Source organism: Zingiber officinale, chromosome 2A, assembly GCF_018446385.1.
Source record: "Zingiber officinale cultivar Zhangliang chromosome 2A, Zo_v1.1, whole genome shotgun sequence".
NCBI lineage: Eukaryota > Viridiplantae > Streptophyta > Magnoliopsida > Zingiberales > Zingiberaceae > Zingiber > Zingiber officinale.
This window is the reverse complement of record NC_055988.1, coordinates 60,963,842-61,035,930: the sequence shown is the minus strand read 5'-3', so window position 1 is coordinate 61,035,930 and position 72,089 is coordinate 60,963,842.

Here is a 72,089-nt window from a genome sequence, read left to right as displayed (position 1 = left end):
TAAAAATAACTTATCATGCATAACTATCATATCATGTCCTTAACAATCTTTCATGCATTTATTCTTTTCATTTCTTTTCATTATGTATAGCATTTTCTATGCTATCACATATCATAACATAACTTCATTTCTTTTCATTATGTATAGCATTTTCTATGCTATAACACATCATGGCATATTTCATAATATAACTTCATTATGCATATCATTTCGTAACTAAAGCAATCATGCATTCTAACTTATTATCATATCATTTTCATACAGCATGGCATAGACATATTTAATTTTTGTTCTAGGGTTTCTAGGGCATCTATCCCTTCATGGCCGAACACATAATGATTCATTTAGGTCATACAAACATGTATCACATTCACACATTATCAAGTTTTCATAAGAAGTACTTTTAACCCCTTAGGTTTCATTTCCAAGGCCTCTAGGTCCTTTAAACCTTACTTGGCCGAAATTCATAGAATATAAACTTCCTTTAAGTGGCCTAAAGCATGGGAAACCTAAGTAATTTCATAGCAAGATTTACTAAGAACATCATACACAAGGTTGGATCATAAACAAGCTAGGACTCTTGTGATCTTACATGTCATAAATCATGTAACTAATTTTCTACATTCCAATTAAACATGAGAGCATTAATCATCTTTCATAACATAATATCACAGAGGTCATTGAGCATATTAGAATTTTGTTTAAGCTTCTCTAAACTATCACCTTACCATGGCCGAAATATTAAGAGTAAGGTTCATGAGTTTCTTTCAACATACAAGTATACAACTCTTAAGAACTTTATATCATGTCATATAAGCATAGTTATTTTAAATTCAAGGTCCTCCTAACCCTAAATTCTTTCTTGGCCGAAACATGAGAGTGGGGTTCTTTTGGCTCCAATCAACTTCTAAGCAAGAAAACCATAGGAAGGTCCTTAGCATTTCATAGAGGGAAACTTGCACTAGTTTGGTTAGACAATAATTTTCCTAACCTATTTACCATATTTTTGATTGAAATTCTAGGGTTACATACACCTCTGATCATGCATCATATATGTATACAAACATAGGGGAAAACTTTCTTTCAAGGCATAGAAAAAGAATCCGAAAATCACATGAAAGCCTTATACCCGCAGGTGAGGGGAAGCTTACCTTCTTTGCTTAAGTTTCCTAGAGTTGAGAACTTGCTTGTGGACCTTTCTTCCTTGCTTGCTTTGCTCGGCACCAATGGAGGAAGAAGTGGCTAGGTCTTTTGGTGGAGAGGAGGAGGAAGAAGAGGAGGCTTCTTCCTCTTGTGTTGCTCGGCAACAAAAAGAAAGAAAGAAGGGGGAGAGTTGTTGCTCTCGGCAACAAGAGGAAAGAGGGAGGGAGAGTGCTCGGCACAAATGGAGGAGAGGAGGAGAGTGAGTTGAGGATGAAGCCCCCCCCCCCCCCTCCATGCCTATTTATACTAAAGAGAGGGGAGGAAAACTTGACTTGATTCATCCTCCTTATTTACTTCTCCTCTTAATGAGAAAGAATATGCTAGAGAAATGCTTCTTGAGTTTCTCTCTTTTCTTTCTCTTAATTTCTCTCCTTTCTTTCCTTTAATTATAATTCCCATCTCTCCTTTTACAATATTCACTCCTATCACACTTGGTTAACACATGCATGCATCCACAAGAGAACCAAGGATCAAATCCTTCTCCTAACATATTTTTGTACAAAATAATTCATGTATATGCATTATGCATAAATATTTCATACATGCATATATAATATCTCATATCTCTTTTGTTTACATTAATTCCTTGCATTATAAATCATGTATAGAACTTTATATTCTCAACTTTATTTTCTTTCATAAAGTTTTTAATCATCTAAATCCTTCCCATCGTAACATTCAACGTAGACTATCTACACATTCTTTTCATTACATTCGTACTCTCATTGCCCTTACTTTATCTAGGCTTTCTAGGGGTGTTACAAGTTACATTCGAGTCTAAATCTAATTTACAACCAAAATAAGAGAAAGGCATGACGCGCAGGCCGTGGAAAAAATAAAAATACAGCACACACAATCATATGACGGCACGCAGGCCGTATTATGAATAACAACTCAAATCCAATCTTATTGGGTATTTTGGACTATCACAAATTAATATATAATTCAAAATTATATATTTTTCATAATTTTTCTGTAATTTTAAAATAATTTTTACAATTTTTATGAGTAAAATTTCCCGGCGGTCCCATTTAGCGGTTTCGGGGGCAATCGCGGAACGGATCCCCTTGCGGGGCCCAGGGGCAGCGCCCCTACCCGCGATCTAACCATCGCGAGGTTCCTTTGCGATCCAACAGCGCCTAAACCCGCTGTCCCAAAACGATTTGGGTCGAGACATTGCCGTTTCGGAAAAATCTTCCCGGCGGGTTCGTTTTTAGCGATTTCGGGTGCAATCGCGAAGCAAATTCCCTTGCGGGGTTAGGGGCAATGCCCCTACCCATGATCTAACCATCGTGAGTTGCTCCTTTGCGATCTAATGGCACCCGACCCCGCTGTCCCAAAAGGATTTGGGGCAAAATGAAGCCGTTTAAAAGAAAACTTTCCGGTAGCCGAAGCCTACAAGTGCCGAGACACTTGTGCTTCGCTTCTACGGAAAAATTACTCATAAAAACTCTAAAAACTCAATTTTTTACAGAAAATCACAGAAGGTATATTTTTCATAAAAATACAAACGAACTCGTACAAGTCTTTGCACGTGGCTCTGATACCACTGTTGGGTTCTTCGGGCCGTGAAAATCGCTTTTTCGCGTCGCGGAAACCCCGAGTCACCCAAAGCCATGGATCTCGTGCAAAGATTCGTAAACAAAACTTTTCAAAAAACCTTTTTCTTGTACGAGTTTGTAAAAACTTTAGATCTACACTAAAGTTAAGATCATTACCCTTGTAGCGAAGCCCTTCACGTTCCCGCTCGTCCAAGAAGTTGCCGGATCTCTAGACCGTCAAGCGTCGGTCCTCTAGAAGTATCCACACGAACAATTCTTGATAGAGAAAAACCTAAACAAAGGTGTGCTAGCACCTTGATAGGTCACGGCAAGGAAGAGAGGAAGAGCAAGAAGAGAACACAAGGAAGAAGAAGGAGTTACACCACTTCAATGGAAAAATGAATTCCCACACAAACACAAAGTGGCCGGCCACTCTAAAAAAACTCACAAATTAATTGCATTAATTGCAATTAATATGAAGCCATTAAAGAGAATGGCTTTGTAACTTCCATGAGGTGGCACCCATGATGATGTGGAACATCATTATTGGTCCACCTAATGCCAACTCACCAATGAGGTGGCAAAAGGTCAAGTCAAAATTGACCTTTGGTCTTCCTTCTCAAGTCAAGTCAAACTTGACTCAATCTCTACCATGGTTGATCTAATCTAACCATTTGATTCGAGCCAACTTAATATAATGAATCTAATTCATTAAATTAAATTGATTCAATGAGTCAAAATCTAAATTAGACTCATTGAACACATGAATCAACTTGAGTCGAACTCAAGTTAGCCCAATTAGGATTACTCTTAATCTAATTTGATTCATCAAATGAATTTAATCCTCTTGGTTCATCATATGAACCTAATCTCCATCTAATTGTCCTAAGTGTGTGACCCTATAGGTTCTTGTAACGTTGGCAATGCCCTAAACCCATTTAGGAGCATAAGTAATGAGCGGTATCTAGCAACACATCATTACTACCCAAGTTACAAGAATGTCGAGATCCGACATCACCTTGTGACTACTAATTGTGACTCCTCACAATATATGAGACATTGTCCTTCTATCCTAGACATGTAGATTGATCAATATGAGGCATAGACCGTGTCATCCTCTAATCAATCTAAATCTTGAACTCCAAGTAGACTCACTCGATCAAATGAGCTCAACATCTAATGTTGACTCATTTGGGCATGGCCATGCACTTAGTGGTCTCACTCTATCAAGAATACCGATGTCGCTCCCGTCATATGGGAGGGATAGATCCCATCTACATCACTCACATCCCTCTACATAATTCTTTATATACCCAGTAATCGCCTTTATAGTCCACCCAGTTACGGGTGACGTTTGACGAAACCAAAGTACATAACTCCTTATGTAGGGATCCATTGTGACTTCAGGTCTAAGGACTAATAGTCATACTAATAGCCACATGAGAAAGTATATGACACTCATATAACGATCCATGATACTTTCTCATGGCGGGTCATTCAGTATACATTCTCTAATGCATACCCATGTGTCAGCTTGATATCTCTATATCCATGACTTGTGAGATCAAGTCATCGAGCTGACCTACATGCTAGTCTTATTGTATTAACATTGTCCCTGAATGTTAATACTCGACTAGGAATGATTTAGAGTAGTGTTCCCTATATCATCTCACTATCGATTCAACCAATCGATTGATATAGGTAGGAACCTTTCTACTCTAGGACGTTACTATACTTATTTTATCTGGCACTAATACAAATAAGCATAATAACCAAAAACCAAATGCCTTAATATATATACATGAATATGATATACATGAGTCCATACAATCATCAAATGATTGGCTCTAGGGCTCTAACTAACAATTTGGCACCAATACAAGTAAGTAGAATAACCATAAAGAAATGCCTTATAAATATATATAGGAATATGATACATCGAGTCCATACAACAATCATCATATGATTGGCTCTAGGGCTCTAACTAATAATCTCCTACTAGCACTAGTGCCAATCAGTGTAGGCTCTAAGTCCCAATGACCTAGTGTGACCATCATGCTTTCTCTGTGCCAAAGCCTTGGTCAAGGGATCAGCGACGTTAGCCTCTATGGGTACTTTACAAATCTTCACATCTCCTCTATCGATGATCTCTCGAATGAGATGGAAGCGTCGTAGTATGTGTTTGGTCCGCTGGTGTGAGCGAGGTTCCTTAGCCTGTGCAATTGCTCCATTGTTGTCACAATAGATCTCTATAGGATCGGCTATGCTAGGAACCACCCCAAGCTTAGTAATGAACTTGCGGATCCAAACTGCCTCCTTTGCTGCATCTGATGCAGCAATATACTCGGTCTTTGTTGTAGAATCAGCAACTGTGTCCTGCTTCGAACTCTTCCAGCTCACAACACAACCATTCAAGCAAAACACGAACCTAGACAACGATCTATAATCATCCTGGTCAGTTTGGAAGCTGGCATCACTGTAACCCTTTACAGCTAGCTCGGCATCACCTCCAAATATCAAGAAATAGTCTTTAGTCCTTCTCAGATACTTAAGAATATTTTGACCGCTATCCAGTGACGCTCACCTGGATCTGACTGGTATCTCCTCGTCATGCTCAAAGCATACGAAACATCAGGACGAGTACATAGCATAACGTACATGATAGATCCTATGGCTGAGGCATAAGGGATCTTATCCATGCGGTCTCTCTCTTCTCTAGAAGAGGGACTTTGAGTCTTCGAAAGACTCACACCATGTGACATCGGCAGAAATCCTTTCTTGAAATTCTGCATGGTAAATCGTAGTAATACCGTGTCAATATATGTACTCTAACTTAGGCCAAGCAATCTCTTAGATCTATCTCTATAGATCTTTATTCCTAGAATACAGGTTGCTTCACCTAAGTCCTTCATTGAGAAACAATTCCCTAGCCAACACTTTACAGACTACAACAAAGAGATGTCATTTCAATGAGTAGTATGTCATCCACATACAATACAAGGAAGACAACTGTGTTCCCAACAACCTTCTTGTAGACACAAGGTTCATCTTCATTCTTGATGAAACCAAACTATTTGATCGCATCTTCGAATCGAAGATTCCAGCTCCGAGAAGCTTGCTTTAGTCCATAAATGGACTTATGCAGCTTGCATACTCTGCTAGTATGCTGTGGATCTACAAAACCCTCAGGTTGTGTCATGTACACATCCTTGAGCAAGTTTCCATTCAGAAATATGGTTTTGACATCCATCTTCCAGATCTCATAATCGTGGTATGCTGCAATAGCAAGCATGATCCGAATGGACTTAAACATCGCTACTGGAGAAAAGATTTCATCATAGTCAATACCATGAATTTGCTTGAAACCTTTAGCTACCAAGCGGCCCTTATAGGTAATAAGTCCATCCATGTCAGTCTTTCTCTTAAAAACCCACTTACACCCAATGGGTTTGACACCTTCAGGTGGATCAACCAAAGTCCATACTTGGTTGGTGTACATGGATTCCATCTCGGATCTCATGGACTCTAGCCATGACTCGGAATCTGGTCTCATAACAGCTTTCTGATAGGAGGTAGGCTCATTCTCAACGAGTATAACGTCATCATGGTCAGACAAGAGAAATGAGTATCTCTCAGGCTTACAACGTACCCTATCAGACCTGCGAAGAGGTAGGTCTACTTGAATTGGTTGTTGTTTCTCAACTCCTTGTAGAACAATCTCATCATTCACAACACTTTGTGGTTCCAGTTCAACTTCCATTAAGGCTTCAGTGCTATGGTCCACATCTTGAACTTCTTCAAGATTGAACGTACTCCCACTAGGTTTTCTAGAAACAAAGTTCCTTTCTAGAAATACCCCAGTCTTCTTAGCCACAAACACTTTATGTTGACTGGGAATGTAGAAGTAATATCCCTTCGTTTCCATGGGATATCCTATAAAATAGCACTTATCGGATTTGGGTCCCAGTTTGTCCGAGACTTGACATCGAACGTAAGCCTAACAACCTCAAATCCTCATAAAAGACACCTGGGTCTCTCCTAGTCCATATCCTATATGGTGTCTTTATCATAGCCTTGGATGGAACACGGTTAAGTGTGAAGGCTGCTGTGTCTAGAGCATATCCCCAAAATGATATAGGAAGATCTGTGTGACTCATCATAGACCGTACTATATCTAGTAGGGTACAATTTCTCCTTTCGGATACACCATTCCACTGTGGTGTTCCAGGAGGAGTGAGTTGGGATAGGATCCCACACTCAACTAGATAGTCACGAAACTCATGGCTAAGGTATTCACCACCTCGATCTGATCGAAGTATCTTAATACTCTTGCCTAGCTGGTTTTGTACTTCATTCTTGAATTCTTTGAACTTTTTAAAGGATTGTGACTTATGTGTCATCAGATACACATAACCATATCTACTAAAGTCATCAGTAAATGTAATGAAGTATCTATAACCACCTCTGGTAGTGACATTAAAAGGGCCACATACATCACTTTGTATAAGTCCTAACAAGTCAGTCGCTCTTTCACTGTGTCCACTAAAGGGAGTCTTGGTTATCTTGCCGAGTAGGCATGACTCGCATTCTCATATGATTCAAAATCAAATGAGTCCAGCAAACCATCTTTATGGAGCTGGGATAAGCGATTCTCATTTATATGACCTAAGAGACAATGACAGAGATAGGTTTGGTTCATTTCATTTGACTTGAACCTTTTGGTACTTATGTTATAGATAGGATTCTGTAAGGCTAGAATGTAGAGTCCATTCATCAGAGGTGCACTATAATAGAACATATCTTTCAAATAAATGGAACAACATTTGTCCTTTATTATAAAAGAAAAACCTTTCTTGTCTAAACAAGAAACTGAAATGATGTTCTTTGTAAAAGCAGGCACATAACAACATTCATCTAATTCTAGTACAAGCCCAGAGGGCAGAGATAAATAGTAAGTTCCTACAGCAACAGCAGAAACCCGTGCTCCATTGCCAACTCGTAGGTCCACCTCACCCTTCGTCAATGCCCTGCTATTTCTCAGCGCCTGCACATTAGTACAAATGTGAGAAGCACATCCGGTATCCAATACCCATGATGCAGAAATAGATAGATTGACTTCTATGACATATATACCTGAAGTAGAAGTCTCACTTCTTTTATTCTTAAGATCTTCTAGATATATTTTGCAGTTCCTCTTCCAATGCCCGGTCTAACCGCAGTGGAAGCAGGTAGCATCCTTGGCAACCCCTCCTTTAGGTTTCATTATCTTGCTTTTGCCCTTGGCTTGGGACTTTCCCATACCTTTAGGCTTTCCCTTGCCTTTATACTTTTGCACCATCAAAATGGAGTTGGGCTTTACCTTCTTAAGGTTGAGCTAAGAAGTTCTCAACATGCTTAGCAGCTCAGGCAGTGGCTTGTCAATTTCGTTCATGTTGTAATTCATGACAAATTTACTATAGCTCTCTAGCAAGGATTGCAAGATCAAGTCTGTGGCTAACTCTTGGCCAAGTGGGAATCCCAACCTCTGTAGGTTTTCTATGTACCCAATCATCTTGAGCACATATGGACTTACGTGTAACACCCGCCCCTCCTGCTAGTAGGGCGGGGTTACTTGCAAGGGGAAAACATACATGCATATTAAAACTTCTTTTTAATATAAAACAGCGGAAGTACTTATTTTTTTATATTCTTTTAATGAACAAGGTCACGATGTCAAGTTCTATCATAACCCTGAATAAGTATCATGAAATCATGCGAAACATTAACATAAATGAACTTAGTTCATGTCAACATAAAATAACATAAGTAGGTCTTTTTCTTTTTCTTAGCCGAGCCACCACCACACACATCTCTTGCCTCTCCTGCGGCTCCCCTAGTTTATCCATTCTTAGCCTTTATCTGCGGTACAAGGAAAGTAGGCTATAAGTAAGATCCTTTCCTACTCACAAAAAACGTATTTCATATCATATTCACATAAGCATATAACAATGGAGATATAATCATCTAAACATCGTATCATATAAACAGAGCATCATAACATATCATATCATTAAGAAACATCATGCTATATCATATCATAAATAAAAGAGCATCATGTCATATAAATCATAAGAGCATATCATATCATAAAGAAACATCATGATATATCATATCATAAATAAAAGAGCATTATGTCATATAAATCATAAGAATAAATAAAAGAGCATCATGTCATATAAATCATAAGAGCATATCATATCATAAAGAAACATCATGATATATCATATCATAAATAAAAGAGCATCATGTCATATAAATCATAAGAGCATATCACATCATAATTTATTATATCATGCAAGATGTCTTTTAAAACATGTGTCATGTCATGTGCAAGATGTCTTAAAACATATCATATAATACTTAAACATAATATCAACATGAGGGCCCGACTTGTACCACATACATACATAAATGCGCGCAATCCCTAGGACAGGGTAGCTAGCACCGAACCTACTAGGGAACTAGGTCCGTACTACGACCGTCGACCTAGGGGCGTACTAAGGAGCCCATCCATTTTTACTAGACCCGTTCATAGTCCGTCGGCCTAGGGACGCTTATGGAGCCTACCCTTGGTACAAGCCATACAAAGTAAAATAACATGTCATAGTTACTTATCATATCATGAAGAGTGCTCTTAGTCCCAACTAATAGGGAAGCAACTCTTAGGTCTTTACTTGTCATATCATAAAGAGTGCTCTTAGTCCCACTTCATAGGGAAGCAACTCTTAGGCCTTTACTTATCATATCATAAAGAGTTCTCTTAGTCCCACTTAATAGGGAAGCAACTCTTAGGCCCTTACTTATCATGTCATAAAGCATGCATACTTGAGCATATAGCACATCATAAGAGTCATCATAATAAATGGTTCATAAGCATACATGAATGAGCATATTACTTGTCATATCATAAAGCATGCATACTTGAGCCTAAAACACATCATAAGAGTCATTATCATGCATGGTTCATAAGCACACATAAATGAGCATATAATACATCATAGGAACATAATTATGTATGGAAAATATTAACTAGCATCTCCTACTTCATATCATAGCATGTGAGACACATAGTGAAATCATAATTGGGTCTCTAACCCTAATTCCATGTAGTGGCCGAAAGTTCCAAGCCTAGATCTAGGTTACAAGCAACATAAAAGCATGTGAACCCTAAACCAATTTCATACCATAAATCATAAAGAACATTATGAGCACATTTAGTTTAGGTTCTAAGCTTCCTAGGCCTTTTAACTTGGTTGTGGCCGAAACTTTGGGGCATGAAACTAAATTCCAAACAACATACAAGCATAAGAATATCAAGCTAACTTCATATCATATCATAAGGGAAATCATGAGCATGCTAGATTTAATTTTAAGCTTCCTTAGACCCTAAAACTCATCATGGCCGAAACCATAGAGAGAAATGTATCTAGATTTCAAGCAACATTCAAACATGATAACCCTAAGTTAGCTTTATATCATGCCATAAGGAGAGTCATGAGCATGTTAGACTAAGTTTTTAAGCTCTCCTAGGTCTTAAATCCCATCATGGCCAAAACCCTAAGGTGCAATACATTTATGTTCCAATCAACATACAAGTGTGCAAACATTAGGTACTCTTCATAACATATCATAAAGCAAGTTATGAGCATGGTAGACTAAATTTTTTAACCTCTCCTAGCCGAAAACTTTATGAGCATGAATTTAAGTTTTAAGCAACCTACAAGTATAAGAACACTAAACTAATCTCTTATCATAGGGTACATATCATAAGGACATAGTGAGCATGTTTAGTTTAGGCCTTAAGCCTTCCTAGGTCTCTTATTTACACCTTGGCTGAAAGTTTAAGAACATGGATCAAAGTTTTAAGTAAGCATACAAGCATAAGATCATTAACTAACCTTCTATCCTAGGATACATGTCATAATAACATAGTGAGCATGCTTAATTAGGTCTTAAACTTCTCTAAATATTTTATTCATGTCTTGGCCGAAAGTTTAAGAACATGGATCTAAGTTTTAAGTAAGCATACAAGCATAAGATCATTAACTAACCTTCTATCCTAGGATACATGTCATAATAACATAGTGAGCATGCTTAGTTAGGCCTTAAACTTCTCTAAATCTTTTATTCATGTCTTGGCCGAAAGTTCAAGAAGTGACCCTAAGTTTTTAAGCATTCTAACCTCATGGAAAACACATAAACAACTTGTACCACAGGTGAGGGGATACTTACATCCTCTTGCTTGTTTTTCCTAAGGAAGATGGTACCCTTGTGAAGAGGAAGAAGAAAGCTTCCCCCTTCTTGTTCTTCCTTTTGTTTTCTCTTGTTTGTAAGGAGTAGGCCTTGAGGACTCCTTCTTGTGAGCTAGTTTCCTTAGGAAGGAAACCTTAGCTTGGATTTCGGAGATGAGAGATAGAGCTTTAGATCTCGGTGGAGAAGGAAGAAGAGAAAAGGAGGAGGAAGAAGGAGGAAGAATTAACCAAACTATCTTTCCCTTCTCTTCTCTTATTCCTATTTATTCCCAATGAGGATGAAAAGTGTCCCAATTCATCCCCTTGCGTTCTCTATCTTCTCACTCTCTTCATTCCCACGAAAATAGCAAGAGAAGGAAGAAAAAGGCAACTTGTTCTTTGCTTGCTTCTTTTCTTAACCAAGAGAAAGAGGAGGAAAGCCACTTGTCTTTCTCTTGTTCCCTTATTTAATCATACTCTTTACCTTTATCTATAATTTCCATTCTTTGCTATTCATGTGTCCTTCATGATTCTAGTGGTTATTATACACCAATTTAACTTTATCATTTGTGGGACCTTAACTTCTCTTTCTTTTTATTTCTTTTTGGTTCTATTTCCATTTCCCTTTTATTCTAAAAGAAAATACCGATAGGTATAGCTTATTATTTCGTGGGTGTTACATTACGGGAGTCCCATCTTGCATCTTGCACTGAAACAGTGCCTTGGAGATCTCGAATCTCTCGTGCCTCGCTTGTCCTTGATATAGTTGACAAAGATGTTCATGGTTCAACTCATGTTGCTTCTGAAGCTCAGAGTTCATGGTCGCGAGCATGAGGCATGACACATCTAATGCATCATCTTGATGCTTATTATAAGCATCTCGGTCAGCTCGCGTGGCAGTGGCAGGAGGTGCCTCGGGAATGGGCTGCTCCAGGATGTACAGTTTTCTTTCTTGTGTGAGAACAATTCTCAGATTCCTGTACCAGTCCAAGAAATTTGCTTCATTGAGCTTGTCCTTATCAAGGATAGAACACAGGAAGAAAGTGTTCGTGTTTGTCGACATGGCAATCTACAACAGAAATAATGCAGAAAGTAAATATCATATTCCATTTATCATTTAATTAGGTCTTTAACTAAATGATACTCCCACTGACTTGTGGGACAAGATCCACATCATACTATGACTTGAGTTAGCTTTGGCTAAAACACCCAAGACTTAGTATGATCGATAGCTAACGAATTATCAATTACATCTCTATGCAACTCTTGTTTATAGGATCAAAATCCTCATTTATAAAAAAACTTGAGTTAGCTTTAGCTAAATCGCCCAAGATTTAGTATAAATGTAATTTGTATCCTATCTTCCAATCGTTGGAAAATGCCTATAGTTATACCCGATCAAATTGAGTTAACTGGTTATACTCAATCTAATTAAGTTTGTACTCACTCAAGCTTTGATAGGCGGGACCAAGATTGTCCCTTCCGCACCCTACCAAGATAATATGCGTTGCTCTGCTTTGGCAGATTCAACAACAATAAATGATCGAGGTAGTGATGGCTATCAAAACTTGGTAGGCATTTCAAGTTGATTTGATTAAGATTGAATCTAATCGTGAATGTGTATCATATATGCATTAAGGCAATAATTACCCTACACTAGCATGCATCACGTACACACAAGCAAATATATCAAGATATATACATATATTGTGATGAGGTCATGACCCTACTACGATCTTCTCAAGCCAATGAGAAGATTGGACGGTCAACCTAGGGTCAACGACTTCTTCAAGATTCTCCTTTGACTGCCTTGTGTTGTCGGCTTCCTTCTTGTAACTCCATCTTCAATTGTACATTATAAAATTGAAACTCGAGTTACATTCGAGTCTAAAACTATTTTACAACAGGAATATAAATAAAGGAGGCACGACGCGCTGGTCGCAAATCACATACAACACGCACAACAAAAAAATGGCGCGCAGGCCATATTATGAATTACAACACAATTTTTGTCCAATCAAATTGGGGTTTTTGGGCCATGATCATCAAAATATCATACATAATTCTAAATTATGTATTTTACATAAATTTCTAAAATTTTACTACTGATTTTATGAATTTTATGAGTTACAACTTCCCGGCGGTCCCATTTAGCAGTTTTCGGGGACGATCGCGGGACAATGCCCCTAGCGGGGTTAGGGGCAGCGCCCCTACTCGTGAAATGAATATCACGAGTGTCCCATCTTGATCTAACAATGCCTTAAGACGCTGTCCCAAAATAATTTGGGTGAGACCTTGCCGTTTCGGAAGGTTTTTCTCAGTAGTTGAAGCCTACAAGCATCCAAACACTTGTTGCTTCGCCTCTACGAGAAAAATACTCACAAAATCCATAAAAATAGTAAACTTACAGAAACTTATAGATCTGATATCTTTTCATAAAAATAAAATATAAACAAGTACATGCTTCGCACGTGGCTCTAATACCACTGTTAGCAATTCGAGCTGCAAAAATTACTTTTTGTGTTGCGGAAACCCAGAATTCTAGCCACCGATCCGTGCAAAGATATATTTAAAATTAAATCATGTACATGTTTCTACACTAGATCTACCTTAGATCTACATGAAAAGAGAGTATACCTTTGTAGCGAAGCCCTTCGCTTATCCCGCTCGTCCAAAAGTTGTCGGATCTCGTAGAGTGTCGAGTGAACACTCCTCTACAAGTATCCACACGGACAAAAGGTGGAGAAGAACCACTTAGAGTGTGCTAGCACTCTTTGGTGGCTCGGCAATGGAGGAGAGGGAGAGTAGAGAAAAGAAGAGGAAGAAGATGACTTCAATTATCACACAAAATGCTTAATGCACACACTTAAGTGGCCAGCCACTTTTAGAGGCTTTTAAACCTCCATGTAATACCAAGTGTCATTACTCTTGGTCTCCCTCACGAGGTGGCACACACTTGATGTAGCCTTGATGATGTGGACCATCATCATTGGCCGCCCCCCATGCCATATTTGGTCAAGTCAAACTTGACCCTTCATCTTCCCTCTCAAGTCAAGTCAAACTTGACTCATTTATCTCCCATGGTTGATCAAATCTAACCATTGATTCAAGTCAATTTGATTTAATGAATCTCTATTCATTGAATTAAATTGATTTAATGAGTCATAATCTAAATTAGACTCATTCAACACATGAATCAAATTGAGTCCAACTCAATTAGTCTAATTGGATTACTCTTAATTCAATTTGGCTCATCACATGAACCTAATCCTCTTGGTTCATCATATGAACCTATTCTCCATCTAATTGCCCTTTGTGTGTGACCCTATAGGTTCTTGTAACGTTGGTAATGCTCCTAAACCCATTTAGAAGTATAAGTAATGAGCGGTATCTAGCAACACATCATTACTACCCAAGTTACAAGAATGTTGAGATCCAACATTACCTTTGTGACTACTAATTGTGACTCTCACAATATGTGACAATGTCCTTTTATCCCTGACATCTAAATTAATCAAATGAGGCATAGATCGTGTCATCCTTAATCAATTTATATCTTGAACTCCAAGTGGACTCACTCTAAATAAATGAGCTCAATATCTCATATTGACTCATTTGGGCATGGCCATGCACTTAGTTGTCTCACTCTATCAAGAATCATGATGTCACTCCCGTCATATAGGAGGGATAGATCTCATCTACATCACTCACATCCTTCCGCATAATTTGTTACATACCCAGTAATCGCCTTTATAGTCCACCCAGTTACGAGTGACGTTTAACGAAGCCAAAGCATGCAACTCCTTATGTAGGGAACCCTGGTGACTTCAGGTCCAAGGACACATAGTCATACTAATAGTCACATGAGAAAGTATATGACACTCATATAACAATCCATGATACTTTCTCATGGCGGGTCATTCAGTATATATTCTCCAATGCAAACCCATTTGTCAACTTGATATCTCTATATCCATGACTTGTGAGATCAATTAATCGAGTTGACCTACATGCTAGTCTCATCACATTAACATTGTCCCTGAATATTAATACTTGACTAGGAATGATTAAGAGTAGTTTTCTCTATATCATCTCACTATCAATTCAACCAATCGATTGATATAGATAAGAACCTTCTACTCAAGGACGCTATTATACTTAGTTATTTGGCACCAATACAAGTAAGTAGAATAACCATAAAGAAATGCTTTATAAATATATATAGGAATATGATAAATCGAGTCCATACAACAATCATCATATAATTGGCTCTAGGACTCTAACTAACAGCTACCTGCTTCCACTGCGGTCAGATCGGGCACAGGAAGAGGAACTGCAAAGTATATCTGGAAGATCTTAAGAAGAAGAGAAGTGAGACTTCTACTTCAGGTATATATGTTGTAGAAGTCAATCTATATATTTCTGCATCGTGGGTATTAGATACCGGATGTGCTTCTCATATTTGTACTAATGTGCAGGCGCTGAGAAATAGCAGGGCATTGACAAAGGGCGAGGTGGACCTACGAGTAGGCAATGGAGCATGGGTTGCTGCTGTTGCTGTAGGAACTTACTATCTATCTCTGCCCTCTGGGCTTGTACTAGAATTAGATAAATGTTGTTATGTGCCTGCTTTTACAAAGAACATCATTTCAGTATCTTGTTTGGATAAGAAAGGCTTTTCTTTTGTAATAAAGAACAAATGTTGTTCTATTTATTTAAAAGATATGTTCTACTATAGTGCACCTATGATGAACGGACTCTATATTCTAGACTTAGAGAACCCTATCTATAACATAAATACCAAAAGGTTCAAGTCAAATGATATGAACCAAACCTATCTCTGCCATTGTCACTTAGGTCATATAAATGAGAATCGCTTATCCTAGCTCCATAAAGATGGTTTGCTAGACTCATTTGATTTTGAATCATATGAGACATGTGAGTCATGCCTACTAGGCAAGATGACCATGACTCCCTTTAGTGGACACAACGAAAGAGCGACTGACTTGTTAGGACTTATACATAGTGATGTATGTGACCCTTTCAATGTCGCTGCCAGAGGTGGTTATAGGTACTTCATTACATTTACTAATGACTTCAGTAGGTATGGTTATGTGTATCTTATGACACATAAGTCACAATCCTTTGAAAAGTTCAAAGAATTCAAGAATGAAGTACAAAACCAGCTAAGCAAGAGTATTAAGATACTTCGATCAGATCGAGGTGGTGAATACCTTAGCCATGAGTTTTATGACTATCTAGCTAAGTGTGAGATCCTATCCCAACTCACTCCTCCTGGAACACCACAGTGGAATGGTGTATCCGAAAGGAGGAATCGTACCCTACTAGATATGGTACGGTCTATGATGAGTCACACAGATCTTCCTATATCATTTTGGGGATATGCTCTAGACACAGCAGCCTTCACACTTAACTGTATTCCATCCAAAGCTGTGATAAAGATACCATATAGGATATGGATTGGGAGAGATGCCCAGGTGTCTTTTATGAGGATTTAGGGTTGTAAGGCTTACGTTCGACGTCAAGTCTCGGACAAACTGGGACCCAAATTCGATAAGTGCTATTTTATTGGATATCCCAAGGAAACGAAGGGATATTACTTCTACATTCCCAGTTAACACAAAGTGTTTGTGGCTAAGACTGGGCTATTTCTAGAAAAGGACTTTGTTTCTAGAAAAACTAGGGGGAGTACGTTCGATCTTGAAGAAGTTCAAGATATGGACCATAGCACTGAAGCCTTGGTGGAAGTTGAACTGGAACCACAAAGTGTTGTGGATGATGAGATTGTTCCACAAGGAGTTGAGGAACAACAACCAGTTCAAGTAGACCTACCTCTTCGCAGGTCTGAAAGGATATGTCGTCAGCCTGAGATATACTCATTTCTCTTGTCTGACCATGATGACATTGTGCTCATTGAGAATGAGCCTACCTCCTATCAGGAAGTTGTGATGAGACCAGATTCTGAGAAATGGCTAGAGGCCATGTGATCTGAGATGAAATCCATGTACACTAACCAAGTATGGACTTTGGTTGATCCACCTGAAGGCGTCAAACCCATTGGGTGTAAGTGGGTCTTTAGAAGAAAGACTGACATGGATGGACTTATTACTTATAAGGGTCGCTTGATAGCTAAAGGTTTCAAGCAAATTCATGGTATTGACTATGATGAAACTTTTTCTCCAGTAGCGATGTTTAAGTCCATTCGGATCTTGCTTGTTGTTGCAGCATACCACGATTATGAGATCTGACAGATGAATGTCAAAACCGCGTTTCTGAATGGAAACTTGCTCGAGGATGTGTACATGACACAACATGAGGGTTTTGTAGATCCATTGCATTCTGGCAAAGTATGCAAGCTGCATAAGTCCATTTATGGACTAAAGTAAGCTTCTCGGAGCTGGAATCTTCGATTCAATGATGCGATCAAACAGTTTGGTTTCATCAAGAATGAAGATGAACCCTGTGTCTACAAGAAGGTTGTTGGGAACACAGTTGTCTTCCTTGTATTGTATGTGGATGACATACTACTCATTGGAAATGACATCCCTTTGCTGCAGTCTGTAAAGACTTGGCTAGGGAATTATTTCTCAATGAAGGACTTAGGTGAAGCAGCCTGTATTTTAGGCATAAAGATCTATAGAGATAGATCTAAGAGATTGCTTGGCCTAAGTCAAAGGACATATATTGACACGGTATTATTACGGTTTGCCATGCAGAATCCCAAGAAAGGATTTCTGCCGATGTCACATGGTATGAGTCTTTCGAAGACTCAAAGTCCCTCTTCTAGAGAGGAGAGAGACCGCATGGATAAGATCTCTTATGCCTCAGCCATAGGATCTATCATGTACGCCATGCTATGTACTTGTCCTGATGTTTCGTATGCTTTGAGCATGACGAGCAGATACCAGTCAGATCCAGGTGAGCGTCACTGGATAGCGGTCAAGAATATTCTTAAGTACCTGAGAAGGACTAAAGACTATTTCTTGATATTTGGAGGCGATGACGAGTTAGCTGTAAAGGGTTACAGTGATGCCAGCTTCCAAACTGACCAGGATGATTATAGATCGCAGTCTGGGTTCATGTTTTGTTCGAATGGTGGTGCTGTGAGCTGAAAGAGTTTGAAGCAGGACACAGTTGCTGATTCTACAATAGAGGCCGAGTATATTGCTGCATCAGAAGTAGCAAAGGAGGCAGTTTGGATCCGCAAGTTCATTACTGAGCTTGGGGTGGTTCCTAGCATAGCCGATCTTATAGAGCTCTATTGTGACAACAATGGAGCAATTGCACAAGCTAAGGAACCTCGCTCACACCAGCGGACCAAACACATACTACGGTGCTTCCATCTCATTCGAGAGATCATTGATAGAGGAGATGTGAAGATTTGCAGAGTACCCACAGAGGCTAACGTCGCTGATCCCTTGACCAAGGCTTTGACACACAGAAAGCATGATGGTCACACTAGGTCATTGGGCCTTAGAGCCTACACTGATTGACACTAGTGCTAGTTGGAGATTGTTAGTTAGAGCCCTAGAGCCAATCATATGATGATTGTTGTATGGACTCGATGTATCATATTCCTATATATATTTATAAGGCATTTCTTTATGGTTATTCTACTTACTTGTATTTGTACCAAATAACTAAGTATAATAGCGTCCTTGAGTAGAAGGTTCTTATCTATATCAATCGATTGGATGAATTGATAGTGAGATGATATAGAGAACACTACTCTTAAATCATTTCTAGTCAAGTATTAACATTCAGGGACAATGTTAATGCGATGAGACTAGCATGTAGGTCAACTCGATGAATTGATCTCACATGTCATGGATATAGAGATATCAAGTTGACACATGAGTATGCATTGGAGAATGTATACTGAATGACCCGTCATGAGAAAGTATCATGGATTGTTATATGAGTGTCATATACTTTCTCATGTGACTATTAGTATGACTATGTGTCCTTGGACCTGAAGTCACCATGGTTCCCTACATAAGGAGTTGTATGCTTTGGCTTAGTCTAACGTCACCCGTATTTGGATGGACTATAAAGGCAATTACTGGGTATATAACAAATTATGCGTAGGGATGTGAGTGATGTAGATGGGATCTATCCCTCCTATATGACGGGAGTGACATCATGATTCTTGATAGAGTGAGACCACTAAGTGCATGACTATACCCAAATCAGTCAATATGAGATATTGAGCTCAATTATTTAGAGTGAGTCTACTTGGAGTTCAAGATATAAATTGATTAGAGGATGACACGGTCTATGCCTCATTTGATCAATTTAGATGTCAAGGATAGAAGGACATTATCACATATTGTGAGAGTCACAATTAGTAGTCACAAAGGTGATGTTGGATCTCAACATTCTTGTAACTTGGCTAGTAATGATGTGTTGCTAGATACCGCTCATTACTTATGCTTCTAAATGGGTTTAGGAGCATTGCCAACGTTACAAGAACCTATAGGGTCACACACAAAGGGTAATTAGATGGAGAATAGTTTCATATGATGGACCAAGCGGATTAGGTTCATGTGATGAACCAAATTGGATTAAGAGTAATCCAAATTACACTAATTGAGTTGGACTCAATTTGATTCATGTGTTGAATGAGTCTAATTTATATTATGGCCCATTGAATCAATTTGATTCAATGAATAGAGATTCATTAAATCAAATTAACTTGAATCAATGGTTAGATTTGATCAACCATGGGAGATAAATGAGTCAAGTTTGACTTGACTTGAGAGGGAAGATGAAGGGTCAAGTTTGACTTGACCAAATGTCACTTCATTGTGACATGGCATGGGGGCCAGCCAATGATGGCGTTCCACATCATCAAGGTCACATCATTGTGTGCCATCTCATGAGGAAGACCAAGAGCCATGACTCTTGGTATTACATGGAGGTTTAAAACAATAAGTGGCCGACCGCTTGATGAGGGTGAGTTATGCAATTGTGTGCTCATTCAATCCATCATCTTCCTCCTCTCTTCTTCCCTCTCCCTCTCCTCCTCCATTGCCGAGCCATCCAAGAGTGCTAGCACACTCTAAGTGGTTCTTCTCCATCTTTTGTCCGTGTGGATACTTGTAGAGGAGTGTTCACTTGACACTCTACGAGATTCGACAACTTTTGGACGAGCGGAATAAGCGAAGGGCTTCGCTACAAAGGTATACTCTCTTTTCATGTAGATCTAAGGTAGATCTAGTGTAGAAACATGTACATGATTTAATTTTAAATATATCTTCGCACGGATCCGTGGCTAGAATTCGGGGTTTTCGCAATGTAAAAAGTGATTTTTGCGGCTCAAATTGCTAACAGAAGATGCATCCAGGAAGTCATTCACAGCTACTTCCTTGCTTTCATTTTTCTTATCTAGTTTCCTTTTGTTAGTTCACCAATCTTATCAAAGCAAAACTTGAAAATCGAGCAAAAGGGAGGTATAGTTCTTGACCTGTTATTGATTTTGCAAACATAGAGGATACAGTCTTCGAAGAAACGCCTAATCTCAACTAGACGATGAGGTGGAACCTCCTTGATATCATTGAAATGTTTGTACTAAGGATCATCAGCACATACTGTTAGTTAGAGCCGTAGAGTCAATCATTTGATGATTGTTGTATGGACTCATTGTATCATATTCTTATATATATAAAAGGTATTTGTTTATGGTTATTATGCTTACTTGTATTAATGCCAAATAACTAAGTATAATAGCGTCCTTGAGTAGAAGGTAAGACCTATGTCAATCGGTTAGTTGAATCGATAGTGAGATGATATAGGGAATACTACTCTTAATCATTCCTAGTCAAGTATTAGCATTCAAGGACAATGTTAATGCGACGAGACTAGCATGTAGGTCAACTCGATGACTTGATCTCACAAGTCATGGATATGGAGATATCAAGTTGACACATGGGTATGCATTGGAGAATGTATACTGAATGACCCGCCATGAGAAAGTATCATGGATCGTTATATGAGTGTCATATACTTTCTCATGTGACTATTAGTATGACTATTAGTCCTTGGATATGAAGTCACCATGGTTCCCTACATAAGGAGTTGATACTTTGGCTTCGTCAAAAGTCACCCGTAACTGGGTGGACTATAAAGGCGATTACTGGGTATGTAACAAATTATGCGGAGGGATATGAGTGATGTAGATGGGATCTATCCCTCCTATATGACGGGAGTGACATCGATATTCTTGATAGAGTGAGACCACTAAGTGCATGGCCATGCCCAAATGAGTCAATATGAGATGTTGAGCTCATTTGATTGAGTGAGTCTACTTGGGATTCAAGATTTAGATTGATTAGAGGATGACAAGGTCCATGTCTTACATTGATCAATCTAGATTTCAAGGATAGAAAGACACTTGTCATATATTGTGAAGAGTCATAATTAGTAGTCACAAGGTGATGTTGGATCTCAACATTCTTATAACTTGGGTAGTAATTATGTGTTGCTAGATACCGCTCATTACTTATGCTTCTAAATGGGTTTAGGAGCATTGCCAACGTTATAAGAACCTATAGGGTCACACACAAAGGGCAATTAGATGGAGATTAGGTTCATTTGATGAACCTAAAGGATTAGGTTCATTTGATGAACCTAAAGGATTAGGTTCATTTGATGAACCTAAAGGATTAGGTTCATGTAATGAATCAAATTGGATTAAGAGTAATCCAAATTAGGCTAATTGAGTTGGACTCAATTTGGTTCATGTGTTAGATGAGTCTAATTTGGACTTAGACTCATTGAGTCAATTTAATTCAATGAATATAGATTCATTAAATTAAAATTGACTTGAACCAATGGTTAGATTAGATCAACCAAGGGAGAGAAGTGGTCAAGTTTGACTTGACTTGAGAGGAAGATGAAGGGTCAAGTTTGACTTGACCATTTGCCACCTCATTGGTGATTTGGTATTAAGTGAGCCAATGGTAATGCTCCCATCATCATGGTTGTTTAAGTGGGATGTCATCTCATGGGAGTTACCAAGAGTTGTGACTCTTGGTATCCCATGGAGATAAAACTCCCTCTTAATGTGGCCGTCCACACTAATTCATTGTGTGAGTTTTCATTTTTATGTAACTCTCATCTTCTTCCTCAAGCTCTCTCTTCTCTCCCTCTCCTCCACCTTGGCCGAACCATTCAAAGGTGCTAGCACACCTTTTTATTTGGTTTCTCCATCTCTTGCTTGTGTGGATACACATAGAGGAGTATCTACTTTGATACTCTCGAGATCCGGCAAACCTTGGACGAGTGGGATTAGCGAAGGGCATCGCATCAAGGGTAAAGCTCTTCTCCTTTGTAGATCTAGTTTTAGATCTACGCTTAGAAAACTCGTACGTGAAAGTTTTTACGAAATTTTATTTCTTCGCATGGATCCGGTGGCGGGGTTTCGGGGTTTCTGCAACACAAAAAACGGTTTTTGCGGCCCGAAAAACCCAACACTTACAACAATAATCTTGTCATCTTTCTCTCCCTATTCCAGGCAGCATAAACCGCAATCATCAATTGACAAACAACCATTGCAGACTTTGCAACTCTGAAATTCTTTGAATGACAAAAAATAAAATCAAAGAATCCAACTTATTCTAGAAAACACATACCAAGTTCTCTCCTAAGTGAGGTAAATTCCACTTCGGGTAGTGGTTTGGTAAATATGTCGGCAAGATTTGACTTAGAATCAACATAATTTAGTATAATGTCTCCTCTTGCCACATGATCTCTAATGAAATGATGTTTCACTTCAATGTGCTTTGTCCTAGAATGGTGCACCGGATTTTTGGTTAGGTTGATGGTCCTAACATTATCACACAACACCTTAACTTTGGAATAGTGAAGCTCGTAATCTTCTAAAGTATGCATCATCCAAAGTAATTGAGCTACACAACTACCCATAGCTACATATTCGGCCTTAGTGGTAGACAAAGCGACACAAGGTTATTTTTGACTACTCCAACTTACTAGGGAGGATCCAAGAAATTGACATCCACCACTAGTACTTTTCCTATCTAATTTGCAACCCGCATAATCGGAATCGGAGTATCCAGTTAAATCAAAATTTCGAGTCCTAGGGTACCAAAGACCTACATTAAGGGTACTCTTGATGTATCTCAAAATTCTCTTTACCGCCACTAAATGAGATTCCTTGGCACATGATTGGTATCTTGCACACATACCTACCGCAAAGAGTATATCCGGTCTACTAGCGGTTAGGTATAACAAACTACCAATCATACTTCTATATTGCTTTGGGTCTACTAATTTTCCTTCTTGATCACTATCTATTTTGGTATTAGTTCCCATAGGAGTAGATACTACCTTAGCATTTTCCAAACCAAATTTCTTGATAAGTTCTTTAGCAAATTTTGTTTGATAGACATAAGTTCCTTCAATTGGTTTGTTTGACTTGCAATCCTAAGAAGAAACTTAGCTCTCCAACTGGACTCATCTCAAACTCACTTTCCATATGTTTAATGAAGTCTTAAAGAAGTTCATTATTTGTTGAACCAAAAATAATGTCATTAACATAAACTTGTGCAACAAAAATGTCTCCATCCTGACTTTAAAAATAGGGTTGGGTCAATTGTTCCTCTTCTAAAGTCTTTGGAGATTAAGAAGGATGAGAGTCTTTCATACCAAGCCCGGGGAGCTTGTTTTAACCCATATAAGGCTTTCTTAAGTTTATAAACATGATTTGAGTAATCAATGGCTTCAAATCCGGGTGGTTTTCCACATACACTTCCTCCTTAATAAACCCATTTAGGAATGTCGATTTCACATCCATTTGATAAAGTTTAAAACCCATATAAGCGGCATATCCTAATAAGATCCGAATGGACTCTAATCGAGCAACCAAAGCATAGATTTCATCTTAGTCAACTCCTTCAACTTGATTAAAGCCCCTAGCCACTAATCTAGCTTGATTTCTAGTGACTTTTCCTTGATCATCCAGTTTTCTTAACATCCATTTTGTTGTAACAATTGTACTATCATTTGGTCTTGGAACCAATTCCCATACATCACTTCTTTCAAATTGATTCAACTCTTCTTGCATTGCTAGAATCCAATCCATATCAATTAAGGCTTCATCAATTGATTTTGGCTCAAATTGTGATATTAGAGCAATTTGACTACTATGATATCTAAAGTATGATCTAGTTCTTACTCCTTGAGCCACATCTCCAACTATTTGATCAATAGGATGATCTTGATGATGCCTTACGGTCCTCGAAGTTATGGAATCATCATCTTTGGGAGAATCATTGTTTACATTGTTTCTTTCATCATCCGAACCATCTCTTCCTCCCCCTTGATCAATACCCCCTAAATATAGATTTTGTATTTCTTGAGTAATGGCTTGATTTTGTTCAATTATATCCTTATCAATAGATGATTTCCTAGGGTAAGTACTAGTGGACTCATCAAACTCAACATTGGATGATTCCTCAACCGTTTGAGTCCTTTTGTTGTATACTCTATATCCTCTACTACTAGATGAGTATTCAACTAGAATTCCCTCATTGGACTTGGCCTCAAATTTACCTAAGTCATCTTTAGTATTAAAAATATAGACCTTACAGCCAAAGACTTTAAAATAGTGAATTGTAGGAATTGTGTCATTCCATAGTTCAAAAGGTGTTTTCCCTAAAAACTTATGAATCAAGACACGATTTTGAATGTAACAAGTGGTATTAACCGCTTTGGCCCACAAATAGCTCGGTAAGGTGTTAGTTAGAGCCCTAGAGCCAATCATTTGATGATTGTATGGACTCATGTATATCATATTCTTGTATATTAATAAAGGCATTTGTTTGGTTATTATACTTATTTGTATTAGTGCCAAATAGAATAAGTATAATAGCGTCCTTGAGTAGAAGGTATGACCTATATCAATCGATTAGTTGAATCGATAGTGAGATGATATAAGGAACACTACTCTAAATCATTCCTAGTCGAGTATTAACATTCAGGGACAATGTTAATACAATAAGACTAGCATGTAGGTCAGCTGGATAACTTGATCTCACAAGTCATGGATATAGAGATATCAAGCTGACACATGGGTATGCATTAGAGAATGTATACTGAATGACCCGCCATGAGAACGTATCATGGATCGTTATATGAGTGTCATATACTTTCTCATGTGGCTATTAGTATGACTACTAGTCCTTAGACCTGAAGTCACCATAGATCCCTACATAAGGAGTTATGTACTTTAGTTTCGTCAAACGTCACCCGTAACTGGGTGGACTATAAAGGCAATTACTGGGTATGTAACAAATTATGCGGAGGGATGTGAGTGATGTAGATGGGATCTATCCCTCCCATATGACGGGAGCGACATCAGTATTCTCGATAGAGTGAGACCACTAAGTGCATGGCCATGCCCAAATGAGTCAACATTAGATGTTGAGTTCATTTGATCGAGTGAGTCTACTTGGAGTTCAAGATTTAGATTGATTAGAGGATGACACGGTCTATGCCTCACATTGATCAATCTAGATGTCTAGGATAGAAGGACAATGCCATATATTTTGTGAGGAGTCACAATTGGTAGTCACAAGGTGATGTCGGATCTCGACATTCTTGTAACTTGGGTAGTAATGATGTGTTGCTAGATACCGCTCATTACTTATGCTCCTAAATGGGTTTAGGGCATTGCCAACGTTACAAGAACCTATAGGGTCACACATTAAGGACAATTAGATGGAGATTTGGTTCATATGATGAACCAAGAGGATTAGATTCATTTGATGAATCATATTGGATTAAGAGTAATCCAAATTGGGCTAATTGAGTTGGACTCAAGTTGATTCATGTATTCAATGAGTCTAATTTAGATTATGACTCATTAAATCAACTTAATTTAATGAATTAGATTCATTATATTAAGTTGGCTTGAATCATATGGTTGGATTAGATCTACCATGAGAGAGATTTGATCAAGTTTGACTTGATTTGAGAGGAAGAGAAAAAGTCATGTTTGACTTGACTTTTTGCCACATCACTAGTGAGTTGGCAAGATGTGGACCAATAGGATTGCTCCACATCATCAATGTGTGCCACCTCATGGAGGTTACAAGCCTCCATAGCATTTAATGTGGCCGGCCCACATTAAATGAGGAGGTTACACTTGTTGCCATGTCATTTAGTGAGGTGGCAAGATGTGGACCAATAGTGTTGATCCACATCATCCTAGAGTGCCACCTCATGGGGGTTACAACTCTTAATGGTCTCCACATTAATTGGAATTAATGTGGGAGTTACACTAGATGAGAGTGGCCGGCCACTTTGGGTTTTGAATGAGAATTCATTTTCATTCAAGTGTGGTGAATCTTCCTCCTTCTTCCTCTCAAGCTCTCCCTCTCCCTCTCCTCCTTGCTTGGCCGAATCTCACCAAGGTGCTAGCACACCTTTGTGTGAGGTTTTCTCCACCTACGTGTCCGTGTGGATACTTCTAGAGGACCGGCGCTTGATGGTCTAGAGATCCGGCAACTCCTTGGACGAGTGGGATAAGCGAAAGGCACGCTTCGAAGGTATAACCCTTATCTAGTGTAGATCTAAAGGTTTTACAAACTCGTACAAGAAAAGGTTTTTCGAAAAGTTTTGTTTACGAATCTTTGCACGGATCTACGGCTTTGGGTGACTCGGGGTTTCAGCGACGCGAAAAAGCGGTTTTCGCGGCCCGAAGAACCCAACATAAGGAATATGCATTGAGCATGGTTCTACCCGCCTCTTGTAAAGGTCGATTCTTTCTCTCCACTACACCATTTTGTTGAGGTGTTCTTGGACAAGAGAATTCATGCTTATACCCATTTTCCAGATAAAACTTAGAAAAGTTCAAATTCTCGAACTTTTCACCATGATCACTCCTAATTCTATCAATTTTGAGGTTCTTTTCGTTTTCTACCCTCTTGGTAAACCCTATAATTGTTTCTAAAGTTTTCCCCTTATGTTTCAAGAAATAAACCCAAGTATATCTAGAGTAATCATCTACTATCACCAAACAATATTTGTTACCTACCAAGGAAGGTGTTCTATGACAATCAAAAAGATCTAAATGCAATAATTCTAACGGTAATAAAGTGCTAGTTAAGGTTTTACCTTTGTGCGATGACCTTGATTGCTTACCTTCTTGGCATGCATCGCACAATTTGTCCTTGATGTACTTGATCTTGGGTAGTCCCTTTACTAGCTCCATCTTGGCTACCTTGGCTATGTTCCTCATATTGATATGTCCAAGTCTTCTATGCCATAGCCATCCTTCCTCTTCTTTTGATATCAAACACTTAATAGAGGGGTTAGAAGCATTTGAAAGATCAACATAATAAAGATTTGTCTTTCTAAGTCCTTTTAACACAATATTTTCAAGATTTTTGTGCTTAACTAAACACTTATCGGGGTGAAACCCCACATTATATCCGGCATCACATAATTGGCTAACACTAAGAAAATTAAACCCCATATTTTTAACCAATAAGACTTTATGAATGATAATTGCAGGTGATACCTCAATTGTACCTTTACCTATAATCTTGAGCTTTCCACTATTCACAAATGATACCGTTCCTTTCTTTATATAATTTATTGTGGAGAACTTGCTCACATCACCGGTCATATATCTTGAGCAACTGCTATCCATAATCCACATACTTGCATCCTTCTTCTCTTCTACATAAACAACATAAAACACACAACTCTTTGGTACCCATGCACCTGATTCAGAAATATCATTCAAATATTTCTTAAGCACCCAAGCTTGTCTTACCTTTCCTTTAGGATCCTTCTTAAAAATATTAGGATTCAGAAATATTAGTGAAATATCGCATTTTAAAAAATTTATGGTAATATTTTTTAATATTATTTTAATAATATTTTATTATTTTTTCCCCAAAATTCCTGAATTACTATTTTTTTCTCCTGCACTACTAATCCAAGACCAAGTCTTGGGACATTTGCTTCTTATTTTTTTTGTGTGTGAAATTGTCTTTCTAAAATGGCTCGTCAAGAAGGCTATAGCACCGACCGCCCATCGCTCTTCACTGGAGAAGATTTCAGCTACTGGAAGGGTCGAATGGAGTCGTACCTCCAAACGCATTTTGAAGTCTGGATGATCATCAAAACTAGTCTGGATCTACCAACTGATGGTGTCGGCAAGCTAATTCCATACGTGAACTGGGATTCAAATCAAATCAAGAAGGTCGAGGCAAATGCCAAAGCAACGTATACACTCTAGTGCGGCCTAACCAATAAGGAGCTGAACTGCGTCAGCCCCTTCTCAAGTGCAAAAGAATTATGGGAGAATCTGATTGAGCTCCATGAAGGTACTCTTGATTCGAAAATAGGTAAGCATGATTCAATAGACGAATTATTTGAGTAGACTAATACTATTCCGGTCGAGAAAGGTGTTACATTATTTGCAGGTACAATCAAGACGATAGAACCAAACCAAAGACGGAAGGCGTTGAAGGCAACATGGTCCGAGTCATCAGACGAATTCGAGTCCGACGAAGAAGAACCGACAATCTTCCTCGCTCGACCAGTACTAGCATCTGTGGAGGAAACTGAGTCCGAGTACGAGTCAGAAACCGAGAGTGAATCCGAAACTGAGTCCGAGCGAAGCCACGGATCCGTATCCATTTTCGAAGGGCCCAGATTCACTGTAAGCTCTTTAATTTCTAAAGTAGATAATTCAAAAAATTTAGTTTCTTATTTGCTAAAGAAATTGGCCAAATCTAATGTCCGGGTTAAGACACTTCTAAAGCAGGTAACAACCCTTAAAGAAGTGACTAACTCGATTCCCTTAACTGAGTCAGTTCCAATTGGAAGTTCAACTCAAGTCCAACAACTTAAGGAAGAAAATTTCAATTTGAAAACTCAAGTTAAAGAACTCAAGGACACATTGGAACAACTCAGCTTGGGTTCCAAGAATCTGGATCTGATTCTTGGAAAGCAGCGAGTCGTTTACAACAAATCCGGACTTGGATTTAAGGATAAACACAAATTCAAATCATATTTGTCAATTATAAATAGATAAAATAGAAACATAGTCCAAGCATGGGTCCCCAAGGTAAATTTAGTTAATCAAGTTGGACTTGGACACTATTGGGTCCCCAAGGATCATATCCATTACCTTGATAGACCTTATCGAGGCTATGATTCAGGGGGAACCAATAGAAAAACTATCTTAATAAATAAATAGAATTGTTTGATGATTATTTATTTACTTTTCTGTTCATATGCATGGTTAGACTAAGATAGATTAAGGACCTAGGCATAATTTACACTTGTTTAGTTAAACCTAGGGATTTTAAAAAGAAAATTAAATATGACATTTTTTTGAGCGGTCTCTTAGTCCATCGACCCCGGGGCGCTTATGGAGCCCACCCTTGGTACAAGCCATATAAAGTAAAGTAGCATGTCATACATATCATGGTTCTTATTATTTCATGCACATCATATTTCTTATCATATCATACTATACAAAATTTGGGCACACAGCTCATCATAATAGCATGTATAATTTGGGCACACAGCACATCATAAATACATGCATAGTTTGGGCACACAGCTCATCATAAAAGCATACATAATTTGGGCACACAGCTCATCATAAATAGCATGCATAATTTGGGCACACAGCTCATCATAAATACATGCATAGTTTGGGCACACAGCTCATCATAAATAGCATGCATAATTTGGGCACACAGCTCATCATAATATCATGCATAACTTGGGCACACAACTCATCATAAATAACATGCATAACTTGGGCACACACCACATCATAAGGGTTACCAACATGCATAGATCATAAGTATACATAATTAAACATAGAAGCATAGCAAGCTCTTACCACATCATAAAACATTGCATGTGAGATACATGAGAATCATATTTAGATCTCTAACCCTAATGTCATATAGTGGCCGAAACATATAGTTGTGACTTAGGTTAAAAATCAACATACAAGCATGTGAACCCTAAACCAATATAGTATCATGTATCACAATAAACATCATGAGCATGCTTAGTTTAGGTTCTAGGTTTCCTAAGCTTATAAATTTATCATGGCCGAATCTTATCAAGCATCACATTGGGTTAAAATCAACATTCAAGCATGTGAACCCTAAACCAATTTCATAGCAAATATTACAAGGAACATCATGAGCATAATTAGGTTGGTTTCTAAGTTTCCTAAGCTTATAAACTTATCATGGCCAAATCTTATCAAGCATCACATTGGGTTAAAATCAACATTCAAGCATGTGAACCCTAAACCAGTTTCATAGCAAATATTACAAGGAACATCATGAGCATAATTAGGTTGGGTTCTAAGTTTCCTAGGCCCTTAAACTTGTTGTGGCCAAAACTTGTAAAGCTTGGAACTAGGTTTCAAGTGTCATAAAAGCATGGGAACCCTAAACCAATTTCATAGCAATTATTACAAGGAACATCATGAGCATAATTAGGTTAGGTTCTAAGTTTCCTAGGCCCTTTACTTGTTGTGGCCGAAACCTTTAAGGCTTGGAACTAGGTTTCAAGTGTCATAAAGACATGGGAACCCTAAACTAATTTCATAGCAATTATTACAAGGAACATCATGAGCATAATTAGGTTAGGTTCTAAGTTTCCTAGGCCCTTAAACTTGTTGTGGCCGAAACTTGTAAAGCTTGGAACTAGGTTTCAAGTGTCATAAAAACATGGGAACCCTAAACCAATTTCATAGCAATTATTACAAGGAACATCATGAGCATAATTAGGTTAGGTTCTAAGTTTCCTAGGCCTTTAAACTAATTGTGACCGAAAGTTCATGAAGCATGAAATAAGGTTCCACTCAACATACAAGCATGAGAAAAATCATGTTACTTCATATTCTATCATAAGGAAAAATCATAGCATGCTTGGTTTAGGTTTTAAGTTCTCCTAGGCCCTTAATTTTATCTTGGCCGAAAGTTTAAAGAGAGAAAATTCAAATTCTAAGCAACATACAAGTAGGAGAATATTAAGCAAAGCTCTTATCAAGGGTTCATATCATAAGAAAAACATGGTGAGCATATTTAGGGTCTAATCTTTTCTAGGGTCCCTCTTCTTGTTGGCCAAACTTACCATGGATCACCCCTTAGGATTTTAGAAATCTATTTTCATAAATGAAAGCACCTATGAACTACTTGTACCACAGGTGAGGGGATACTTACATCCTTTCGCTTGTGATTTTTCTTAAGGAAAAAGGTATCCTAGGTGCAAAGGAAGGAGAGAGCTTCTTCTTCTTGCACCTCCTTTTGTTTCTCTTGCTTGGAAGGGGTAGATCTTGAAGGCTTCTTCTCGTAAATTAGTTTTATTGGAGAGGAACTTAGCTTAGCTTTTGGAATAAGGAGAGGGAGGGGCTCTTGGTTTCGGTGGAGAATGAAGAAGGAGAAGGAAGGAGGAAGAAGAAGAATTAAATCCCTTGCTTTTTCTTCTCCCAATCCTATTTATTCCTATGTAAATGAAGCATGTCTTCATTCATTCCCTCAACTCCTCTTTTCCCTCATTCCTTTAACCCCACGAAAATAGAGAGAGGGAAGGAAGTAGGCAATTTATCTTTTGCTTGCTTCTTTTCTTAACCAAGAGGAAGAGAAGGTAAGCAACTTGGTTTTCTCTTGCTCTTTTACTTAACCATCTTCTCTCCTTTAACTACCATTTCCATTCTCTTTTATTCACTTATCATTCATTACTCTAGTGGTTCCATCCACTAATTTAAACTTATTACTTGTGGGAGGTTCAAGGTTCAATCCTTGACCTCACCTCTTCTTACTCTATTTTGGTTTCTATTTTTTTTTTTCTTTTCTCTTATTCTTTTTATTCTTATGCTCTCAAGAAAAAATAACACCCATATACTTATCTTATAATTTCGTGGGTGTTACAACGGTCGTGTCTTTGGGCACAATAGTCAACTCCTGGGAGATGCACCCGTGTCTTTTGGAGACATAGCTACGTCAGCTTGAAGAATATGGTCATGCCAAGGGGCACAACCTTGTTTGCTAATTTTTCTCCAAAGCTGCTCTAATGTTTGTTTTTCCTCTGTTCTCATTCCAAATTGCATTCTATCAATGAAAATATGTAAAAAATAGATCTTCAAATAAAAAGAGAACTTATACTAATATAGTGATGAGATTGTTAGTTAGAGCCCTAGAGTCAATCATTTGATGATTGTATGGACTCATTGTATCATATTCTTGTATATTAATAAAGGCATTTGTTTGGTTATTATACTTATTTGTATTAGTGCCAAATAGACTGAGTATAATAGCGTCCTTGAGTAGAAGGTTCATACCTATATCAATCGATTAGTTGAATCGATAGTGAGATGATATAGGGAACACTACTCTAAATCATTCCGAGTCGAGTATTAACATTCAGGGACAATGTTAATACAATAAGACTAGCATGTAGGTGAGCTCAATAACTTGATCTCACAAGTCATGGATATAGAGACATCAAGCTGACACATGGGTATGCATTAGAGAATGTATACTGAATGACCCGCCATGAGAAAGTATCATGGATCGTTATATGAGTGTCATATACTTTCTCATGTGGCTATTAGTATGACTATTAGTCCTTTGACCTGAAGTCACCATGGATCCCTACATAAGGAGTTATGTACTTTGGTTTCGTCAAACGTCACCCGTAACAGGGTGGACTATAAAGGCGATTACTGGGTATGCAATAAATTATGCAGAGAGATGTGAGTGATGTAGATGGGATCTATCCCTCCCATATGACGGGAGCGACATCAATATTCTTGATAGAGTTAGACCACGAAGTGCATGGCCATGCCCAAATGAGTCAACATTAGATGTTGAGCTCATTTGATCGAGTGAGTCTACTTGGAGTTCAAGATTTAGATTGATTAGAGGATGACACAGTCTATGCCTCATATTGATCAATCTAGATGTCTAGGATAGAAGGACAATGTCACATATTGTTAGGAGTCACAATTAGTAGTCACAAGGTGATGTCGGATCTAGACATTCTTGTAACTTGGGCAGTAATTATGTGTTGCTAGATACCGCTCATTACTTATGCTCCTAAATGGGTTTAGGGCATTGCCAACGTTACAAGAACCTATAGGGTCACACACTTAGGACAATTAGATGGAGATTAGGTTCATATGATGAACCAAGAGGATTAGATTCATTTGATGAATCAAATTGGATTAAGAGTAATCCTAATTGGACTAACTTGAGTTCGACTCAAGTTGATTCATGTGTTCAATGAGTCTAATTTAGATTTTGACTCATTCAATCAATTTAATTAAATGAATTAGATTCATTATATTGAGTTGGCTTGAATCAAATGGTTAGATTAGATCAACCATGGAAGAGATTGGGTCAAGTTTGACTTGACTTAAGAAGGAAGACCAAAGGTTAATTTTGACTTGACCTTTTGCCACCTCATTGGTGAGTTGGCATTAGGTGGACCAATGATGATACTCCACATCATCATGGGTGCCACCTCATGGAAGTTACAAAGCCATTCTCTTTAATGGTTTCATATTAATTGCAATTAATGCAATTAATTTGGGAGTTTTTCACCATTGAGAGTGGCCGGCCACTTTGTTTTGGATTGTGAATTCAATTTTCATTCAAATGGTGTATCTTCTTCTTCTTCCTCTTGAAGCTCTTCCTCTCCCTCTCCTCCTTGCTTGGCCGAATCTCACCAAGGTGCTAGCACACCTTTGTGTGAGGTTTTCTCCACCTACGTGTCCGTGTGGATACTTCTAGAGGACCGACGCTTGACGGTCTAGAGATCCGGCAACTCCTTGGACGAGTGGGAACGCGAAAGGGCACGCTTCAAGGTATATTGTTAACACATAGATCTAGGAGTAGATCTAAAGGTTTTTCAAACTCGTACTCGTATTTATCGTTCAGTTTTTCCTTGCACGGATCCGTTGGCCTTGGGTGATTCGGGGTTTCCGCGACGCGAAAAGCGGTTTTCGCGGCCCGAAGAACCCAACAGAAATAGGGTGCGATAACATAAATCATACTAAAAAAATATAAGTAGATATGCATCAAATAATACATAAAAGTATATTTAATCTACGTACATTAGGAAGAATGTAGGGTTTAAGTTAGAAAACCCTCATTCATATTTTGGTATGGGATGAAGATAGAAGTCGAGCTAATGGGTTAACCTAACTTAAATATATTTTTCAAACATCAACAAAGAAAGATTGTTGGTGTAATTGTCCTCAGGTCAAGGTTGATAAGTTTGACTAATCTCGAGTTGGCTTGAGGTCGAGTTTCAATGTTTGATAATATGTAAGAGAGAAATCAACTAGGTCGAGGGAGGATCAAATACTTGCCCAGGGAAGTCCTAACTGGAGGTTAGTCAATGGAAAGTCCTAACTGGAGATTAGCCAATGGAAGTCCTAATTGAGGTTAGGTAAGGTGAAAGTCTACCAAGTAGCTAGTCTTAACTAGGGTTAGGTAAAGAAAAGTCCTTGTGGTTCAAGGAGGATCATATACTGGCAAAGGAAAGCCCCAATTGCAATTTTGTAAGGGAAAACACTAACCAAGGTTAGGCAGTGGAAGTCTACTAAGTGACTAGTCCTAACTGAGATTATGCAAAGGAAAGTTCATGTGGGTCAAGGAGGATCACACATTGGCAAAAGAACACCCTAACTACGGTTAGGTAAGAGAAAGCCCTAACTAAGGTTAGGCAAGGTGGAAATCTATCGAGTGACTAGTCATAATTGGAGGTTAGACAAGAGGGAAAATTCAAGTGGATAAAGGAGGACCGCACTTGGTGATCGAAAGTCCAATGAGAAGTTGGCAAAGAGAAACTTGATTGTGTAGATTATATATGTTTTTAGGCATACTTTAGCGCACATCTACTTGTATTTCATGAGCATAATATATGCTTATTGCACCTTATTTTATTATTATGTTATATTCCAGTCTATTTGTTTACCGATTTTCTCTTTGTATGTTTGATTGACAGGATATAATTTGGAGTGAAAAGAGAGCAAAAACACACATTGGAGCGAATATAGAGAAGACCAGCAACTTGGTTGTGCCTTAAGCCACGACCGTGCTCTCCCACGAAGGAAAGCAAGGGCAGAGAGGATAGATCCCCTAGTCCATAAAAAAGTGGAACATGGGATGGACCACTTGCAATTGCGGTCAGATCTAGGCAGTGATCAGGCCGCAATTGATTGTGATCCCTCCTTGAGTATACCATTTCCCTCAGGTTATATTTTGGGTTAGGGCGGATGGTCGGAGGCTGCCCTCCACTAGGCGCCAAGTATCCCAACAACTTGCCACCGTTGACAGCTTCTAGGTGGCCTCTAACCACCCATCCCAACCCAAACTACAACCTTGGAGTTGGGGGGGGGGGGGGGGGGGGACGATGAACCCAGGGAGGGATCATAACCAATTGCAGCTAGATCATGCCCACGATCTAGCCGTAATTGTAAGTGGTTCAACACCTAGTCCACTTTTTTGTGGACTAGAGGATCATTGTCGTGTTCCGCCAGCAGCCAAAAAGGGTAGACCATGTGGATTCACTTGGTTGTGTTCCTCATCCAAAGCATAATGGCACGACCGTGTGGTTTTACACGACCGTGCCAATTTTCTAGAGCTGATTCAGAGGCTAGCTGTGCCAAATGGCACGGCTATGCCCCCTCATCCATGACCATTCTATTGGAACCCCAAGGTATTTTAATGTGATCAAACAAGCTAAGTTAGGTCCTACATTTGTTTAACCCTTGTGTCTAAGTGTGCAGGAGCTTAGGAACACAAGAAGTCGAGCGGAAGACGCGGCTAGCGAGAAGGACGGCACGGGGAGAGAGCCGACGGGCTCGGTGTGTCCGAGGGACTAGGTGACCGCGGAGAGTACACCGGTGGATGAGAAGAACGTGCACGGCGTTCGAGAGACAAGAAACCGGGAAGGAAGACTGCTCAAGGAGAAGGCCGGAACTTGGGTTCGGGTGAGCCCTATTCCGGATGGTCGAGATCACCCAAGCTAGCGGAGCCGGACCGAGATGAACTGAACCGGAGGCGAAAAAGTCAACGTTGTTGACTTTGGGCTCCGGGGCACCCGGAGCAGTCCTGGGTGCTCGGAGCCCTCCGGGGCGCCCGAAACCCTTCAGAGCGCCCGAACCTGAATTTTGACCAGGATCACGTCAAACACGATCTGATCGTTGGGGGATAAAATTTTATCCCCCCTGGGCGCCCGAAACCCATTCGGGGCGCCCCGACCAATGCTATAAATATAGCACTGATCTGCATAGTCAGAATATCTCACTTGTAATCAATTTTCTCTGTGCTTTCAATTCTGTTTCTTTTATTTATACTGTCAACGCTGTAAAGAGGCTACTCCGCCCGAAGGAGATAAACAGATAGTGCGCTTACTTTCCTTAGATTAGCAATCCCCTGATTGTAAACCAAGTAAATCTCTTGTGTCTGCTCTTTTCTTTTAGTCTTTTAATTTTATTATTACAAGTGTCTTTTAAATTAGTTGAATATCCGAGAAGGATTTTTTTTCTTGTAGGGTAATTCACCCCTCCCCTCTTGCCGGCATCCAAAAGGACCTACACATTCATGCCATGACCATGCCAAAAGGCATGACTATGCCTCTCTAGCTGAAGCTATTCATGCCTAGGCTGCACCAAAAGACACGACCATGATAGAGAAAACAAGGGGATTGTGTCACGTGAAAATAAGACAGTTAAATCTGGATAGACTGGAGACTTTTTTAAATGGCTATAACTTTGTCCTTGGATGGAGTTACGGGCTGTTCTTTATACCAAAATGTAGCTAACTTCAAGATATATAATTTTCTTCAGGTTCAAAGGAAAGAAATAATGGTATAGTGATGTTCGTAGATTATATACATTTTTATGCATATTTTGACGCACATCTACTTATATTTCATTAGCATAATCAATGTTTATTGCACTCTATTTCATTATAATATCATACTTTCATTATATTCTATTCGAAGATCTGCTTTTTGTTTGTTTTGATTGATAAGACGTGATTTGGAGCAAAAATGGAACCTAATGAAGTCTAGAGCTTCTAGAGCATCTGAGCAGTGTGGAACTCACAAAGGCATGTGAAAACAAAGTTTTTCCATGTTCTAGCCATGTGGAATCGACACGGCCGTGTCAAGGCAGTGAGGAATTGACACAGTCGTGTAAAGGCCGTGTGGAATTTTCAACACTGCAGACTGAAATTAAAGTGGCCATAACTTTATGCTCGGTTGAAGTTACAAGATGTTCTTTATATCAAAATGTAGATAACTTCAAGATCTACAACTTTATTGAATACTTCAACTAGAGAAAACTCCATCTTAATTGTCTAAAAGATGTTGTAATGAAACATAGCCATGCAGAGCCATGACAAAGGCCATGCAAGGGGTGTGCGAGATACACACGACCGTGTAGCACTTCCAGAGAGAAAGCAGAGCCAGGCCGTGTGAGCCACATGGCCATGCAAGATTTCTAGAGACCAAGCAATGTCAGGCCGTGCGAGCCACACGGTCGTGTGAATCCATCCAGAACTAAAGCAGAACATGGCCGTGTGAGCCACACGGCCATGTGAATCCATCCAGAACTAAAGCAGAACATGGCCGTGTAAGCCACATGGCCATGTCACTCTAGCTGAGAGAAAAATGTATGAGGCCATGTGGATCCGCACAGCCGTGTCACAGGCCATGTCGTGACTATAACCTGCTCTATAAAAGGGGGGTTTCTCCCATCTTTAGTGTAACGCCCGCCCTCCCTGCTACTAAAAGGGATGGGGCTACTTACTTACTTAACTATTCCAGGATACACATGCATATTTAAAATTTCTTTCTAGTAATATAAAGCAGCGAAAATGTCATGAAGTTATACTGGAATGTAACATAATACACTTGGTTCATATCAGACATAACAAAAATAACATAGCAGGTCTTTATTTGTCTTAGCCAAGCCACTGCCCCACACATTTCCTTGCCTCTCCTGCAGCTCCCTTAGATCATCCATTCCTTGCCTTTATCTGTGGTACAAGGAAAGTAAGCTATGAGCACACAGGCTCAGTAAGATCCTTTCCTACTCACAAAAGAAAACGTATTTCATAGCATGGTCATGTAAGCAAATAACAATGGAGACATAATCATCTAACATTATATCATGTGAACATAGCCTCCTATCATGTCATATCATTAAGAAACATCATACTCTCAACATATCATAAATAAAAGCATCATGTAATATGAATCATAGAAGCATAACATATCATCAGGTCATATGAATCATAAATAAAACATCTCATAACATCATGTCATATAATTCATAAAAACATATCATATCATGAATGGGTGCATTATGCAGAATGTCTTTTTAAAACATATGCCATGTCAAGTGCAAGATGTCTTTAAACATATCTTTTAGTACTTAAACATAATATCATCATCATGAGGGCCCGGCTTGTACCACATACATACATAAATGCGTGCAATCCCTAGGACAGGGTAGCTATCCCCGAACCTACTAGGGATCTAGACCCGTTCATAGTCCGTCGGCCTAGGGGCGTACTAAGGAGCCCATCCCTTTTTACTAGACCCGTTCATAGTCCGTCGGCCTAGGGGCGCTTATGGAGCCCACCCTTGGTACAAGCCATACAAAATAAAATACATGTCGTGCATATCATATCATCATAACTGTCATATCATATCATCATAATGTCATGCTCTTGTCTTAACATGAAGAGTGCTCTTAATCCCAACTTAAGGGAAGCAACTCTTAACCATTTTCTTATCATATCATAAGGCATACATATTTGGGCACATAGCCATCATAAAAAAATCATTTTCATGCTTGGTTCATAAGCTTACGTAAATGAGCATGCAACATATTTGAAATCATACATGCTTGGGTACATAGTCATCATAAGAATCATTTCTTGCATAGTTCATAAACATACATAAATAGGCATGTTACTTGTCTTATCATAAAGTATGCATACTTAAGCATAAAACACATCATAAGAGTCATCATCATACATAGTTCAGAAGCATACTTAAATAAGCATATAAAGCATCATAGGAAAACATAATCATACATGGAAAACATTTACTAGCATCTCCTAATTCATATCCTAGTATGTGAGACACCTAGCAAAATCATAATTGGGTCTCTAACCCTAATTCCATATAGTGGCCGAAAGTTACCATGCTTAGTTTTAGGTTACAACAACATATAAGCATGTGAACCTCAAATCAATTCCATATCATAAACTATAAAGAATATCATGAGCATAGGTAGTAGGTTCTAAGCTTCCTAGGCCTTTTAACTTGGTTGTGGCCGAACCTTTAAGAGCATGGAACTAAGTTCTATACAAGCATAAGAATACCAAGCTAACGTCATATCATATCATAAGGGAAATCCATGAGCTTGCTAAGTTTAAATTTAACCTTCATTGAACCCTAGAATATAGTCATGGCCGAAAGTTCATGAAAGGAAAATAAACTTCTAAGCAACATACAAACATGAATACCTAGCCAAGTTCATGTCATATCATAAAGAAGTCTATGAGCATGTTAAATTAGGTTTTAAGCTTCATGAAACCCTAAAATCTATCATGGCCGAAACTTCATAAAAAAAAATAAACTTCTAAGCAACATACAAACATGAATACCTAGCCAAGTTCATATCATATCATAAAGAAGTCTATGAGCATGTTAAATTAGGTTTTAAGCTTCATGAAACCCGATACCCTATCATGGCCGAAACTTCAAGGAAAGGAAATTATATTCCAAGCAACATACAAACATGAATACCTAGCCAAGTTCATATCATATCATAAAGGAATCTATAAGCATGTTAGATTAGGTTCTAAGCTTCTTGGAACCCTAAATTTATCATGGCCGAAACTTCAAGGAAAGGAAATTAAATTCCAAGCAACATACAAACATGAATACTTAGCCAAGTTCATATCATATCATAAAGAAGTCTATGAGCATGTTACATTAGTTTTTAAGCTTCTTGAAACCCTAGATCCATCATGGCCGAACCTTTACATAAAGGAAAATAAAATTTCCAAGCAACTTACAAGCATGAATATTTAGTCAAGTTCATATCCTCTCATAAAGGAATCTATAAGCAAGTTAAATTAGGTTTTGAGCTTCTTGAAACCCTAGATCCATCATGGCCGAAACTTCACAATAAAGGAAATAAAATTCCAAGCAACATACAAACATGAATACTTAGTCAAGTTCATATCTTATCATAAAGGAATCTATAAGCAAGTTAAATTAGGTTTTGAGCTTCTTGAAACCCTAGATCCATCATGGCCGAACCTTTACATAAAGCAAAATAAAATTTCCAAGCAACATATAGACATGGATATTTAGTCAAGTTCATATCATCTCATAAAGGAGTCTATAAACATGTTAGATTAGATTTTTACACTTCTTAAAGCCCTAAAACATTCATGGCCGAAACATATCAAGAAGAAGATCATACTTTAAACAACATCCAACATAAATCTTTAACTAAGTTCATATCATAACATAGTGAAATCCATGAGCATAGGTTTCTTCCTTTTATTTTTATTTTTAAGCATTCTAACCTCACGGAAATTTCGTAAGCGACTTGTACCACAGGTGAGGGGATACTTACATCCTTGTGGTTGATTTCCTTAGAGAAGTAATCTTGATTGTGGAGCCTTCCTAAAGAGGAGTCCTCCTTTGTTTTTGGATTTCGGCAATGGAGGTGGGGAGAGGGCTTGGTCACGGTGAGGAGAAGGAGGGAGGAGGAAGAGGAGAAAATGAAATCTCTTCTTTAATTTCGCCTTTTATTCTTCATGAGAGGAGGAAGGGAAAATGCACTTTTCCTTCTCCTTTCTTTTACTCCTCCTTAATGAAAAGAGGAAACAAGAATCCTCTTTTCTTTTGAAAGGAAGAAGGCAACTCTAACTTCTCCTTCCAAATGAAAGGAGCTCTTTTCTTACTCTTAACTATATTGTCCCTTCTCTCTCTAACAATAACTTCTCTTGGTCTATTGGTTAACACATACATGTATCTAGTAAGAGATCCAAGGTTCAAACCTTGGTCATCTCTTTTTGGTTCTATTATTATTATTTGCAAATTCACACATAAGACTTATTTTTATTCATGATAAAAATATCTAAAATCTTGCTAAGTACCCTAGGAGTGTTACATTTAGCTCATCTTTGGCTTGGGGCTCACCCCCATTCCTTGGAGAAGGGTTCTCCCCTTTGGGGGAACCTAGAAATCACATCTTCTCCGATCTGTCCACCTCCAGAGCAAGGGAACACTTCCAAGGATGCCACGCTTCAAGGATAAACACTCTCCTCTCTTTACATCTTTGTATTGGGTTGTAATTTGCCTTTTTCTACGTCTTTGGTTGTATTTCCTTTGCTATGGAGTAGATCTCTAGATCTAGGATGTAGGAAGTAGCTGTGATGTGATTGTGAATGTATGAACTAATTTGGATATTTTCCTATGTAATGAAGTGTTTATATCATTATCTATGTGTGTTGTGCCTTGTATGCATTTGACGAAATGTGTGTGAGGTAAATCCATGTAGATGTAGGGTTAGATCAACATGTAGAGGAAAAGTCTTGGAATGTAAGATCATGGGACCTTATGACAGAAGGTATCCCTTACTTTCTACAACAGTTCCTTGAAATGGGGATTGACTCTCTACTAGTAAAATTAATTAGAGCTTAAAGGGTTCTCCCAAATTAATATTAGGAAGTTACTTGTGTAATCTAGGAACGTGGATCGTGGGCCCTTGTGTGAGAAGGATGTTCCCTATAATCGAACTTCCTAAATTACCTCTTCTACTTAATTGCATTAATATACCATTAGGAAGTGATTTGTGTAATCTAGGAACGTGGACCATGGGCCCTTGTGATAGAAAGATGTTCCCTATAATCAAACTTCCTAACATTACCTCTTCTACTTAATGGAACTTGGGTAAACTCTTCGGTGCAATCTTCACAGGATTATACCGGACTTTAGTCAGAACTCCTACACGAGTGTGAGCATAGAGTTAGGTAAATGAATAATGCATAGGGACATTAACTAGCATCACAACGAAACCCAAGTCTTAGTATCTATCATCCCCAAAGTCAACTCTCCCTCTTTCTCTACTCTTTACATTCTCTCTTTTCCAACCAATCTCACGTTTGTCTAGATAATTCACCGTATGATGTTAACTAGTGCTTAATCAACAGTTCCTGTGGATTCGATATATTTTTATTACTAACGATGAAACAGTGCACTTGCGGTTGCGTAACATATAGGTACGCTAAAAGGCACGATCGTGCCTCCTAGCTACGACTACATCGGGTCTTCTGCCTGGACTGCAGACCAAACTTTGAACCATCATAACTTTCAGCTCAGTTTGAGCTAAGACTCGATCAAAATATCAAAATATAGATAATCTTAAGGGATACAACTTTAGTTCAGGGTAAAATATGAGAAAACTAGATTTAATGGGTGAAAAAGCTTGTTTACCAAACTCCTATAATCCTGGTTAATCTGAGTAGTTTGGAGGAGGTATAAAAGGATAAAGAAACCCATTCTTTGACTCATATTGGGTTTGAGACTTCATCTCTCTCCTTGGGGAAGGGTTCTCCCCTTAGGGGGAAATCCTAAAGCTTCCATCTCCATCATCTCTGATGATTTGTCCACCTCTGGAGCAAGGATTCCCTCCAAGAAGACGGTGGACACACCGATAAGCATTCTCTTCTCCCTCAATCTTTGTTTTGAGATGTAGATGCTATACACCAATAAGCATTCTCTTCTTCCTTGTAATGGAGTATATCAAGTTAGTTAGAGCCCTAGAGTCAATCATTTGATGATTGTATTATGGACTTGTTGTATCATATTCTTATATAAATAAAGGCATTGTTCTTGGCTATTATACTTACTTGTATTGGTGCCAAATAAACTAAGTATAATAGCGTCCTTGAGTAGAAGGTTCTCACCTATATCAATCGGTTAGTTGAACCGATAGTGAAATGATATAGGGAACACTACTCTTAATCATTCCTAGTCGAGTATTAACATTCAGGGACAATGTTAATGCAATAAGACTAGCATGTAGGTCAACTCGATGACTTTATCTCACAAGTCATGGATATAGAGATATCAAGTTGACACATGGATATGCATTGGAGAATGTATACTGAATGACCAACCATGAGAAAGTATCATGGATCGTTATATGAGTGTCATATACTTTCTCATGTGGCTATTAGTATGACTACAAGTTCTTAGACCTGAAGTCACCATGGATCCCTACATAAGGAGTTATGTACTTTGGTTTCGTCAAACGTCATCCGTAACTGGGTGGACTATAAAGGCGATTATTGGGTATGTAACGAATTATGCAGAGGGATGTGAGTGATGTAGATGGGATCTATCCCTCCTATATGACGGGAGTGACATCGATATTCTTGATAGAGTGAGACCACGAAGTGCATGGCCATGCCCAAATGTGTCAATATGAGATATTGAGCTCATTTGATTTAGTGAGTCTACTTGGAGTTCAAGATTTAGATTGATTAGAGGATGACACAGTCTATGCCTCATTTTGATCAATTTAGATGTCTAGGATAGAAGGACACTTGTCATATATTGTGAGGAGTCAAAATTAGTAGTCACAAGGTGATGTTGGATCTCAACATTCTTGTAACTTGGGTAGTAATGATGTGTTGCTAGATACCGATCATTACTTATGCTCCTAAATGGGTTTAGGGGCATTGCCAACGTTACAAGAACCTATAGGGTCACACACTAAGGACAATTAGATGGAGATTAGGTTCATATGATGAACCAAGAGGATTAGATTCATTTGATGAATCAAATTGGATTAAGAGTAATCCTAATTGGGATAATTGAGTTGGACTCAAGTTGATTCATGTGTTCAATGAGTCTAATTTAGATTATGACTCATTGAATCAATTTAATTAAATGAATTAGATTCGTTATATTAAATTGGCTTGAATTAAATGATTGGATTAGATCAATCATGAGAGAGATTAAGTCAAGTTTGACTTGACTTGAGAGGAACATGAAGAGTCAAGTTTAACTTGACTTTATGCCACCTCATTGGTGAGTTGACATTGAGTGGGCCAATGATGATGCTCCACATCATCATGGTTGCGTAAGTGGGATGCCACCTCATGGGAGTTACCAAGAGTTGTGACTCTTGGCATTCCATGGAGGTTACAACATCTCTTAATGTGGCCGACCACATCAATGGATGAATAAGTTTCATTTTGTGAGTAATTCTCATTCATTCCTTCATCTTCTTCCTTGCTCCATTTTCTTCTCTCCCTCTCCTCATCTTGCCGAACCCTACTAAGGTGCTAGCACACTTTAGTTTGGTGATCTCCTTCTTGTGTTCATGTGGATACTTCTAGAGGGTTGTCTACTTTGACAACCTTGAGATCCGGCACCATTGGACGAGCGGGATTCGGGAAAGGCACGCATCAAGGGTAAAACTCTTAACATATAGTTCTAGTGTAGATCTATAGGTTGGTAAACTCGTACTCGTAATTTTTGTTTTAGAAAGTTTTTACTTTGCACGGATCCGTGGCTGGGGGTTTCGGGGTTTCCGCGACACGAAAAGCGATTTTCGCGGCCCGAAAAACCCAACATATCTCTAGATCTAGAATGTAAAAAGTAACTATGATGTGATGTGATGTGATGTATAAACTATGCATTTAGATATTTTCTTATTAAATAAAGTGTTTATGCCATATTCTATGTATCTTATGCCTAGTAAGTATTTGATGAAATATGTGAATGGTGTAAACATGTAGATGTGAGGGATTTATCTCTATATTAAGGTTTCTACTAGACTGGATAATCAGGGGATTCATAGTGACAAAGGATACTCATTCAACCGGATATATCCCTTAGTGATAAAGGGCGTCGATACTTATCCATTTTCTAGAGTCAAAAGAGCTTTACATAGGGCTAATCCTTGTTAAGCCATTCTAATTGGAGTTGATACTCCAATGCTACCATTAGGAAGTACATTAGATAATTTTAGTGATTATATGACTGGAGAGTTCAAGTGATAAGGGAAATCCTTTTAACCGGTCTTTCTAGAGTCACTTCTTGACTTAATGGCAGTTGGAGTAAACTCTTAGTGAGATTTTCATAAGGTCATGCCAGACTTTGGTTAAAATCCATATATGAATGTAAACATAGAGTTAAGGATATGAACAATGCATAGGGACATTAACTAGTATTATGGTGAAACCGAAATCCTAACATCTATTCATCGCCAAATCCAACTTCACTTTCTTCTCTCTTCTCTCTCAACCTTTAGTTTCCAAGCCTTTAAACCAACAATTCTAACATCTAGATAATTCACAACACGAAGTTAACTAGTGCTTAATCAATAGTCCTTGTGAGATTAATATTTTATTACTTGATGACAATCGTGCACCTATGCCAAGTTTTGGCACTGTTGCCAAAGACTGTTCACCTTAACATTAATGGATTAGCAATTGAGTTACTCTAGACTTATTAATAGATTTCTTATTATCTTATTTGTTTTCATTTCTGCATTTCTTTTCTTGTTATTTGTTTATAGTTTATTTTTTTTCTTTCCTTAATTTTTGCAATTTCTTTCTTGCTCTTAATTCTACTTTTTTTTGTTTTTTTTTTATTTTTTGTTTAATCATTACATTTTTGTTTATCCATGAGCACTCCCATTGGGCAACCTCATATTGAAGCAAAAATTTTTCAACTAGACCCAAAGTTAATTACCATGATACAAGGTCACAAATTTAGAGGAGAAGTATCAGAAAACCCATACTTGCACCTTGAAGAATTCCTAGAACTTTGTAACATGGTGAACTGTGAGGGAGTCTCAGCGGATGCCATTCGATTGATGACATTTCCTTTTAGTATCATGGATACAGCAAGGACTTGGTTTTATTCTCTTTGCTCTCAAAGCATTACAACTTGGGAATAATTGGATAAGGGATTTCTGAATTATTTTTTCCCTCCAAGTAGAACAATTTACATGAAGAATTGCATCACAAACTTTGCTCAAGCAGATGGAGAATCACTATTTAAAGCATGGGACAGATTCAAGAGTGACAGTGTCCCCGCCATGGTTTAGAAAAATTGCTGACTTTGCACATATTCTATAGGGAATTTTTTTCTTAGATAAGTATGTATTGGATTCATTAGCTGGAAGTTCTTTTATGAATAAAAGTTTGGAGGAAGCATATACATTAATTGATCAAGTGACATTTGATGTGCGTAGATTGTATACACTTGTTTAGCATATTTTGGCGTACATTCACATGCTTTATCTATGCACTTTCATACTTCCAGCTTTCCTTTTTAGCATATTTACTCTCTTTATTCGGAGATATGCTTTTATGCATTTTTTGTACACAGGAGTCAAATTTGGTGAAGGATGCGTGTTCGAGGCCAAATCTGCAAGTAAAGCGATGGAGGAAGCCATGATACCTGAACCCCACACGGCCCTACCATGGGGGTTTGCCCAGGCCGTGTGGAGATGAGAGGTCATGTAGCTACAGCAGAGAAGGAAGATGGCTTGACTGTGTGAACCTCACACGGTCGTGTCAAGCTTTGGAGCCTAATGAAGCCTAGGCCGTGTACACCACACGATCATGTCAGTTTTCCAGAGACCAGAGAAGCCTCGACCGTGTGTGCTACACGGCCGTGTGAGGTTTCCAATTAGCAAGATAGTTCTGGCCGTGTGCACCACACGACCGTGCCAGGTTTCCAGAGGTGAAGGCAGTACAGGCCATGTGTAGATCTACACGGCCGTGCAAGGGGGGCATTGGTAGAGGCAAGCTACGGTTGTGTACCTCACACGACCGTGTGAGGTTAGCAGAGAAGAGAATGGAGCAGGCCGTGTGAACCTCACACGGCCATGCTTCGGGGCCGTGTGGCGCCTAAACCCCTCTTCTACATAAGGCTTCCTTCAAGATTTGAAAGGGGATCTTCTCCCCTTTGGGAGAAAGGAAGATTTGTGTGATTCCTTCCATTCTTGGGTGGATTTCTGGGCGATCTAAGGGAAGATCTTCACCGATTCGACTCCAGGAGTGTGGATTGGATCCGAACACTGTTTTCATCATAGATAAGCCTTCTTTCTTTCCTTTTCTTGGATTGGGATCAAGAATGCTTGTAATCTTTATGTTTTTAGATTTCTTTCTTCGATTGACGGAGTAGTTTATCTTCGTTCTAGGATGGAGGGAGTATTTGTAAGGATTTCTTGATGTAAACTCTTATGGATTTTCTAATTTCCTATTTCTATGATTTTTCCCTATTTGTATCAATTAAATCTTGGATGTATTGTTGTGATTTGGACCTAATTCACATTCTTGATTGCTTGTTTGAATGTCTTGTGGATCTTGTAAAGATTATCTCTCACTCAATTTTCCGAGGGAAGCACGCGAAAGGTGCAAGCCTGTGTAAGGACGTTTGAGGGATGAGCTTTAGAGGGGAATAGAATAATTCAAGAGGGTAGGATAGATTTATGCATTAATCTTTATATCTTATGGGTTGAGAGGTAATGATTTCTATGTTGATTTTCTAAGGGATCTTCGTGATAGGAACATGCCCATGTAAGGACAACATAGGCTCATATCTAATTGATTGAATTTAGGTATAGATTCCAGTCCTAGGTTAGTTGTCTATTGCAAGAGAGAACCGACAACCTTCTACAAATGGTGGACAATTGAGAAATAAGATTTGGTAGATCATTTACATTAAAGAACCTTACAAAGAAACCAAAACTCCTAGAGCATCCCTTATCATTGCCTTATTTCTTGTTTCCTATTCTTTTATTCCTTTGTTTACCTTACATAGTTATACTTAGACATTGTTAATCCATCGATTTGTTGTCTAGCTAATTCGCGTTGAGATATTCTTAGTACTTATTCCAGTCCCTGTGGATACGATAATCTTTTTTATTACTTGTGATATTTCCGTACACTTGTGGAGGTCAACAAGTTTTTGGCGTCGTTGCCGGGGACTGCTCTATAATATTAGGGATTATCAATTGAGTTAAACTAGACATAACTTTTCTTTTCATTTGCATAGTTGTAACTAATTGTTAGAATTCTGTTTTAATAAGTTCTTCCTTTCTTGTATAACTTTCTCGTCAATTCTTTTTGTTGTAATTCTAATTCTGCATTTTTGATTCTAACATTTTTTGTCTAACTTTTCTCTGTTTTCTTTTGATTTAGTCTCTTTCTTTCATTTTCTTTTGTAAACATATCTTGCTATCTTGTTCTTGTGTATGCGAAGATCTAACTTTGCAGGAGAACTTCTTCCTCTAGACCCTGAGATAGATAGAACATTTCATAGAAGAAAAATTCTGCAAAGACAACAAGAAGAACAAGAACATTCTATTATGACAAATAGACCACTAAAGGACTATGCAGCATCTTATGCTAGGGGTTTTCGATCTAGTATTTCAAGGCCTTCAATTGAAGCAAATAATTTTGAGATTAAACCTGTGATTATATCCATGTTGTAGCAAAATCAATTTGGTGGAGGACCGCATGAAGACCCAAATTAACATTTGGAATTCTTCTACGAAATATGCGGCACAATGAAAATGAATGGTGTTCCTTCAGAGGCAGTGCACCTACTTCTATTTGGGTTCTCCTTGAGAGATAGAGCCAAGCAATGGTTAAACTCTTTGGCTCCAAATAGCATCACCACATGGGAGCAATGCGAGCAACAATTCTTTGATAAATTTTATCCTCCAAGTAAAACGGCCCATATGAGGAATCTTATTGCATGTTTCAAGCAAGTGGACTCTGAATCTTTATTTGAAGCTTAGGATAGATAAAATAATATGCTCAGACAATGCCCGCACCATGGTTTGGAAAGATGGTTAGAGCTACATACGTTTTATACGACATTAATTATCATACAAAAGTGTCTCTTGATTCAGCTGCTGGAGAGGCACTTATAAATAAGAGCTTGGATGAAGCCGAGGAGATAATTGAGAGCGTAGCACAAAACCACCATCAATAGGCTAATGAAACAAGTGGCGGCTATTCTTGTATGAACCCAACAACAAAAGCATCAGGAAAATTTGATGTTGATGCAGTGACCTTATTGGCTGCAAAACTGGATGCTCTTACAAAAAATTTTGAGAATATGGGAGCTAGCTCAAGTACGATCAATGCCATTGTTTCTTCTTGTGAAGTATGTGGAAGTTCTGAATATTCAAATGACTCATGTCCATTGGGGGCTATCACTGCACAAATCAATCAATTAGAGCAATGTGATGCAATCATGGGTTTCAATCAAAGGCAAAACAACCCATACTCAAATACCTACAACCCTGGATGGAAGAGTCATCCTAATTTCTCTTACAGAAATAACCAAGATCAAGGATCATCCATGGGGGCAAGGCCTAATTTTCAATCTGGGCAACAAAACTTTCAGCAACAATCTTCTCAAGGCTTTCCTATGTCTAAAATTGGAAAGATGTTTGAAGATATTATGTCCACTCAGAATGAAATGAAACAAGACATTTTAAAGCTTACTCAGAGAGTGGATAATTCTGATAGACATAAAAAGATTCTTGAAAGTCAGATTTCCCAACTAGCTTCCTCATCTTCTAGGGCACCAGGACAATTACCTGGCAAGCCTGATGTTAATTCTATGGAGCACTGTAATAGAATTAAGCTTAGGAGTGGACGAACCTTGGGAAATCCCCAAGTGACTGCTCCAAAAGGGATGCACACTGAAGAAGAGCTCTCTCCTCGAGCACCAAATCAGATTCAAGTTGATGAGGAGAGTACCACTAAGGTTGAAGAGACTCTTCCACTCCACTATCAAAGTATAGCAGTCCCTTTTCCTCAAAGACTTATTATGTTAAAGAAGGATGAAGAGTTTGGCAAATTCTTGGAGAAGGTAAAAGAAATATGTGTTGAAGTACCACTCATCGATGCAATCCTTCAAATGCCCAAGTTTGCCAAATTCCTGAAGGACATCATGTTGAATAAGAGAAGGAAAGGTGATGTAGAGACCATTGCACTTACAGAGAATGCAGCGCTCTTTTTGAAAAGAACACTTTCCTAAAGTTGAAGGACCCCAGAAGCTTTTATATTCCTTGCAATATAGGAACTGAATTTATTGAGAAAGCTTTTTGTAATTTGGGGGCAAGTGTTAGCCTCATTCCTTATTCTATTTGTAATAAATTAGGTCTCAAAAACTTTAAACTTACTACCATGGCACTACAACTTGTTGATCACTCCTGCAGGTACCCTATGGGTATTGTTGAAGATGTGCTGGTAGAAGTAGGTGGGAGTATAATTCCCACCAATTTTGTTGTGTTAGACATGGAGGAGGACCCAAAAATCCCTATCATATTGGGAAGGTCATTCCTTGCTATAGCAGGAGCTATCTTAGATGTTAAGAATCATAAACTTCCTTTGGTAATCGGTAAGGAACGGTTGGAATATGATTTATCTAAAGCCTCTAACCATGTCTCTTCTCTCTTAAATGCTTGTAGCAGGGCAAGCATTTACAAATTGGAGGAATAGAATTTCCATCCTCATGGGAGGCCACCAAACAAAGAAAATAATGTGGTGGAAGATGTTGGGAGAAGACCTCCCAACAAAAGTGACAAATATGTCTGCCCTCCAAGGGCAAGGAAAAGAGAGGTGTAATCAAGATTGGTCGAGCTAAAGACCTTAAACAAGCTCTTCTTGGGAGTCAACCCAAGGGTTCTTTTTAGTTAGATTCATTCCATGTTTTTGTTGTTCATTAGTAGTATTTTTACTTTGCTTTTTGCTTTTGTTTTTAGGTTGAAATTTGACTTCCATGAGCTGGCCATGACTTCTTCATGGACATGGAAGTGTTGGAAGAGCTAGAAAAGAGGAGAAGAATCAATTGGAGCAAAACAGAGCATGGCCGTGTGCTGTACACGGCCAGGCTTATGGTGCAGAGAAGGGAGAAGCTTGGGCCGTGCCTACATGACACGGCCGTGTGGAGTCTCCAGAGAAGAAAAGGTGCATGGTCGTGTGTCACGCACGACCGTGTGAAGAATCCAGAGGAGGAGAACTTCTTGGCCGTGTCTCACACACGACCGTGTGAAGGAACCAGTGCGGAAGCATGCATTGGCCGTGTCATCTGACACGACCATGTGCTGATTCCAGAGAAGGAGACTGATGAGGCCGTGTCCAAGACTTGGCCGTGCAAAGATACCCGAGAAGGAGAAGGCAGGGGTCGTGTAGTTCTACACTGCTCGTGTGGAGAAACTTATTTAGGCCGTGTCTCCTATACACGGCCAGATCCAAGCCGTGCCCCACACACACCCACCTTATCTCAACACCCTCTTCTCTCTAAAATTCCTCTCTTCTTCAACCTTTCTCCTAAACCTTTTCAGATCTAAACCTAAAACCCTTTCTTCTCCACAAACTTCACCTAGATCTAGATTCTTCTTTTCTCCTAGATCCAAGATCTCCACTTTCATAACTCTAAGATATATTTCCTCAAGATCTAGTTCCTCCAACCCTAAACAGTATCTTTCCCCACTCAAGCTTGACAATATGTCCAACCTATTGAAGAGACTTCGCAAGGGTGGTGGTGGATCTAGTGGTGGAGACAAAGGAAAGGAACCATCCAGAGATAAAGGGAAACAACCAGTGCAAGGCAAAGGAATGAGGACCTCATGCAACGAATGTAGTGACAACGAATTCAATATCGTATTTAGAAATGATGATCAAATTACTAGATTTGCAATTCTTGTCAATAGAAAGATTGTGTGTACTAGGTATATGGACCCGACCGTTTTAGATATGATGGGAATTAGGGATGATATAGATTGGATGATTGGGTTCTTAGATTGGAGTGATATGTTGTACACACATCTACCTACTTATCCTCGCCTTGTTTTGGAGTTTCAAAGCTCACTAGATGTCCATTTTGCCAATGAAGATGATTTTGTTGGCAAGATAACTTTTATGGTGATGAATCAAGACTTTCAATGGACATTTAGTGACTTTAACACTTGTTTTGGATTGTCTTCCGGTAGCTCTCGAAGGTTTGATTCTAGGTTTAATTGGAATCATTTTTGGAATTCAATCACCGGATTAGATCACCCTTATGAGCCCTCTAGAGCCAAGGCTTCTCACATGCAAAACCTTGATTTTAGATATCTACATGGAATCATGAGCAAAACTATTTTTGGTAGGGGGAAAGTGATGAAGTCGTCAAAAAAGTAGAACTTCATTCTCTATGGGCTATGCTACATAAGGTTGATTTTGATTCCGGTTTTCATTTTTTACAAACCTTAGTGAGAACTACGAGGGTGTCTTCGGGATCAATAGTTCTTGGTGGGTTGATTACTCAAGTAGCAATTAACTTGGAACTTGATTTAGATGGGTTGGAGGTTATTCATGGTAATGATATGATCGACATGGATGCATGTCTTTCCATGAAAATGATTATTCGGGATGAGAACGGTTTTGCATTTCCTAGGAGGAATGGTTTTCCTCTACCTCTTCCTTATCCCGAATGAACTTCCATTCGTAACCCAGCTAATTGGGTAATCACTGATGTAGACCCCGAGAATATCCCCTCCATATCCGGAGACACAGAGCCACACATTGAGCCCTCGACATCTGGATACCTGCAACCCTCCGGACATCCAGATCCTGCTAGGCATTCTTTTGCCTATGGTACGGGTTCCTCCAGATTTGACTTTTCTGATTTTCATACTTCTCTAGAATCGCTTCATGAGAAGCATGATGCCCAATGAAGAATGTTGGAAGGTCGCTTCTCTTTATCAGATAATCAGTTTAGAGAAGTACAAGAGCACTTTCAATCCACGAGGAATTTTCAAGGTCAAGTGGCCGAATTTGTCCAGGATTATGATACGGATCAAGCTAGAATGAGAGATTTTATGCAAAGCATGAGTGTCACTAGCCAACAAGTAGATCCTTTGTTTGAGTATCATACAATCCTGAGCGAAACTCCAGGTTTCCCTAGTTTTCCCATTGGCCAACCACATCGTAGGCATCCTTTTCCTCGTCCTCCTCCACCTCCACCTCCTCCACCTCCACCTCCTCCACTATATTGATTTCATCTGGACGATGACAAGTTTAAGTCTGGGGGGTGTCGAACCTGATTTTTCTTTTTACATTCTAGTTTTCAGTTTTTGACTTGTTTTCTGCATGTTAGTTGTTTTTTTTGCTCTGCATTTTATTTTGATTGTCTTGCTTGGATTGTTTGTTTTGATAGTCATTTGACTATCTTTTGAAATTCTGGTGGCATACATCTTGAGAACATCAAAACTTCACTTATATGCTTTCTTGTCTTCAAGATTAAATGTTAGTACGTTCATTATCTAGATTCATGATTCTCAAATGATATTAGTAGTATGCTTAATGTACCTCTTTTCCCTATCTTGGGTAGCAGGACATACGCTAAGTATCATATGGAAGATGAGTTTTAGTTTTGGCTTGACCTTAAGGATCTTATCTTCACTTCACTATGCTTGATGCTTGAATGGTTGATATCATTGAAATAGTCATGATTCATCTTGTTTGGTACTTGGTTTCCATGGTGATTTCTCAAACTTCATTTTGGTTACTGGATGAGGCTCAACTCATGTAAGCTCATTTGGAAAAATCAAAATATCCCAATATTTGTACCAAAAGTACATTTGTGAATAAGATTTGCACAATGCAAATACTTATGAAAAAAAAGTGTGAAAAAAAAGTAAATAAGGGATATAAAAAACAGTTGTCGTGAGTGGAATCTAGCTAGTCACCCCTTTGAGACCGAGTTAGGTTACTAGGGAAATGACTGCTTAGCTTCTCTTGAGATTGAGTACGTCTTTGAGACCTCGGGTTGATTGAGAAATATGAACCAAGTGTTTGGCAAGTAAGTGTCTATCACTGGTTACTTGTCTATCACTAGAAACACTAGGAATTCAAACTTAATGACGACTTGACTAGGATATGGATTGAAACTTGAAGAGTTTTGAGTTGTTTTTATACTATGCACAGGGTACTTATGCTTGAGCCAAACTTAACTTGTTTTCATGATCATGCTTACTAATGAAACTTTTTGATAGGATTAGGAGAATGTATTAGGGATATGAGAGCATTGTAGAGCATATGAATTTAGATTGTAGCATTTTGCATGAGGACAAGAAAAGGTTTAAGTCTGGGGTGTGATGTGCGTAGATTGTATACACTTGTTTAGCATGTTTTTACGCACATTCACATACTTTGTACTTGCTTTATCTATGCACTTTCGTAATTCCAACTTTCCTTTTTAGCATATTTACTCTCTTTGTTCAGAGATCTGCTTTTGTGTATTTTTTGTACACAGGAGTTGAATTTGGTGAAGGATGCATGTTCAAGGCCAAATCTGCAATAAAGTGATGGAGGAAGCCATGATACCTGAACCTCACACGGCCCTGCCATGGGAGTTTGCCCAGGCCGTGTGGAGATGAGAGGTTATGTAGTTGTAGCAGAGAAGGAAGATGGCTTGGCCGTGCGAACCTCACACGACCGTGCCAAGCTTTGGAGCCAAATGAAGCCTAGGCCGTGTACACCACACGGCCATATCAGTTTTCTAGAGACCAGAGAAGCCTCGGCTGTGTGTGCTACACGGTCGTGTGAGGTTTCAAGTGAGCAAGAGAGTTCTAGCCGTGTGCACCACACGGCCGTGCCAGGTTTCCAGAGGCGAAGGCAGTATAGGTCATGTTAGGTCTACACGGCCGTGCAAGGGGGCATTGGTAAAGGCAAGCTACGGCCGTGTACCTCACACGGCCGTGTGAGGTTAGCAGAGAAGAGAATGGAGTAGGCCGTGTGAACCTCACACGGCCGTGCTTCGGGGTCGTGTGGCGCCCAAACCCCTCTTCTATATAAGGCTTCCTTCAAGATTTGAAAGGGGATCTTCTCCCCTTTGGGAGAAAGGAAGATTTGGGCGATTCCTTCCATTCTAGGGTGGATTTCTGGGCAATCTAAGGGAAGATCTTCACCGATTCGACTCCGGGAGCGTGGATTGGATCCGAAGACCGTTTTCATCATAGATAAGCCTTCTTTCTTTCCTTTTCTTGGATTGGGATCAAGAATGCTTGTAATCTTTATGTTTTCGGATTTCTTTCTTCGATTGATGGAGTAGTTTATCTTCATTCTAGGATGGAGGGAGTATTTGTAAGGATTTCTTGATGTAAACTCTTATGGATTTGCTAATTTCCTATTTCTATGATTTTACCCTGTTTGTATCAATTAAATCTTGGATGTATTGTTGTTATTTGGACCTAATTCACATTCTTGATTAATTGTTTGAATGTCTTGTGGATCTTGTAGAAATTATCTCTCACTCGATTTTCCGAGGGAAGCACGCGAAAGGTGCATGCCCGTGTAAGGATGTTTGATTCAAGAGGGTAGCATAGATTTATGCATTAATCTTTATATTTTATGGGTTGAGAGGTAATGATTTCTATGTTGATATTCCAAGGGATTTTCGTGACAGGAATGTTAGTTAGAGCCCTAGAGCCAATCATTTGATAATTGTATTATGGACTTGTTGTATCATATTCTTATATAAATAAAGGTATTTGTTTTGGTTTTTATACTTACTTGTATTGGTGTCAAATAAACTAAGTATATTAGCGTCCTTGAGTAGAAGGTTCTCACCTATATCAATCGGTTAGTTGAACCGATAGTGAGATGATATAGGGAACACTACTCTTAATTATTCCTAGTCGAGTATTAACATTCAGGGACATTGTTCATGCAATAAGACTAGCATATAGGTCAACTAGATGACTTGATCTCACAAGTCATGGATATAGAGATATCAAGTTGACACATGGGTATGCATTGCAGAATGTATACTAAATGACCCGCCATGAGAAAGTATCATGGATCGTTATATGAGTGTCATATACTTTCTCATGTGGCTATTAGTATGACTACTAGTCCTTGGACTTGAAGTCACCATGGATCCCTACATAAGGAGTTATGTACTTTGGTTTCGTCAAACGTCACCCATAACTGGGTGGACTATAAAGGCGATTACTGGGTATGTAACGAATTATGCAGAGAGATGTGAGCAATGTAGATGGGATCTATCCCTCCTATATGACGGGAGCGACATCAATATTCTTGATAGAGTGAGACCACGAAGTGCATGACCATGCCCAAATGAGCCAATATGAGATATTGAGCTTATTTGATTTAGTGAGTCTACTCGGAGATCAAGATTTAGATTGGTCAAAGGATGACACGGTCTATGCCTCACATTGATCAATCTAGATGTCTAGGATAGAAGGACACTTGTCATATATTGTGAGGAGTCACAATTAGTAGTCACAAGGTGATGTTAGATCTCAACATTCTTGTAACTTGGGTAGTAATGATGTGTTGCTAGATACCGCTCATTACTTATGTTCCTAAATGGGTTTAGGGGCATTGCCAACTACAAGAACCTATAGGGTCACTTGGGTTCATATGATGAACCAAGAGGATTAGATTCATTTGATGAATCAAATTGGATTAAGAGTAATCCTAATTGGGCTAATTGAGTTGGACTCAAGTTGATTTATGTGTTCAATGAGTCTAATTTAGATTATGACTCATTGAATCAATTTAATTAAATGAATTAGATTCATTATATTAAATTAGCTTGAATTAAATGGTTGGATTAGATCAACCATGAGAGAGATTAAGTTAAGTTTGACTTGACTTGAGAGGAAGAGGAAGAGTCAAGTGTTTGACTTGACTTTATGCCACATCATTTGCGACTTGGCATTAAGTGGCCAATGATGAGGTGCGACGTCATCATGTTTAGCACATGTGGGTGCCACCTCATGGAGGTTACAAATCTCTTTAATGACCACATTAAATGCGAATGGGGGTTACACTTCCCATGGTGGCCGACCACTTTTCATAGTGAATGAGATTGATTTTTTCATTCAAGTGAATTCAACTCATCTTCTTCCTCCTAGAGCTCTCTCTTCTTGCTCTCCCTCTTCTCCTTGGCCGAACCACCTAGGTGCTAGCACACCTATTGTTTGGTCTTCTCCACCTAATTAGTTCGTGTGGATACATATAGAGAGTTGTCTACTTTGACAACGTGAGATCCGACATCTCCTTGGACAAGCGGGACTCGCGAAGGGCACGCTACGAGGGTAAAAACTCTTTAACATATAGTTCTAGTGTAGATCTATAGGTTGGTAAACTCGTACTCATAGTTTTTTGAAAGTTTTATTCTTCGCACGGATCCGGTGGCGGGGTTTCGGGCTTTCCGCGACGCGAAAAAGTGGTTTTCGCTGCCCGAAAAATCCAACAGTGGTATCAGAACCACGTGCGAAGCTTGTACGAGTTTAGTTTTTGTTTTTATGACAAAAATTCAGTACTATATTTTTCTGTAAATTTCTGATTTTTGTGATTTTTATGAGTATTTTTTTCTTAGAAGCGAAGCACAAGTGTTTCGACACTTGTAGGCTTCGACTACCGAGAAGCTTTTTCCGAAAAGACAAGGTTTCACCCCAAAATTTTTTAGGACAGCAGACTAAGGTGCTGTAGGATCGCTTAGGGACACTCACGATGGTTAGATCGTGGGTAGGGGCGCTGCCCCTGGCCCCGCAAGGGGATTCGTTCCGCGATTGCACCCGAAAACCGCTAAACGGGACCGCCGGAAAATTTTACTCGTAAAAATTGTAAAAATTAGTATTAAAATTACAGAAAATTATGAAAATTACATAATTTAGAATTATGTATAATTTGTGATAGTCATGGCCCAAAAGACCCAATATGATTGGATTTGTGTTGTAATTCATATTACAGCGTGCGCACCGTCATTTGTGTTGTGTGTGCTGTATATTTGATACGCGACCTGCGCGTCGTGCCTTTCTCTATTTATTCTTGTTGTAAATTAGTTTAGACTCGAATGTAACTCGAGTTTCAAAATTGTAATGTACAAAATTGAGAAAGGCAAGGTAGTCAAAGGGAGGAGCTTGAGAAGCTGTTGACCCTAGGTTGACCATCCGATCTTCTCATTGGCTTGAGAAGATCGTAGTAGGGCCATGACTAATCACAAATTAATTTAATTAATTGCTTGTGTGTATGTGATGCATGATTAGTAATTAATTAGTGCCTAACGATTAAATTATATTTAAATCATGTACAAGATGCACCCTCTCGATTAGATTAGATCTCAATCGCATCAACTCTAATGCCTACCGTGCCGTGATACCTATCACTACCTCGATCACATGTGTTGTTGAATCTACCAAAGCAGAGCAACACATATTATCTTGGTAGGGTACGAAGGGACAATCTTGGTCCCGCTTATCAACGCATGGGCGAGTACAAACTCAATTAGATTGAGTATTCCTAGTTAACTCGGTTGGATCGAGTACAACTATAGGCATTCTTCCAATGGTTGGAAAGATAGGACATAAATCACATTTATATTAATTATTGGGCGTATTAGCCAAAGCTAACTCAAGTTTTAATATAACTGCGAATAATGATCCTATAAACAAGAGTTACATACAGATGTAATTGATAAATCGTTATCTATTGATCATACTAAGTCTTGGGCGATTTAGTCAAAGCTAACTCAAGGCGTAGTATGATGTGGATCTTTTCCTACATGAATTATAGAATTCAGTGGGAGCATCATTTAGTTAAAGGCCTAATTAAATGATTTAAAAGAATATGATATTTATTTTCTGCATTTTTCTGTTGTAGATAACCATGACGTCGAATACGAACACCTTCTCTTTGCATTCTGTCCTTAAGAAGGACAAGCTCAATAGAGCAAATTTCCTAGACTGGTACAGGAACTTGAGAATAGTTCTCACCCAGGAACGTAAACTGTACGTTCTGGAGCAGCCCATTCCGGAGGCTCCTCCTGCCAATGCCACACGAGCAGATAAAGATGCTTACAAGAAGTGTCAAGATGACGCATTAGATATGTCCTGTCTAATGCTCGCGACCATAAACTCTGAGCTTCAGAAGCAACACGAGTTGATGGGCGCTTACGATATGGTTGAACATCTTCATCGAATGTATCAAGGACAAGCACGGTATGAGAGATTTGAGATCTCAAGGGCACTATTACAGTGTAAGATGTGAGATGGGGCTCCCGTAGGCCCATATGTACTCAAAATGATTGGGTACATAGAAAACCTACAGAGGTTGGGATTCCCGCTTGGCCAAAAGCTGGCCACTGACCTGATCTTGCAATCCTTACCGGATAGCTATAGTTAGTTTGTTCTAAACTACAATATGAACGAAATTGACAAGCCAATGTCCGAGCTGCTCAGCATGTTAAGAACTGCTGAGCTGAACCTTAAGAAGGCTAAGCCCCACTCTATTCTGATGGTTCATAAACACAAGGGAAAGGGCAAGCCCAAAGGCAAGGGAAAGCCCCAAGCCAAGGGTAGCCTAAAGGAGGGGTCACCAAGGATGCTACCTACTTCCACTACGGTCAGACCGGGCACTGGAAGAGGAACTGTAAGGTGTACCTGGAAGATCTTAAGAAGAAGCGAAGTGAGACTTCCACTTCAGGTATACACTGATGGATTAAAAGCGCTAGAGGGGGGGTGAATAGCGCTCGTGGCTATTTCATTTTTCGAAATATCGGAATCGTAAAATTAAGTAACGCAGTGGAAAAAGTAAAGCAAGCACAGAACGACACAGGGAGTTTACTTCGTTCGGAGCTTGTGACGACTCCTACTCGAAGGCCCGCGATCCTTGATCGCTTTCCGTGGGCAACAACTATAAGCTCGTAAAATATTACAACTGGAATACAGTAGAGATTGCAATTATGTAAAGCGAAAACTAATATCGACAACGAAAGATCAAAGAGTCTGAGTTTCGGGTCGTCGGCGTCGAGTCGTAGAACTTCAAGGTCGTCTCGATGGCAGCACTTCACAGAAGAAAGCTTAGAATATCTTGTTCTTTTAACTGCTCCCTCGACACTCTTTTTATATGACTTTTCGGGTGCCTGGATCCCTTCCGGGCGCCTGGAGTGTGACGTGGCCAACCAACCAGGATGCTCCACGTGGCGAAGTCGCGGCAGGGATAAAACTTGGTCCCGGGCGCCTGGACCTGTTCCGGGCGCCTGGACCTCCGGGCGCCCGGATCCATCCCGGGCGCCCGGACCACCTTTTTCCAGCAGGTTCCTCTCCTGCAAAACAAGGTTAGTCTGAGCAAATACCCTGCAAGACAGTGTTAGAATCTGATAAATCATAGTAAAGAAGAACTGACAGTTTTCGGACTGTCCGAGTCTGACTTCGGATTTCCAACCGGAAACCCTAGGTCGACCCGACGCCTACTGTTCCCTCTACGGGAACGCGTCCTCACCTACTTCCCTCGGGAGAGATTACCTGATGCCAGTCCGGTCCTCCAGACCGACTGGACTTTCCGCCTAGGGTTACCACCCCCTAGGACCTAGGGTTACCGCCCCCTAGGGTTTTTCTCCACCTAGGGTTGCCACCCCCTAGGACCTAAGGTTGCTGCCCCTTAGGGTTTTCCTTCACCTAGGGTTACCGCCCCCTAGGACCTAAGGTTGCCGCCCCTTAGGGTTTTCCCTTACCTAGGGTTACCGCCCCCTAGGACCTAAGGTTACCACCCCTTAGGATTTTCCCTTTGCCTAACCGCAGCTAGGACTTTCCTGAAACACTTATTCAACATGTTAGACCACCACAAACCTTAACTTTGAATCCTTTGCCATTATCAAAACTCAGGTTCGATCATCGAATGCTTCCCGCACCAACAATCTCCCTCTTTTTGATTATGTCAATCGAAATTCAAAGTTAAGTAATAATATGCAGTAAGGTATAAGTATAAGGAAAAAAAATGGCATTACAAACTCCCCCTTAATATAACCTCCCCTTTGGATTTTTGTTCTCTTTGAATTTCTCTACTCTCCCCCTTTGTCATATATAAAAAATAAGCTAGTTTTGAAAAAACTTAACTTTTCAAGACAAAACTTAGCAGAATTTGTTTAAAAATCTTAACTTAGGCAAGAGGCAAAACAAAAAAAAGGTAAGTGAAAAGCAACATCTTAGAATTGGTTTTAATAGCAACATTTTTGAAAGAAATTTTGCTAAGGAAAATAGTTTAAGTGCAAAAAGAACTTTAAACCATTGATTTTGCTAGAGGAAATTTTTCTTTGTGATTCAGCTCTTTTTAACTTAATGAATTTTCTAACATAATTCAAAAAAAAAATTTAAATAGAAGAGACTTGAAAGTTTTAAATTTGAAAAAGTTTTTGAAAAGCTGCTTAAGATAAATGAATTTCAAAGATACTTAAGGCAAAGGAGAAGCGTTAACCTTAGTGTTTAATAGTTTACAAATTTTGTTTTAGTAAGGTATCAGAGCCCTAAGGTCCAAGCATGAGTTAAGATTTGTTTTGATCAGGTATCAGATCCCTTAAGTACAAGCATGCTTAAACTTATTATTTCCTTCACCAACTGTCTAACCTTTAGCTACTTGCTGATTGCCTAGACAACAACAGTGTTCACTTGGTTAGTTAAGTTAAGTCAATTGATCCAGTTAGATTTGACTAGGGCTGGAAGACTTGATTTGATTACTGTTAATAAAGTCTTTAACGCCCAGACTCATATTGATGCACAGAAATAAGCATTCTTGAGTCCAGGCTGTACCCTATGCATCTCACACCGTTCTATGTTTTACAATCAAGGTAAACCTAGGTGTTTGTGAGATGCTCTGGCTGAGTCTTGGGGGAACATGATTTCTAGGGGAAAAGCCTAAGCTAAGTCCAAATTTAGAAAGTCTAGTAAAGTAGGGATTTTGAAAAATTAAAATTTTGCCTAGAAGTTAGAAATGTGATTTTAAAATAGTTTTTGAAACACCCTGGTCTATTAAATTAAGGCAGAATCAATCAAGTCTGAAGTAATAGTCAACATAGATAAAAGGTGCTGCTACATGCTGTCATAATGGAGCTACAATCGAGCTACTGAGATGATGAGGGAGGTGGTCCGGAACCCAGCGACCGGAGTAGTGTCAGGAGCTCAGTGTGACGAGCCTGATCATCCTCTCGTAGATCTCGGCGTAGGTCGGAGATCTCCTGCTGTACGTCTCGTCGTAAGTCGGAGACCTCCTGTCGTACCTCTCGTCGTAGATCGGAGACCTCTCGCCGTATGTCTCGATGAAACTCGGAGCTCTCGTGCTAGAGGCTCGACAAAGCCCTCTCTAGTCCAGATACTCGATCTGCTAGAGTGCGGGGAGCTGGGCGTGGTGCTCGAGCTGGTGGTGGTGCAGGAGTAGCGTCCTCAGGAAATAGTGCCAACATGAACTCATCCTGCTCTGCCTCCTCCTCCTACTGGTGCTGTGCCCCACTCCGCCAGGACATGGTACCCTCATCATCTATATGGATACTAGCTAGGGAGAAGTTCCTGGCTCCTATAATGTCAAACTCGGTCATGTAGCGGGTGTCAACTCTGGTGACATCAATGTGCAAGGAGGACATGTAAGCTGTCAGAATGTGACAGTAGGGCATATGTATCCGTCCACTGGTCACGTATCCAGTTGCGTAGATAATAGTGGAAAAGATGTGTAGGCTGATGTCTATGTCTAACCTATGACACAGGGTATAAAGAAGAAAGGAGTGGAATGGACGCATCACCGCAATGTCGCGGGTGGTTAGCGGTAGAATGCAAAACACTAGGACCCTATAAAGGGCGTAGTCCTTAACTCTAAGGGTAACTGACCTAAACTGGGTCACAGTGGGATCACGCTGGTCCTCAAAAAAATACGAATAGATTGTATCAAGGGTAATATGTGAGTAGGGATCTCCAAAAGGTAGCTCCCTGGGAGGATAGCACAAAAAGGTGCAGGGTGACTCTCGTAACCCTAGAAACTCACGAATGGTAGTGGGGGATAGTGGGATATCCGTCCCAGCTGCCCTAGTGGTATAGGTAAAGTCGTCTATTTTTACTAGGTTGTTGTAAAATTCGGCACACAAACTTATGTTTACTGAGCTGGTACACTCAACAAGGTTCCGCAACCTATAGTGGTTTATAGCCTCGAAGGCTCCAACACAAGAGCGTAGAAAGAACGCTCTATCTATACATTTGGTTCTAATGGCCATGTAAATCGTTGACTCAAACTTAAGCCTAAGTTCGTCGGTGGGAAACCTAGGGTCAATGCTAGGTGTTGAGGGCCCAGCACCAGATTTAAAACGCTTCCTAAATTTCAAACTAATATTATACTAAGAAATAAACAAGCATTATAAGTTTGGAATAAAATTTAAGAAGGGATAGAAATTTTACCGAGGAGCCATCGTAAGAAATTTTAGAACTGACGACCTCGGTTGAGTCGCGACTCCGTATCAACGGCGGAAAATTTTAATTTTGAAAGTTTTCACAGTGAAGCCTGAAAAGCTTAAGGAAAACTTGGAGGTACAAGGGTAGAGGGCGCCCCCTGCTCCCTATTTATAAGGGAGTCCGGGCACCCGGACCTGTTCCGAGCGCCCGGGGTCGTGTGAGGCGAGGCGCCTGGGTCCTCTGCGGGCGCCCCGGGTCCGTATACCGGGGGCGCCCGCCCCTGGTTTTTGACCCCTGTTTTGTTCGGTTTTTTTTTAAATGAGTTTAATTTTAAGAATAAATTTCTAAGTTACTTAAATTTGAAAAATAATTAAGTTAATTAATTTGGAAAAATATTTAAATTTTAATTTGCTTAGTCATCTCACCCGATGTATGTTTTCAATCAGGGGATCCTATCATTTTGTGAGATGAATTAGTTCAATTTTTAGGGTTTAGTTTAACTTTATGTTAGATTTGGGTTTAGCTTTGGGTTCAACAAGTAAGCGTTCTTTGGATAAACTTTTGGGCTATGGTGAGTCACAAGGAGCTCATTAAAGTAACCATGCCTTTGAGGTTTTCCAAATAGTTCTACCCATTGAACTTAATACTGAACCTTAGTCTAACAAGTTAGATTCCATTTAAGGATAGCTTCGGTTAGTTCCACTTGGCCAAATGCACCAGGTCGAAGGCATATCTTCCTAGACATGCGATGCCCAAGCTTCCCCAACGTACTATCATCCAAAAACTTCACCAGTACTGTGTTTTAAGTTAAATCTAACCCTTTTAATCTATCCTTACTTACCCTGTCGGGTAATCTACTCTTGTTTACTCATTTCGGGTAGATTAAGTTCGGTTACCCAGTCGGGTAAATAGATTTCGGAGTTGCCAGCTATTCTGGACCCTCCTTCTATTTTGATTTTTGAATTTTTGAATTAATTTTGAATTTTTGAAATTGAATTTTAATAATTGATTTCAAATTTGAATTTTGAATAATTAATTTCGAATTTGAATTTTGAATAATTAATTTTGAATTTGAATTTTGAATGATTAATTTTGAATTTGAATTTTGAATTTTGAATTTTAATAATTAATAATTAATTTTGAATTTTGAATTTTGAATTTTAATAATTAATTTCGAATTTTGAATTTTGAATTTTAATAATTAATTTCGAATTTTGAATTTTGAATTTTAATAATTAATTTCAAATTTGAATTTTGAATTTTAATAATTAATTTCAAATTTTGAATTTTGAATTTTAATAATTAATTTCGAATTTTGAATTTTAATAATTAATTTCAAATTTTGAATATTGAATTTTAATAATTAATTTGAATTTTGAATTTTGAATTTTAATAATTAATAATTAATTTTAAATTTTTATCGTTTTAGCTCCCCCTGGATCATAGCCTCAATAAGGTCTATTGAGGTAATGTATTTGATCCTTAGGGACCCAATATTGTCCAAGTCCAACTTGATTGATCAAGTTGGACTTGGCAACCCATGTTTGGACCATTTTTCTATTTGTTCTTTGTATGAGAGATAGGTATGACCTATATTTGTTTTTCGTTTTGTATCCTAGTCCAGTTCGATTGTAGATTGCCCTTTGTGTTCCAAGAATCAAGTTAAGATTCTTGGATCCCAAGGAAAATCATTCTAAGGTTGTCTTCAAATCCTTGACTTGACTTTTGAGGTTGGAATTCTCTTCCTCAAGTTTTTGAACTTGAGTTGAGGTTCCAGTCTGAACTGGATCAGTCAAGGATTCGTTATTAGTCGTCTCTTTAAAGAGTGTTACCTCCTTTAGAAGCGACTTGATTCGAATTTTGGACTTAGCTACTTTATGCATTAAATAATTAATTATGCAATATAACCTATTTTGACTTACAGAGGGGTTTGGCCCTTCGGAAACGGATGCGGATCCGTGACTTTTCTTGGACTCGGCTTCCGATTCGTCCTCGCTTCCGGATTCGTTGGTGTAGTCCCGGGCTGTCAATGCGAGAAAGTTAGTCTGCTCTAGTTCTTCGTCGTCGGATTCCTCGGAAGAAGACTCGTCCCATGTTGCCTTCAATGCCTTCTTTCTCTTTGGTTTCTTTGGATCCTTCTGGTTCGGGTAGTTTGCCTTGATGTGCCCCTTCTGATTGCACCCGTAGCAGGTCACTTCGAATTTAACCTTCGAGCTTGGTTGGGCTTCTTTAGACTAGATGGCCTTTCTGACATCCTTTTTGTTGAAGCCCTTCTTTTTGCAGAGCTTCTTTACCAAGTTGACTATTTCGGTTGTAAGTTCATCGTTGTCTTCCGAATCTGGTTCTTCTTCTGACTCAGGTTCGGTTCTGCGCTTGATTTTTGATTCGCGCGTTCTCCCTGTTCCTGCAACCAAAGCCAACCCTTTCTCAGTCGGGCGTGCATTAGTCTGTTCGTGAAGTTCAAATTCTGCAAAAAGTTCATCTAAGTTAATGGTAGATAAGTCCTTGGAGACCTTGTAGGCATCTACCATGGATGCCCATAAGGTGTTCCTTGGAAAAGCATTTAAAGAATACCTTATGATGTCCCGGTTGTCTACCTTCTGTCCAATTGCATGAAGACCATTGAGCAGATCTTGAATCCGAGCATGGAGTTGGGCAGCTGATTCACCTTCCTGCAATTTGATGTTAAATAATTTATTGAAAATTAAGTCTCTTTTACTTACTTTGGTGTCGGATGTCCCTTCGTGAAGTTCAATGAGCTTCTCCCACAACTTTTTGGCACTGTTGAAGGGGCCGACGCGGTTGAGTTCTTCTATTGATAGGCCACACTGGAGGGTGTAGGTTGCCTTGGCATTAGCTTCCACCTTCTTAATCAGAGATGTGTCCCAATCCTCGTATGGTAGTGGTTTGCCGGCGCTATCAGTTGGTTGTTGGAGTCCGGTTTTGACAATCATCCAGACTTCAAAGTGAGTCTGGAGATATGCCTTCATCCGACCCTTCCAGTACCCGAAGTCGTCTCCGGTGAATAGCGGAAGGCGGGCTATACTGTAGCCTTCTTGAAGGGCCATTTCAGATCAACCTAAAAAGAAAACAACTGACAAAATGTTCCATGACTTGGTCTTGGCTTAGTAGTGTGGACGGAAGAAAATGGATCACGAACTCGGGTGGTGCTGCACCAACTCCGAGCAGAAAACCGATTCGAGAAAAAGAATTAGAATATAGCTATGAATCGACTCCGAAAAATCTGAAAATACCACGAAAAATATTTTGAATGGTGGTTGCACCGATTCAAAATGACCCCGCTCTGATACCAATTGATGGATCGGAAGTGCTAAAAGGGGGGTGAATAGCGCTCGTGGCTATTTCGTTTTTCGAAATATCGGAATCGTAAAATTAAGTAACGCAGCGGAAAAAGTAAAGCAAGCACAGAACGACACAGGAAGTTTACTTCGTTCGGAGCCTGTGACGCTTCCGTGGGCAACAACTATAAGCTCATAAATTATTACAACTAGAATACAGTAGAGATTGCAATTATGTAAAGCGAAAACTAATACCGACAACGAAAGATCGAAGAGTCTGAGCTTCAGGTCGTCGGCGTCGAGTCGTAGCACTTCAAGGTCGTCTCGATGGCAGCACTTCACAGAAGAAAGCTTAGAATATCTTGTTCTTTTAGCTGCTCCCTCGACCCTCTTTTTATATGACACTCCGGGCGCCTGGATCCCTTCCGGGCGCTTGGAGTGTGACGTGGCCAACCAACCAGGATGCTCCACGTGGCGAAGTCGTGGTAGGGATAAAACTTGGTCCCGGGCGCCTGGACCACCTTTTTCCAGCAGGTTCCTCTCCTGCAAAACAAGGTTAGTCCGAGCAAATACCCTGCAAGACAGTGTTAGAATCTGATAAATCATAGTAAAGAAGAACTGATAGTCTGACTTCGGATTTCCAACTGGAAACCCTAGGTCGACCCGACGCCTACTGTTCCCTCTACAGGGAACGCGTCCTCACCTAGGGTTACTCCCCTCAGGAGAGATTACCTGATGCCAGTCCGGTCCTCCAGACCGACTGGACTTTCCGCCTAGGGTTACCACCCCCTAGGACCTAGGGTTACCACCCCCTAGGGTTTTTCTCCACCTAGGGTTGCCACCCCCTAGGACCTAAGGTTGCCGCCCCTTAGGGTTTTCCTTCACCTAGGGTTACCACCCCCTTGGACCTAAGGTTACCGCCCCTTAGGGTTTTCCCTCACCTAGGGTTACTGCCCCCTAGGACCTAAGGTTACCACCCCTTAGGATTTTCTCTTTGCCTAACCGCAGCTAGGACTTTCCTGAAACACTTATTCAACATGTTAGATCACCACAAACCTTAACTTTGAATCCTTTGCCATTATCAAAACTCAGGTTCGATCGTCGGATGCTTCCCGCACCAACATACACAAATAGAAGTCAATCTATCTATTTCTTCATCATGGGTATTAGATACCGGATGCGCATCTCACATTTGTACTAATGTGCAGGCGTTGAGAAATATCAGGGCATTGGCGAAGGGCGAGGTGGACCTACGCGTAGGCAATGGAGCACGGGTTGCTGTTGTTGTTGTAGGGACTTATTTTCTATCTCTTGTATTAGAGTTGGATGATTGTTGTTACGTGCCTGCATTAACTAAGAACATAATTTCAGTTTCTTGTTTGGACAAGAAAGGTTTCTCTTTTATAATTAAGGACAAATGTTGTTCTATTTATTTAAAAGATATGTTCTATTGTAGTGCACCTCTGATGAATGGACTCTACATTCTAGACCTTGAAAGCCCTATCTATAACATAAATACCAAGAGGTTCAAGTCAAATGACCTGAACCAAACCTATCTCTGGCACTGTCGCTTAGGTCATATAAATGACAAGCGCTTATCCCAGCTCCATAAGGATGGTTTGCTGGACTCATTTGATTTTGAATCTTATGAGACGTTCGATTCATGCCTACTAGGCAAGATGACCAAGACTCCCTTTAGTGGGCACAGCGAAAGAGCGACTGATTTGTTAGGACTTATACATAGTGATGTATGTGGCCCTTTCAATGTCACTGCTAGAGGCGGTTATAAGTACTTCATCACATTTACTGATGACTTCAGTAGATATTGTTATGTGTACTTGATGACACATAAGTCAGAATCCTTTGAAAAGTTCAAAGAATTCAAGAATAAAGTACAGAACCAGCTTGGCAAGAGTATTAAGATACTTCGATCAGATCGAGGTGGAGAATACCTTAGCCATGAGTTTCGTGACTATCTAGCTGAGTGTGGGATTTTATCCGAACTCACTCCTCCTAGAACACCACAGTAGAATGGTGTATCCGAAAGGAGGAATCGTACCCTATTAGATATGGTATGATCCATGATGAGTCACACAGATCTTTCGACATACCTTTGGGGCTATGCTCTAAACACGACAGCTTTTATACTCAACCGAGTTCCATCCAAGGCCGTGATAAAGACACCATATAGGATATGGACTGGGAGAGATGCCCAGGTGTCTTTTATGAGGATTTGGGGTTGTGAGGCTTACGTTAGATGTCAAGTCTCAGACAAATTATGACCCAAATCCGACAAGTGCTACTTTATTGGATATCCCAAGGAAACTAAGGGATATTACTTCTACATTCCAGTCAGCACAAGGTAGTTGTGGCAAAGACTCGGGTCTTTCTAGAAAGGGACTTTGTTTCTAGAAAGACTAGTGGGAGCACGTTCGATCTTGAAGAAGTTCAAGATGCGAACAATAGCACTGAAGCCTCGATGGAAGTTGAACTGGAACCACAAAGTGTTGTGGATTATGCTGTTCCACAAGGAGTTGAGGAACAACAACCAGTTCAAGTAGACATATCTCTTCCCAGGTCTGATAGGGTACGTCGTCAGCCTGAGAGATACTCATTTCTCTTGTCTGACCATGATAACATTGTGTTCATAGAGGATGAGCCTACCACCTATCAGGAAGTTGTGATGAGATCAGATTCCGAGAATTGGCTAGAGGCCATGAGATCCGAGATGGAATCCATGTACACTAACCAAGTATGAACTTTGGTTGATCCACCTGAAGGGGTAAAACCCATTGGGTGTAAGTGGGTCTTTAAGAGAAAGACTGACATGGATGGACTTGTCTATAAGGGTCGCTTGGTAGCTAAAGGTATCAAGCAGATTCATGGTATTGACTATGATGAAACCTTTTCTCCAGTAGCGATGTTTAAGTCCATTTGGATTATGCTTGCTATTGCAGCATATCATGACTATGAGATATGTCAGATGGATGTCAAAACCACGTTTCTGAATGGAAACCTACTCGAGGATGTGTACATGACACAACCTGAGGGTTTTTTAGATCCACAGTATACTAGCAGAGTATGCAAGCTGCATAGGTCCATTTATGGACTAAAGCAAGCTTCTCGGAGCTGGAATCTTTGATTCGATGATGTGATCAAACAGTGTGGCTTCATCAAGAATGAAGATGGACCTTGTGTCTACAAGAAGGTTGTAGGGGACATAGTTGTCTTCCTCATATTCTATGTGGATGACTTACTACTCATTGGGAAAGACATCCCTTTGCTTCAGTCTGTCAAGACCTGGCTAGGGAGTTGTTTCTCAATGAAGGACTTAGGTGAAGCATCTCGCATTCTAGGCATACAGATCTATAGAGATAGATCTAAGAGATTACTTGGCCTAAGTCAGAGTGCATACATTGACAAGGTACTCCTTCGGTTTGCCATGCACAACTCTAAGAAGGAATTTCTGCCGATGTCACATGGCGTGAGTCTTTTGAAGACTCAAGGTCCCTCTTCTAGAGAGGAGAGAGACCGCATGGATCAGATCCCTTATGCCTCAGCCATAGGATCTATCATGTACACCATGCTATGTACTCGTCCTGATGTCTCGTATGCTTTGAGCATGACGAGCAGATACTAGTCAGATCCAGGTGGAAGTCACTGGATAGCGGTCAAGAATATTCTTAAGTACTTAAGATGGACTAAAGAATATTTCTTGATATATGGAGGCAATGATGAGCTAGTTGTAAAGGGTTACAGTGATGCCAGCTTCCAGACCGACCAGGATGATTATCGATCGTAGTCAGGGTTCGTGTTTTGCATTAATGGTGGTGCTGTGAGCTGGAAGAGTTCGAAGCAGGACACAGTAAAGGAGGCAGTTTGGATCCGCAAGTTCATCACTGAACTTGGGGTGGTTCCCAGTATCACTGACCCTATTGAGCTCTATTGTGACAATAATAGAGCTATAGCACAGGCAAAGGAATCTCGCTCACACCAGCGGACCAAACACATACTACGGCGTTTCCATTTCATTCGAGAGATTATCGAGAGAGGAGATGTGAAGATATGGAGAGTACCTATAGAGGCTAACATCGCAGATCCCTTGACCAAGGCTTTGGCACAGAGGAAGCATGATGGTCACACTAGGTCATTGGGGCTTAGAGCCTACACTGATTGACACTAGTGCTAGTGGGAGATTGTTAGTTAGAGCCCTAGAGTCAATCATTTGATGATTGTATTGTGGACTTGTTGTATCATATTCTTATATAAATAAAGGTATTTGTTTTAGTTATTATACATACTTGTATTGGTGCTAAATAAACTAAGTATAATAGCATCCTTGAGTAGAAGGTTCTCACCTATATTAATCGGTTAGTAGAACCGATAGGGATATGATATAGGGAACACTACTCTTAATCAATCCTAATCGAGTATTAACATTCAGGGACAATGTTAATGCAATAAGACTAGCATGTAGGTCAACTCGATGACTTGATCTCACAAGTCATGGATATAGAGATATCAAGTTGACACATGGGTATGCATTGGAAAAAAGGTAGATCCGCTACCTTAGCGGCCCCCCTAGTGTCGGCCCCACGGATATGGAGGGAGGTTCATGCAGGTACACAAGCCTTAGGCGCATGACGGGGCAAACCCCAGGTCGTCAGTTCATGAGAATCGACCCCTGACCATTACGCCAGAGATACCATGCACCCACCGTCTGTGCTACGCCCTGGGGGCACATGGGTATGCATTGGAGAATGTATATTGAATAACCCGCCTTGAGAAAGTATCATGGATCGTTATATGAGTGTCATATCCTTTCTCATGTGGCTATTAGTATGACTACTAGTCCTTGGACCTGAAGTCACCATAGATCCCTACATAAGGAGTTATGTACTTTGGTTTCGTCAAACGTCACCCGTAACTGGGTGGACTATAAAGGCAATTACTGGGTATGTAACGAATATGCAGAGGGATGTGAGTGATGTAGATGGGATCTATCCCTTCTATATGACGGGAGCGACATCGATATTCTTGATAGAGTGAGACCACGAAGTGCATGACCATGCCCAAATTAGTCAATATGAGATATTGAGCTCATTTGATTTAGTGAGTCTACTTGGAGATCAAGATTTAGATTGGTCAGAGGATGACAAGGTCTATGCCTCACATTGATCAATCTAGATGTCTATGATAGAAGGACACTTGTCATATATTGTGAGGAGTCACAATTAGTAGTCACAAGGTGATGTTGGATCTCAACATTCTTGTAACTTGGGTAGTAATGATGTGTTGTAAGATACCGCTCATTACTTAGGCTCTTAAATGAGTTTAGGGGCATTGCCAACGTTACAAGAACCTATAGGGTCACACACTAAGGACAATTAGATGGAGATTAGGTTCATATGATGAACCAAGA